The sequence below is a fragment of the Coregonus lavaretus genome, assembly GCF_964263955.1.
Source record: "Coregonus lavaretus genome assembly, chromosome: 12".
Taxonomy (NCBI): Eukaryota; Metazoa; Chordata; class Actinopteri; order Salmoniformes; family Salmonidae; genus Coregonus; species Coregonus lavaretus.
Window position 1 is genome coordinate 30,722,792 of NC_139999.1, and position 72,089 is coordinate 30,794,880.

Sequence of the window (72,089 nt, forward strand, 5' to 3'; positions counted from 1 at the left end):
CTGGGAGGAGGACACAACGGAGTTGTCAACCGTGATGGCGAGATCATGGAACGGGCAGTCCTTCCCCGGGAGGAAGAGCAGCTCCGACTTGCCAGGGTTCAGCTTGAGGTGGTGATCCGTCATCCATACTGATATGTCTGCCAGACATGCAGAGATGCGATTCGCCACCTGGTTATCAGAAGGGGGAAAGGAGAAGATTAGTTGTGTATCGTCAGCGTAGCAATGATAGGAGAGGCCATGTGAGGATATGACAGAGCCAAGTGACTTGGTGTATAGGGAGAAAAGGAGAGGGCCTAGAACTGAGCCCTGGGGGACACCAGTGGTGAGAGCACGTGGTGCGGAGACAGCTTCTCGCCACGCCACTTGGTAGGAGCGACCGGTCAGGTAGGACGCAATCCAGGAGTGAGCCGCGCCGGAGATGCCCAGCTCGGAGAGGGTGGAGAGGAGGATCTGATGGTTCACAGTATCAAAGGCAGCAGACAGGTCTAGAAGGACAAGAGCAGAGGAGAGAGAGTTAGCTTTAGCAGTGCGGAGAGCCTCCGTGACACAGAGAAGAGCAGTCTCAGTTGAATGACCAGTCCTGAAACCTGACTGGTTTGGATCAAGAAGGTCATTCTGAGAGAGATAGCAAGAGAGTTGGCTAAAGACGGCACGCTCAATAGTTTTGGAAAGAAAAGAAAGAAGGGATACTGGTCTGTAGTTGTTGACATCAGTGGGATCGAGTGTTGGTTTTTTGAGAAGGGGTGCAACTCTCGCTCTCTTGAAGACGGAAGGGACATAGCCAGCGGTCAAGGATGAGTTGATCAGCGAGGTGAGGTAGGGGAGAAGGTCACCGGAGATGGTCTGGAGAAGAGAGGAGGGGATGGGGTCAAGCAGGCAGGTTGTTGGGCGGCCTGCAGTCACTAGTCGCAAGATTTTATCTGGAGAGAGAGGGGAGAAAGAAGTCAAAGCATAGGGTAGGGCAGTGTGAGCAGGACCAGCAGTGTCATTTGACTTAACAAACGAGGATCGGATGTCGTCAACCTTCTTTTCAAAGTGGTTGACGAAGTCATCCACAGAGAGGGAGGAGGGGGGGGTGGGGGGGGGTGGGGGGGAGGATTCAGCAGTGAGGAGAATGTGGCAAAGAGCTTCCTAGGGTTAGAGGCAGATGCTTGGAATTTAGAGTGGTAGAAAGTGGCCTTAGCAGCAGAAACAGATGAAGAAAATTTAGAGAGGAGGGAGTGAAAAGATGCCAGGTCGGCAGGGAGTTTAGTTTTCTTCCATTTCCGCTCAGCTGCCCAGAGCTCTGTTCTGTGAGCTCGCAATGAGTCATCAAGCCACGGAGCTGGAGGGGAGGACCGAGCCGGCCGGGAGGATAGGGGACACAGGGAGTCAAAGGATGCAGAAAGGGAGGAGAGGAGGGTTGAGGAGGCAGAATCAGGAGATTGGAGGGAGAAGGATTGAGCAGAGGGAAGAGATGATAGGATGGAAGAGGAGAGAGTAGTGGGAGAGAGAGAGCGAAGGTTGCGGCGGCACGTTACCATCTGTGTAGGGGCAGAGTGAGTAGTGTTGGAGGAGAGCGAGAGAGAAAAGGATACAAAGTAGTGGTCGGAGACATGGAGGGGAGTTGCAGTAAGATTAGTAGAAGAGCAACATCTAGTAAAGATGAAGTCAAGCGTATTGCCTGCCTTGTGAGTAGGGGGGGACGGTGAGAGGGTGAGGTCAAAAGAGGAGAGGAGTGGAAAGAAGGAGGCAGAGAGAAATTAGTCAAATGTAGACGTAGGGAGGTTGAAATCCCCCAAAACTGTGAAGGGTGAGCCATCCTCAGGAAAGGAACTTATCAAGGCGTCAAGCTCATTGATGAACTCTCCAAGGGAACCTGGAGGGCGATAGATGACAAGGATATTAAGCTTAAATGGGCTAGTGACTGTGACAGCGTGGAATTCAAATGAGGAGATAGACAGATGGGTTAGGGGAAAAATTGAGAATGACCACTTGGGAGAGATGAGGATTCCTGTGCCACCACCCCTCTGACCAGATGCTCTCGGGGTATGCGAGAACACATGGTCAGACGAGGAGAGAGCAGTAGGAGTAGCAGTGTTTTCAGTGGTAATCCATGTTTCCGTCAGCGCCAGGAAGTCGAGGGACTGGAGGGTAGCATAGGCTGGGATGAAGTCAGCCTTGTTGGCAGCAGAACGGCAGTTCCAGAGGCTGCCTGAGACCTGGAACTCCAGGTGTGTGGTGCGTGCAGGGACCACCAGGTTAGAGAGGCAGCAGCCACGCGGTGTGAGGCGTTTGTGTAGCCTGTGCGGAGAGGAGAGAACAGGGATAGGCAGAGGCATAGTTGACAGGCTGTAGCAGATGGCTACAATAATGCAGAGGAGATCGGAATGAAATGAACTAAACATCTGGGAAAGGAGAGAGCAGGGCCTCCCTCACCAAAAAAAATATAACTCTCCCAACTTCCACCTCAGAAACTATAATTGTTTCACTGAGCCACCCGAATAAAACTCTCCCAACTTCCACTTTAGAAATTAGAATTGTTGTAAACTACAGCGGTTTAATGTTTCAAGGAATAGACTCAACTTACTTTATTCAGCTAGCTAACTATGACGCCATAGCTAACTAGCATGCTAGCATCCAATAACACACAGTTTAGCACCAATACTTGGTTACAACAAACTACCAATAGTGTGTTAACACACTAAACAGATAATTCGTGTCCGTGTCTAGTTCTTTCATAACGCAGCAATAATTAAACGTTGGCTAGCTAGCACAAAGATATTGTATTTAGCTACTACAGTACAGCTAGCTGGTAGTGTTGGCTAGCTAGCAATGGCTGCTGTGTTGACTTTGTTTGAAAAACGGCGTCGCTGCGAACGAATGTAGCTGGCTAAAAGGATATTGTATTTAGTTGCTACCGTTGCTAATAGCTACTCGCCAGCTAGTTCAGGAGGTGAGTTAGCTAGCTAGCTTCGTGCTACACCCGGCACCGCCGAATACAAAAGTAACCTACAATAACTACATACAACAACTACCCACAACAGCTCACGATGCCTACCTATAATACCTAGTAATATACAGCCCACGATGCCTACCTATAATACCTAACTACAATCTAAATACATAGTTTAAGCCTTACTCGACAAAGCCCAAGCTATGTATAAAGCCAAACTTACCCGACGCCAGCTGTCTGGGTGGCAGACTGCAATCAGTAGCTGTAATTAAGTACAGCAGCTACCAACCACCTAACGTTAATGCCTCGGATAATGAGGTTAGAAAAACAGCTGAATGGTAGGCAGCTAGCTGGCTCAATTACAGGTACTCTTAAGCGTGAAATAACATTGGAAACAACTAACCACAGTTGCTAAAAGTTACCAGTAGCTACCCGCTAGCTAGCTAGCTTTGTTGGTCCAAGTAGTGGGTTAGCTAGCTAGCCTCGTGCTTCGCCGGGGTCCGCCGAATACAATACTTACCTACAATAATTACCTACAATAACCTACAATAACCTACAATAACTACCTAAGTAAACTACCTATAATACCTAACTACAATACCTACCTACAATCTAAATACATGGTTTAAGCTTTACTCAACACCATATAAGAAGCCAAGCTTACCTCCTGCTAGAGAAAACACAACCTCTCCCGACGCCATTTAGTTGCCCTGGCTGTGTGTTTCGGGTCGTTGTCATGCTGGAAGACCCAGCCACGACCCATCTTTAATGCTCTTACTGAGGGAAGGAGGTTGTTGGCCAAGATCTCGCGATACATGGCCCCATCCATCCTCCCCTCAATACAGTGCAGTCGTCCTGTCCCCTTTGCAGAAAAGCATCCCCAAAGAATGATGTTTCCACCTCCATGCTTCACGGTTGGGATGGTGTTCTTGGGGTTGTACTCATCCTTCTTCTTCCTCCAAACACGGCGAGTGGAGTCTATTTTTGTCTCATCAGACCACATGACCTTCTCCCATTCCTCCTCTGGATCATCCAGATGGTCATTGGCAAACTTCAGACGGGCCTGGACATGCACTGGCTTGAGCAGGGGGACCTTGCGTGTGCTGCAGGATTTTAATCCATGACGGCGTAGTGTGTTACTAATGGTTTTCTTTGAGACTGTGGTCCCAGCTCTCTTCAGGTCATTGACCAGGTCCTGCCGTGTAGTTCTGGGCTGATCCCTCACCTTCCTCATGATCATTGATGCCCCACGAGGTAAGATCTTGCATGGAGCCCCAGACCGAGGGTGATTGACCGTCATCTTGAACTTCTTCCATTTTCTAATAATTGCGCCAACAGTTGTTGCCTTCTCACCAAGCTGCTTGCCTATTGTCCTGTAGCCCATCCCAGCCTTGTGCAGGTCTACAATTTTATCCCTGATGTCCTTACACAGCTCTCTGGTCTTGGCCATTGTGGAGAGGTTGGAGTCTGTTTGATTGAGTGTGTGGACAGGTGTCTTTTATACAGGTAATGAGTTCAAACAGGTGCAGTTAATACAGGTAATGAGTGGAGAACAGGAGGGCTTCTTAAAGAAAAACTAACAGGTCTGTGAGAGCACGAATTCTTACTGGTTGGTAGGTGATCAAATACTTATGTCATGCAATAAAATGCAAATTAATTACTTAAAAATCATACAATGTGATTTTCTGGATTTTTGTTTTAGATTCCGTCTCTCACAGTTGAAGTGTACCTATGATAAAAATTACAGACCTCTACATGCTTTGTAAGTAGGAAAACCTGCAAAATCGGCAGTGTATCAAATACTTGTTCTCCCCACTGTATATATGTGAGAGAAAAAAAATACATATGGGGGATTGGTAGTGATGCAGACAATTACATTGATGGAAGTTACAATCTATCTGCAATATTAAAGCTGTTCTACCCCCTAAAAAAAAAAAAAGAAGATGCTGGGGTTGTCCGCACACAACAATGCCGTTGGTCAGCGGAACCTCTACCTTCTCATACTTTCATGAGGGTTGGAACACAAACTATATTAGTTGAAAGGCACACTGTCAGGTCTGGAGCAAATTAAATGTTCTTCCAAAAAATAACTTTTGTAGCTTTCAAATATCACAACAGGAAAATGAAACTGAATCTAATTCCAGTCCATATCATAGATCAGCCCCCTGGTACTAGATCTGGTACTGTCCCCACTATTGACAATGGACAATATTTATTGGTATGTAACAAAAAGCTTGACTTGCAACAAACAAATGTCACATACAAGAACTCAGTGGGGGAAGATAGGACTACAATATGAATAGAATTCCATTTTAATTCATGCCGTAGAGTAGCCCTTATGTTGTAATATCACTGTAGCCTTCAGTACAGGACTGGCGTAGAGGTGGTTGAGAGAGCACACGAGGGCTACGTCCCAATTCTCCACCCTTCTCCTTAAGTGCGCGCACACACACACACACACACACACACAATGTGAGAGCTGGGCCCCCAAAAAGGAAACAAATGTAAAACAAAATGTTAAATTGAAACATGAACACGCTTTATCTGCCTTTCCAAAGAAAACTATTTTGAAGATTTGTTGACAATATGACCGAGCGGCCCAGATTACTGTTCGATCTCCCTCATTATTAAAGCCTCCTTCATAAATCCTGATGAGGTCGTTCATATACCTCAGTGGATGAGGGCCCAAAAACTTTTTAGCAACTTCAACTGCACACAAGTTGCTGAATTTCTTCACAATTCATGCACAGTGGTTGGAGAGCGAGGTAGCGACAGCGTTCCTTTCCTAATGTAGGCTAGTTCATATAGAAATGTATTTTCATGTCCAAAATACCCATGTTCAGCAGCAGCAGAGTTGTATATACTCTATACGGTCTTTGTAACCGAAAGATCATTTGTTTAGGTCATTCTCATAGCCACTGTGGAGTCTGACGAGAGACTAATCTTAGTTTAATAATCATTTTGACATCCGTCTGGTTCATGTTTTTCCTCCTTTATTGCCTGCTAATTACACTACAAATTACTTTATTATAATTGATATAATTAAAAATGGTACTATATGATTTCAATCACACAGTGTTCACATAGGCCTACTTAATGAATACACTGTACAGAGAATAATTTGAAATATAATTCAGCTGATAATAATTCAAAAGTAATTCATTAAGAAAAACGGAATGTAATGCAATACAAACTATATGCACAAACTAAAAAAGAATGACCCTTCACAAGACTTAATATTTCTATATCTCTATATTAAATAACTTCAGAGCATTTTAACTGTCAAATGTTTAAATAAACAGTCAAATGCAGAGGAGATGGGGGACTTCATCATGAGAAAAAGACTGAAAGTTGAGAGAGAGTGGAGTGGTCTCACTACTACTTCTGTACAAGAGTAAGCAATCACATTGAAGAGTTAGAGTACAGGAATAAACGTGCTGTAAATCATATCTAAAATACACATTGGCCTTGAAATACAGGGATATAGAATGTAATGTTCTCATGACAAAGTCTTTGTTCCTCTTAACAACAGTCTTTGTTCCTCTTGCAGTTCCCTGAAGTTATGATCGGTATATGGTCTGGCTTTCACTTATTATAGTAGATCACAGGTTTTCTGGAAGTGAAGTGTTTGTTGGCTTTAGAGTCTAATGGGTTTGGATCAGTCCTCTTGAATGTGCATGGGGTTCATAACTACGGTCGTGGCATCCTGGAACAAGGGATTTTTTGTCTGAAACACAAAAGGACCAAACAAGAGAGAGGTTTAGTACAGAGCAATAATCATGTTATCAACAATCAATTTCAACACCTAACATTACAAATCTTGCATTAAAGACTCATTAAGTTGATTATTTGCTCTAAAATCAATAACAAAAAAATGACCATAAGAAGACCAAACACATTCACACAAATAATGATGAAATCCACTATTCATATAAAAAACGATGAGACTGAGAACAATAGAAAGTTATTTGGTTATGACAAGCAACCAGTTATTGCTGGGACATTTAGTCTATTTCACGTCATGGTGATTCATTGTCATGTGTGTACTGTTCTTTCTCTCACATCTTCCCAGACTTCGTCCTCTTTTGCTTTGAGGAAGCTGGCGTACTCTCTACGGTAGTGGAGCTCTAGCATCAGCCTGCTGATGATGATCACTGCGATGCCAATGAAGATGATGCTGGACACAGAGCTGCCGATGATCACGTAAGTCTTGTCAATAGAGCCTGCCAGGAATGTGGAGAGGAAGAGTTTGTAGTAGAACATGTGTCCTGACTGGGCCCCAGTTTTCCTGCTCAGGTCACGTGGTAAGGATAACCCCTGGCCCGAATTATAATACAGCCTCAAATATTGAACAAACTTTTTGTCTAATGTAAAAAATATTTGATCAAACAACTATAGCAGAATAGGGCAGAATAAGTATGTCATAGGTGTAGTCATTTTTAGGTGTGCCTAAAAGCTAGCAATATTATGAATAGCTCCAATGAGCAGTGAGAATAGAAAAAGTGAAAACATTAGGACATAAAATGAAAATTAAGGATGATGATTAGAGATAAATGTAAGGTCTCACGAGGCAGATCTGCGTAGAAGATCCGGATGTTGCCATTAGGGAACAGCTCCACTTTGTAGGAGATGGTGTCTTCACTGCAGGGGAACTCCTGGGGTCCCTTCACCCAAGTGGGCTTGATTGAGCCACACGGTTGGCTGCAGTTACTCTTTACATTTTTATTGTTCAATTCACACATCACACAGGCCCTGGAAATGTTACATAAAGACAGGTTAACAGACATACTGAAGGTACACACACACACACACGTTTTGTTTTTCTATCCTCGTGGGGACCTAAACTTAATTTCCATTCAAAATCCTGTTTTCCCTAACACCTAACCCTAAACCTAACCCAAACCCAAACCCTAAACCTAACTCCTAACCTTAACCCCTTACCCTTACCCTTACCCTAACCCTAACCCTAATTCTAACCCTAACCCTAATTGTAACCCTAACCCTAAACCTAACCCCTAAGATTAAAATAGCCTTTGTTCTCACGGGGACGTGGGACATTTTCCTTGTTTTACTATCCTTGTGGGGACTTTTGGGGATTTTAGGTCCCCACAAGGATAGAATAACCAACCCCCCCACACACACACTGCATTATTGTAGTGTAAAGTGTTGCTATACAGTCACTATTTAAGACCTAAGCTTTGTCAACCTGGACGCTCAATCCAAACTCACTTTAAATTATTGTCTTGTACTCACAGGAATTTTGGGCATGCGTTAGCAATCTTTGAGCAGTTTATGCCAACAAACTCTTTGTTGCACTGGCACTGGTTACACTGGCATGTTCCCTGGCCATTGCACAGCTTCCCAACAGTCCTGCACTGGTCGGTGAGGGTGGAGCAGTCACACGCAGAGCCTGTGTAGTTGGCCTTACACTTACATGTTCCACATTCACACTGCCCATTACCTGCAGGAGACATTACCTGTCAATCACGGCAGACAAATGGGCTGCAATGAAGTACAGCTAAGGAACACATTCTTTAGCCAATCAAAATGCATGGTTGGAACTAACTGTTTGAGCTTACTCACCACCGCAGAGCATGTTGTTGTGGCGGGCACAGCTGTTGTCATCACATTGGCAGAAATTGCCGTGGTGGGTGCCCTGGCACACACACTTGCCACACTCACAGCTCCCATGCCCGCTGCACAGCTGCGAGTTGTCTTGGCGACATGCTGCGTCCATAGAGTCGGCAGAGGTCATGTCCTTAGGCCGCTCACACTCACACCTCTGACCCAGGTGACCCTCGTCACAGCTAAAGGGCATAGTATTTTACAAAAACGATGAAAAGCCAGGGAAAACAACAAAAAACTGGGGAAATTCTGGTACTTAAAGCCTATAATTTGGGCCAGGAGTTGTTCCTGGTCAGGTCACTTGATCAGGGAACACTCCTAGTCCTACTCATCAGTATCTAAACAACACTTGAATCACTATCTCTGTAATCACTTTCTTTGGATAACTATTGGCTTGAATCACCTGAAGTTTTGATTTTGATTGTGAGAACTTACAGTATTTCTTTGATACATTTCTTTGACTACAGAAACTAGTTTACTGCTCTGTGGTAACGGTAAGACTGCAGACTGCAGCTGTTTCCCTTACTCCGTGCAGTTTGTAACGACAGTTCTCTATCTCACCAAACAGGAGATGCTGTGAGTTCTAGTCATAATTTTAGGACTTGCCTGCAGATGCCGCAGGTGAGCGTTCCATTTTCATTGCAGTGTGTGGACTGCTCTTCTCTGTCATGGCAGTTACAGTCACACAGGGTTTCCACAGAGACCTTCAGGGTCTCGCTCATGCCCTGCAGTTTGAGGGAAAACGTCTGCTTCTCCTTCAGACATGTTGAAATGTTCAGGCTTACCGTGAAGTCGACCTGGGAGCAAGGGAGGGGATAATACACAACAAATTGGTCTGTAAGTCCAAGTTACATGACTAAAATCCATTGAAGACTTGAGCTTTGCTGTTCTTGTTCACATCATGATCTCTTCCCCGCCCCTGCTTTGTGCCAGACCTTCTGGTTGAGCTTGACGTTCATGCACTCGCCCCTCCTCTGCCACGGGGTGTTGTCCCCTTCTCCAGGGGTGCAGTGGGATCTGTAGGACACGTCCAGACCTGAGGGGGCTCCATGGTGCTCCAGTAAGATGGTGGAGGACAGGTTCTGTGAATAGATATGCATTACTAGATAGAACAGTTGATGATGTTACATTTATGTCTATGTGTCCAATAAATGGAATTTCATTGCAAAACCACGGTAATACATTTGATTGTAAGTAATACATTTGCAAAAACAGTTTATATTTCTCTACTTTTAACATATTCCTATCTAGAGAAATGTAGGGATATCATGTATGAAACCTTTAAAGTCACCACTAGGAAGATTTAGACATAATTTGCCACAGCCTATTTTTCGACCTGTGAGAGCACAGCACACACTACATACGTCAGTAGCTAACCATGGTGAAGGTTTCCAGTGAGAATACGTATGAGAGCTAGTTCTACCCTTTTAGTCTGCAGTGTGACTCATGAGCATAACCACAGACATGCTTTTATTTCCAGCTTCAGCATCTCTGTTTCAAATAAAGCTGTCCTCTTGAATACGTAGGTTTTTTTTGGTCATTGCAGCATTTCACCATTTCCCAGTAGCTTGTAGTATTCTAGGCTTGAGATACTCACATTGTAGGCCTCTGAGATGAGCTGGACCACGTTGCTGGAGTCGTTCTTTAGGACTCCCACCACTGACTGAGGGATTAGTTTACTCAATGCCTAGAGAAGTTTGTGTGTGTGTGTGTGTGTGTGTGTGTGTGTGTGTGTGTGTGTGTGTGTGTTTAGGTATGGGCACAATAGAGAGAGATGGGAGGAGGTAGAAATACTGAGGTTAAAGGTCCAAGGCAGACGTTTTTATCTCAATATCAAAGCATTTCTGAGTAACAATTAAGTACCTTACTGTGATTGTTTTCAATTAAAATGGTCAACAACAAAAAAAAGAAAACTTCTTAGCAAACAGAAGTTTCTCAAGCAAGAATTTTGCTGGGACTGTCTGGAAGTGGTCTTAGTGGGGAAGTGAAAAATGAAAACTAGCTGTTAATGGCAGAAAGATTTGGAACTCTCTTTCTTATTGGTCTATTAACTCATGTCACCAGGCAGGCAAAAACTACATGCCACCAAAACAGGCTGAAATTTCAGGCGGTCTTTTAAAACAGCTCTTACACTAAAAGGGTATTATCATCATTTTCGCAATTTCACAGCATTATTCCAACCTCATAGTGTGGAAATATATATAAAACACAGGAAAATCACGTTTTTGACTGCACTGGGCCTTTAAACATTTTGTGAAATTTTGTAATCTGCTCTTACAAGCTACCTCTCCTGTCAGTCCTGACCTTGTAGGCAGCAACACCGTCCTCGGTGACAGCAAAGATGAGCTGGATGTTATTAGCTGCCAGGACCCTGGCAAGGTGGCCAACCGACGGGTAGTCCTGAGACATATACAGGAAGTGGAATAAATAACCACAGAAAAACGTTGTAGTACCCCAGTTCTTCCGCAACAAATGTCAGCCCCTATCACTGAAACAAGCTCACATCTTCTAAGTGTTGATCATCCTTCCCCTCTGTTGATAACTCACATATTTAGTGCCATCGTAGAAGCCGCTGACATTGAGATGGCACATCCCGTCATGAGGCTCGAATATACCAGCCAGCCTGCCGTCCCCGGCAATGTGGAAGGTGTCATCTGACGTGTAGACCAGGATCCGGGTGACATTATTCCAACCAATCAAACCCTGGAAGGAAAGAGAGAGACACAGAGTGACAGAGATGGTGTGAGGCAAGTTAGAGAGGGAGAGTAAAGAGAGAGAGAATGAAGGAGATACCCATAGAAAAAGAAATATGGATGTTCTAGACATCCTTCCCTCCAATCCATAAAGTGGAGGTGGCTGTGTTTGGTTATGTATGACACTACCTGGCAGACAGCTGCCTGCATGATTGCGTCAAATCCTGCCTCGGGGGAGTCCAGGTTTCCAGAGATGATCTGGTTGCTGACCCTGGTCTTGAACTCGGCCACGTCTTTTGTGAGTCCCAGAATATTCTGGAAGCTGAAGGCAGGTTGACAGGTGTTCAGGCGGTTAGGACAGGGATTATTCTTTTTGGCCTTCACCTGGTTGACGTACGGCAGAGCCACCTTGTCTACAAATGAGCCGAAGCCTGACAGCGGCGAGAGGAGAGGGATAGAGATGGACAGGATGAGGAGAGGTGGCGTAGTCGGATGACTACACACAGTTGATTGAAATCCTGACATGAAATCCTATCTTCTGCAAAAGTCTGTCTCCTCAGCACTCACCTATGCGGACCTTCTGGGTTACTTTTTTCAGCGTAGAGAGGATGTCCTGGCCTAGGTTCTTGATGGTGTCCAGGTCATCCTTCATGGAGAAAGACAGGTCCATCAGGTAGTACAGGTCTATGGGGTAGCCCTCGGCTCTCTTGAATGACACACTGAAGGTCTGAGGGACTCCTGAAACCAAACAGGTCAGTTAGAACAGTTATCAACTGCAAATACATGTATCAATACAATACTTCACATCACAAGTCGTTATTTCTATTACTTTGCATGTCTTCAAAAATAATCTAGAAAGAACCACCATGAATTTCAGATTTCAGACCTGTCCCTGTTTGTATTCTGAGAAATACTGCCTTCTAGGAAGAGTCATATAATTCTCACCGACTCTAAGTTTGAAGAGGAGGTTTTGTGGCTTAAGCTGGACCACATTGTCTGAGTTGCTGCTGAGCTCATTGTTCTTCAGAAAGACCTGTTCTGATTGGGGGTTGATGATGTCCATCTGCTCACAACGCCTGGTCCTCAGAGACTCAGCAGTGTCACACCTCCGCTCACTGGACTCCCCAGACTTCAGGAAGTCCTGTCAGGAGGATGGGTATTATGGTCTTAGTTCAGTGTGTCAGACTAATGATAGAGAAAATAAAACACTGACTCATACACGTGGGGTGCCAGATTATCATGTGGGCCTGCCTGCTGTCAATCCAACAGATGGGGGTACATCTCTGTATCAGGCAAAAATTGAATTATTATCTTTAAAGATACATAGGATACGCATTATGATAGATAGGACCTATAGATTAGACTGTTGCTTTGGTTACAGGGAGAAATGACAGAGTTCAAGTCAAAGCCAACAAACATTTGAATGTATCACCAATATCTTGACTCATGGGGAAAAATATTATACCACAGACATTAACAGGAAATGAATGTGGAAATAGAATAGAAAGACGGACGTGAGTCTGACACAAGTAGCACGACTAGTTTAGGAAACCACAGAGCGCTGCAGCAGCAAACTACACCATTCAAATATCAACCTCAAACTGAGAGCAGGATACAGAACATACACATGTTCTGTAAGACATGGGCACCCGAGCAAGACTGCGTGTTTACTGATTCTGTTTAAGACAACCCACTGGGCACACACTGGTTGATTCAACGTTGTTTCCACGTAATTTCAATGAAATTACATTGAACCAACGTGAAATAGACGATGAACTGACATCTGTGCCCAGTGGGATTTGACAGCTGAAACATCATGTTATTAACTTGAAAAGAATAAAACCGTTTTTAATTGTAAGCAAGAGTCTCACTGATTCGCTTCAAATATCTAAGCAAGATAAGCATGAGATTAAATCTATCCTACTTTCTGATGTCTAATGAAGGATCAGTGATAGTGTAAATAAAAATAAAAAATAAAAATACATGATTGACAATTCGAGACCTTGGGACTATAAGGTTCTGACTGCCGCAAAGCATAGTTCTGAGATATTGAGCATTAAAGTTTTCACATCCCAGATCTCAGAATTTTTGTAGTGAATTCTTCTTTCATAACCCATTAAGGTCCTTACCTTAAGGTACCCAAAGTACAGAGTATCAAAATCCTAAGACATTTGTACATAAAAATTTTTAGGGGGTGCAATCGCAGATAGAACCATATGGCTCTGAAATGTAAATCTGGATTCAGACATAAGGTTCTATCTGGCACAGAATGTTCAAATTATTTCAATTTCAATAGATAAGTACAGACATTTAATGATTAAATAAAGAGAATACCCTTCCTTCTTTCTAATCACATCATCAAATATATTAATTCATGTTCATCACACATTTGTTAAAGCTATAGTTCTCTAAAATGAAAAATACACGATATCATATGGATAACTAGCAACATTGCTAAAGCTTAGCTCTGGATGAGTAAACTGATATATATTTCTGGTCTATTACACACAAAGTCAGTAAACTACGAGGTTTTCATATTGATATAAAGTGCATTCGGAAAGTATTCAGACCCCTTCCCTTTCCCACATTTTGATACGTTACAGCCTTATTCTAAAATGGATTTTTTTTTAAATTCCTCATCAATCTACACACAATACCCCATAATGACAAAGCAAAAACAGGTTTTTAGAAATGTTTGCAAATGTATTAAAAATAAAAAACAGAAATACCTAATTTACATTTTACATTTACGTCATTTAGCAGACGCTCTTATCCAGAGCGATTTACATTATTTATTTATTTTTTCATACCCCCTGTGGGAATCGAACCCACAACCCTGGCGTTGCAAACGCCATGCTCTATCAACTGAGCTACATCCCTGCCGGCCATTCCCTCCCCTACCCTGGACGACGCTGGGCCAATTGCGCGCCGCCCCATGGGTCTCCTGGTCACGGCCGGCTACGACAGAGCCTGGATTCAAACCAGGATCTCTAGTGGCACAGCTAGCACTGCGATGCAGTGCCTTAGACCACTGCGCGATGCAGTGCCTTAGACCACTGCGCCACTCAGGAGTATTCAGACCCTTTGCTATGAGACTAGAAATTTGAGCTCAGGTGCATCCTGTTTCCATTGATCATATTTGAGATGTTTCTACAACTTGATTAGAGTTCAATTGTTTGGACATGATTTGGAAAGGCACACACCTGTCCCTCATAAGGTCCCACAGTTGACAGTGCATGTCAGTTCAAAAACCAAGCCATGAGGTCAGAGGAATTGTCCGTAGAGCTCCGAGACAGGATTGTGTCGAGGCACAGATCTGGGGAAGGGTACCAAAACCTTCTGCAGCATTGAAGGTCCCCAAGAACACAGTGGCCTCCATCATTCTTAAATGGAAGAAGATTGGAACCACCAAGACTCTTCCTAGAGCTGGCCGCCCGGCCAAACTGAGCAATTGGGGGAGAAGGGCCTTGGTCAGGGAGGTGAACAAGAACCCAATGGTCACTCTGACAGAGCTCCAGAGTTCCTCTGCGGAGATGGGAGAACCTTCCAGAAGGACAACCATCTCTGCAGCACTCCACCAATCAGGCCTTTATGGTAGAGTGGCCAGACAGAAGCCACTCCTCAGTAAAAGGCACAAAACAGCCCGCTTGGAGTTTGCCAAAAGGCACCTAAAGGACTCTCAGACCATGAGAAACAAGATTCTCTGGTCTGATGAAACCAAGATTGAACTCTTTGGCCTGAATGACAAGCGTCACGTCTGGAGGAAACCTGGCACCATCCCTACGGTGAAGCATGGTGGTGGCAGTATCATGCTGTGGGGATGTTTTTCAGTGGCAGGGAGACTAGAGCAATGTACAGAGAGATCCTTGATGAAAATCTGCTCCAAAGCGCTCAGGACCTCAGACTGGGGTGAAGGTTCACCTTCCAACAGGACAACGACCGTAAGCACACAGCCAAGACAACGCAGGAGTGGCTTCGGGACAAGTCTCTGAATGTCCTTGAGTGGTCCAGCCAGAGCCCGTACATGAACCCGATCAAACATCTCTGGAGAGACCTGAAAATAGCTGTGCAGCGACGCTCCCCATCCAACCTAACAGAGCTTGAGAGGATCTGCAGAGAAGAATGGGAGAAACTCCCCCAAAAATGCAACATGCAACAATTTCAAAGATTTTACAGAGTAACAGTTCATATAAGGAAATCAGTCAATTGAAATAAATTCATTAGGCCCTAATCTTTGGATTGCACATGACTTGGAATACAGATATGCATCTGTTGGTCACAGATACCTTAAAAAAAAGTAGGGGCATGGATCAGAAAACCAGTCAGTATCTGGTGTGACCACAATTTGCCTCATGCAGCGCGACACATCTCCTTCACATAGAGTTGATCAGGCTGTTGATTGTGGCCTGTGGAATGTTGTCCCACTCGGCTTCAATGGCTGTGCGAAGTTGCTGTATATTGGCGGGAACTGGAACATGCTGTCGTACGTATCGATCCAGAGCATCCCAAACATGCTCAATATTCTACTGGCCACTTTAAGAAATGGAACACTAGTCACTTTAATAATGTTTACATATCTTGCACTACTCATCTCATATGTATATACTGTATTATATTCTATAATATTCTACTGTATCTTAGTCCATACCGCTCTGTCATTGCTTGTCCATATATGTATATATTCTTAAATTCCATTCCTTACTAGATTTGTGTGTATTGAATATATGTTGTGAAATTGTTAGATATTACTTGTTAGATATTACTGCACTGTCGAAGCTAGAAGCACAAGCATTTTGCTACACCCGCAATAACATCTGCTAAACACGTGTATGTGACAAATAAAAATTGATTTGATTTGATTTGTCTGTCCAATGCATTTGTCATGCCTGCTCCATAGCAAGCTGCTCTATCCATTGGTGAAGTAATTTAATGTTGAGCTAAATGTAAAAAAAAATATTTCTGAGGTTTAAAAAGGAACCAAAAGGAATTATATAAAGCGTTACTTGTTTTGTTTCGAACTGGTTCAGAACTTTCTTTTGCTGGTTGGAACAGTGAAAACAAAAAATTATGTTATGTGCAGAACGAAACGATTGGAAAATAACTTTTCCTCTAAATGAATGACAATGTGAAGGAGGAATTTAAATATTCACTTGACCTAACTGGCTTTCCGTCAATCTAACCTTTCACACCTCTTATCACCAGGAGGTCAGGAGTTGTTATTTTTTAAAAGTGTTTGACTCGTCACGTGACCTATTCCACCACTAAATTTAAGGTCCTGTATAATTCAACCCATAACTCTAAGTAAAATGTCTGCTAAACTGTAGAAGCTATTCAAAATGTTGATAATATAACATCCACATAATCTTACATGAGCTTGATGGGACATCATTGTCTATGATCTCACCCAAGTTGCAAAAGGCTATCACCATTCAGACTGGAGTGAAGACCCACTTCCCCTTGTTATTCTTCTTATTTTTTTCTACTATTTCTCTTTTTTCTCTCTCTGCATTGTTGGGAAGGACCCCATTTTACTGTTAGTGTACACCTGTTGTTTACAACGCATGTGACAAATAAATGTATTTGATCCTATTGTAAGTAGCTCCTACAGTGTGAAGGCCCTAATGCCGTCATCCCACATGTTGTCCACAGAGAGGGGGCCCATTAGAGAGCCCTAAGAAGTCAACTCACAAAGCAATCAAGTCCAAAGTATAGCAACACTCGAGGATAAAACATGCAACAGTTTGAAACAAAGAAATACAGGCAGCAGCAGCAAGCCAGATGATACATGATAAAGCTGACCTTGTGTTTGCACCAGGCACATCCAGGGCTCCTCAGGCAAGCGAAACATGAGGGCTGGGACACACATCCTTGGTGGACCCCTGACACACCAAACACAACAGTGACATCATTAATGATTCCTGACTCTCTCAGGCACAAACCCACAGCAGAGGTCTAGGAGGGTCTGCTACAAGGGCGAAATTGTGGTGTACATATTGGGGGGGATGAACAGTAGACGGTGGATCCAGGTGGTACCTGAAAAAACATTTAAAAACACATTTACTGCAATTCTATAATGCCTCCCTTGAGGGGTATGTTGAGGAGGATGTGGAGGGGTATTTTGAAAGTAGAAGTGGAAGTATAAGTGTAAGGCCCCCCAGAACATATTTTTTTGGGAGAAAACAGCAAACTTCCTGCATTTCAACACATTTTGCCATGGGGCAGAGAGAAAAAGGTGCAGTTTTATAATGCTATTCTATACATTTTGTCATGAGTCTGAGCGAAAATGTTGCAGTTTTAAAGCTAATTTCTTGCTACTCTACACATTTTGCCATGAGGCTGAGAGAAAATGTTGCATTTTTAAAGTAACTGTCTGGTGAAAATCTCACTTTTAAAAGTTCATATTCTGTTAACTTATACCCAAATAATGTTGTTGACCCTATACTCGTATTTGTGGCCAAAGCATACATGTAAAAAATGCAAAACTTGTATCTCAAACAGATCGTTTAAAAAATGCTTGCTATTTCCTCATAGAGGATGATGTTATCCTCCTGAGGAGGATGAGCTGGCCAATTAGGGGTCTACTTGCATAAATATTTTTTATGACCGGTATACGCCCACACCAGTCTGTTGTTGGGGTACTCCCACACCATTCCAACACAGAAAAGCTGCTTTTTAATATACTTAATAAAAACAAATTGGAAATAAAACTATTTCACTCATATTCTAATTATTGATAAGTCATATTTCATAGAAATCTGGAAACACTGGACAGTTACTTTAAAGGTCAACATTGGGCAAAAACGCAAAAACGCAAAAAATAAGTATTTAAACTGTGTAAATGACCAATGCACCATCATACCAGGTCATTTAATGCTTAAAGAAAATGGATGAATAATATATAAGATATTTGCCATTTCTTACCATAGGAGGCTGCTAAGAGGAGAACGGCTCATGATAATGGCCGGAAAGGAGCGAATGAATTGGCATCAAACACCTGGAAACCATGTATTTGATGTATTTGTTACCTTTCCACTAATTCAGCTCCAGTCATTACCACGAGCCCGTTTGCCACAATTAAGGTGCCACCAACCTCCTGTGTTTCTTAATGATCTCTACAGCTTCCGTCCAAAAACAAATCCTGTGAAATGACGTCAACACATGCTGGAGGAGTTACTGGCTAGCTACAAGTGGCTATCTTAGCCAACGAACTAGCTACGTCGGTTGTGGCGCGCATGACCAGAAAGACACATCGATGAACCACCAAAGGCACACCCCATTTCTGTTTGAAAATTGGACTGTTTTCATGCCCAAAGTCGACTGTTAAAGCAAGGGGGGACCTGTTCCCCGTGGCAATTTTGCCTATGGTTTGCTAAATTAATATAGGGGAAACACTACTCTCATAACGGACCTGCCATTAACCATGTCTGCCTTGTGCCAGGTACCAGTACCAGGGTTAGGGTCATGCTTGTCAATTCTGGAAGTGAATTCTTACTCAACAATTGCAAAATCATCATTGGAAATAAATGACACTTTTCAATTCTTGAATAATAATTTCAAGTCATTTCCTCTATTAAAATGGGATATCCCCAACCCTGAGTAGTAGTTGTAGATGTAATGTACTTACCTTGAATTTGGTTCTGTCCCACACAGTACGAGAGAAAGGTCCCTAATATAAAGATCCAAACCATTGCCTGAGGATATAGATGGAGTGAGCAATAGACAGACAGAGAGGATGAGGGACTTCTTCTAGAAAGAGAAAGTCTAGAGTGTCGTGAGAAGACATGGAGCAGGAGGCGGGCACAGAACACAGCAGACAGACCACTTCCCCTTGAGTTCTCACAAGTTGTCAACCAGACACCACACAATGTTAATTTTCTGATGTTTCTGTAGCCGATCCTCTTGAAAACGAGAAAAATAATCCACAACTAATTTTGAGCCGCTAGTTGGAAACCAGAGGCTTTCTCCCATCTCCTTAATGTAAGAAATGAAACTCGAAGCTAAACCAAACCTTATTTCTAATTCAGAAACGTTCCCCGGAGCTTCCAATATTGGTATGATCATACATGATCGCAATAAATAATTGTAGTGATTTGAATATCACTCTTATGCTTACAAACACTTGCTTTCTCATCCACAGCTACACCCAATGTTCATCCACCTAATGTACATACATTACACTTATGCATTTCAAGGCCTGCTTAGAACGTGTCTTTTGGGCATCATAGCCTCACATCTATGGGCCTCATTAAAGATATGCTCTCTCTCTCTTTCTCACACACACACGCTGCAGATGTTCTGGGAAGGAAGTTCGCTATTGTCAGAAATGGGGCAGGCATGGTTGGCACAAACCACAGACTGCATATTACATATTGCAGCTTGCCTGACTGTCTGGGTGACGGCCCAGTGCACTACTTTTGTAAATAAACATTTTTTTTCTCATGAGGACCGCCACTGGAATGGAAGACCCAGAGTTACCTCTGCTGCAGAGGATAAGGTCATTAGAGTTATCAGCCTCAGAAATTGCAGCCCAAATAAATGCTTCACACAGTTCAAGTAACAGACACATCTCAACATCAACTGTTCAGAAGAGACTGTGTGAATCAGGCCTTCATGGTCGAATTGCTGCAAAGAAACCACTACTAAAGGACACCAACAAGAAGAAGAGACTTGCTTGGGCCAAGAAACACGAGCAATGGACATTAGACCGGTGGAAATATATACAGTACCAGTCAAAAGTTTGGACACACCTACTCATTCCAGGGATTTCCTTTATTTTTACTATTTTCTACATTGTAGATTTTTGGTTCCAACCACCGTGTCTTTGTGAGACGCGGTGTGGGTGAGTGGATTATCTCAGCATGTGTATTTCCCACTGTAAAACATGGAGGAGGAGGTGTTATGGTGTGGGGGTGCTTTGCTGGTGACACTGTCTGTGATTTATTTAGAATTCATTGCACACTTAACCAGCATGTCTACCACAGCATTCTGCAGCGATATGCCATCCCATCTGGTTTGGGCTTAGTGGGACTATGATTTGTTTTTCAACAGGACAATGACCCAACACACCTCCAGGCTGTGTAAGGGTTATTTTACCAAGAAGGAGAGTGATGGGGTGCTGCATCAGATGACCTGGCCTCCACAATCCCCCGACCTCAACCCAATTGAGATGGTTTGGGATGAGTCGAAGGAAAAGCAGCCAACAAGTGCTCAGCATATGTGGGAACTCCTTCAAGACGGTTGGAAAAACATTCCAGGTGAAGCTGGTTGAGAGAATGCCAAGAGTGTGCAAAGCTGTCATCAAGGCAAAGGGTGGCTATTTGAAGAATATTTTGATTTGTTTAACACTTTTTTGGTTACTACATGATTCCATATGTGTTATTTCATAGTTTTGATGTCTTCACTATTATTCTACAATGTAAAAAAATTTAAAAATAAAGAAAAACCCTTGAATGAGTAGGTATGTCCAAACATTTGACTGGTAGTGTATATATAATCATTTATTCCGATTTTTAAGTGGGTGCGGTACCCTCAGCACCCCTACTTCCTGTGGCTATGTCTCCACCCCAAACGTGTACTTGGCTGGCACTGGCGTTTCCCAATGCTTTAAGAGCAATTGAACCTAATAAGCAACTTCTTGTTTTTGAAAACAGCCTATATGGCATCGATATGACTCACAAACATTTATTCTAGTGTCAACATTTACTACAAAGTGTAAATAGAATAATTTTGGTCATAAAGTCAGTCTCGTCCAAAACAGAGATTTGCGCGATGATTAGGAAAAATGTGTATGTCATGGAATGAAGGGTATCGTAACAGTTCTCTTTGGGTTGGGTTTTCAAGCCTGCCCACAGCTGGCAGCACCCAAGTTATCATCAATTCGGAGTACATCTGCATGCGACCAGATCATAATGCCCATGGTCAATTTGGTTTGACATTCGATGTCCCTATGGGGCTAGTTAGAAAGAAACAGAAAATTACACAATATACATGGGAGAACGATTTAAAATGTCAATAGCTCCACATTTCAATTACTTAAAAACCTCAAAACAACCATACATTTTAGAAATGCATATACAAATATTGAAAGCATTTGATTGAGACAACTAAAAGGTGTGCAACATGAAAATATTGTCTCATTTACATTGTGTAATTTATTGACTAGCCTCACAGATAGGCTATCCAAAGTCAAACCTACTTTGCCACAGTCTCACACCAGCCAGGTGAAGCTAATCGGCGAAAGAAATTGGCTAGCTTGCTAGCTAGTCTAGGCTACTTCCAGACAAGACCTGGTTAGACTGTAAATGTGTACTGTTTTGGCAGAGTGAAAGTACGCTTCCCATATTCGAACACACACAAGAGACACCCACACCAATGCACGCCTCCAAAACCCAAATCTTGTTCTCAGCCGCAGTTCCTAATGAGGAGAACTGAAACCGAGGCTAATTCAGGAAGTTCAGCCCCCCTTTAAATTCAAGGTCAAAATATGCATATGGTAGACTGGGGTAAGTTGAGCCAAAGGGGTATGTTAAGCCACCCTTGTTTCTAGGAAACAATTTGAACAAATATTTAGGAACATGTCATCTTATCTCGGAGTCTGAAGGAAGAAAGAGTGGTAAGGAAGTTAGGCCCAAGTCAAATTAATCTATTGTGTTAGAGGTTTCATGATGCTTGTATCTAAACCAAAGTAGATCATTTAAAGATTTATAGAACAATCATTTGGGGTCTCTATAAGCTTCAATGTCCTAAACCTAGCATGAAAGTGCATCCTTGTAGCTGTGTGGGCTAATATAGTCAAAATGTTTGCCTTGGGGTAAGTTGAGCCAATGGCCATGGGGTAAGTTGAGTAGATACAGCCATATGCACCATTTTGATTTTCATTTGGGCGGAGGGATAATGTCATTGGTGCTGTGTTAAAATGTGGTTAAAATAATTAAAAGAAAGCGATTGTGATTGTTTTGAATTGTGTTTGGGGAATAAAGATAGACATGGTTTTAAAAAGGTGGTGGTAATATTTCATTCAGTACAGAAATTTGTAGGCGGCTTAACTCACCCTGTCCCGAGGCTCATCTTACCCCATACCCTGGGTAAGTTGTGCCAAGAGACCACTTTTTTTGGACAAGCTATGTTTTCAAAACTGTAATGTTTACATGAATTCTAATTATTTCCAGGGATACACAACATCCTGAAATATATGTAGATATCTTTGTTAGAAAGAATACCATATTTCCATTGACAGTGATGCTGAATGTAAAAAATGGCTCAACACACCCCACTCTCCCCTAGAAAGAAAAGTGCATAAAAAGGGAATTAATTTCCATTTACGTGCACGTAACTTGGGTCTGAATTCCCCTCAAAGAGGGCATACTATTGTGTACACACACGTTTGGTATACTCAGTAACATTTGTAACTAAGGAAGAAAGAGTAAATAGGGAAATGGTCATGGTTGAGCTGTCATGACTCATACAATAGAAACCAGGGGAACTTGCAGAAGGTGCCACGGTCTACATTTTACAATTGAGTCATTTAGCAGACACTCTTATCCAGAGCGACTTACAATCTTAATTTCTTCTGTCAGTCATCATTATCTCGGTTTCCAATCAGTGTAGGACCATCTAGCCTTGAAAACATTTTTTTTACCCACACTCTTACATTTTGTATTTGTTTAATTACTAAATGCATAACAACTATATTATTGGGGTAGACTGTACTTAGTCAGCCTATTAGGCATCGTTTAATAAAAATGAGTTACATTTGCTTTGCAATACATTGTTGCCCTTTTATCACTAAACATTCAATATTTGATTTTCAATAAACATAGTAAATTCTAAATTCTTTCATCATGTCAAATAGTCCAAAAAAACTAAATAGAACGTTTTATTACATATCCTAGTTCAGTTTCAATGGAAGAAAGATGTATTAATTTCTAAACTGTTCTGCCATACAAACAGGGGAGAAGGCAATAAACCAGACACAGGAAACACTACACTGAGGGTGTTTGTGGTTTTGAGATAAGTGTTAGACTCTGACTTTCCTGAGAGATCTGCACAGTATTGTTGAAGGTTTGCCAGATGCAGAATGATGTAGAATGACTTCTGTGACGTAGGACAGTTCAAAGCTCCACACAAACTGTATATACAGTCTTTTCATCATAACCATTAGGACTGTATTGATATGCTACACCCATCAGTTGACTGAATGGTTGACTGTTACTAGCAACAGTCATCAAAATTGTTAAAAGGTTTTTAAAACAATTCTAATAAATGCAACAGTTGGACAATGGATGAAGATACTCCAAACTTTTTGAAAACAATGTATCCATTATATATTGACTGAATCATAGCACATAAAACATTTTACTGCCAAGGAAAAGTTCAGGGATTTTGGTGAGAATTCAGGCATTCAATTTATTGTCAAATTTCAATTTGTCTTAGAATAGATTACACCTATCTATACATACTTTACATCGTTTGTGAGATCAGACATAATATCACTATAATCCGAGTGTTCCTTTTCGGAAGTTGCTTTCATTTTAGCGCATCTCATTTGTAAAAATGTAAACTGTATTAAATCATTACTTTTTTCAGCTCCACAAAAAATGAACACCCATCAAAATAAAGTTAACTTTCTTCTCTTTCCTGTGATGTAAGTGTTGAGACTATGCGTTTCAATCGCAGACAAAGTGTTCTTCTAGATACAACGGAAAGACAATGTTTTCCATTGAGCCCCTTTAAGCCATTACCGGGATGTGTTTGACAGGTCATTACAAACATTTCCACGGTCGTAACGTTAACGGGTAAAAACGATAGGCACAATAAATAGTATTAAAGAGTCACAGGAGTACAATGAAGCATATCAGTCCAGCGAGATTTAAGTGAAAAGTGGAGTTTGCACCCCTCAAACACAGGAAAAATATGGCTGAAAAAGACAGATCCTCAGGTGGGTGCGTGTTGCTACTGTTACGGTCAATTTCTCTTCATTAGGTGCGGGTGGGTCTAGGTGCTAGACTAAGGGTGTGTATGTATGTGAGGTTGTGTGTGTTTATTTGGTTTGTTTACATTTTGCCCCCCTTGATTTCGCCTGTCTTCTTGATGATGTGCTCCATGGCAGCCGCCTCAGAGGTGTCGATTTCCACAGCTTCATACCTGGCCAGGATCTTCAGGATGGGCCTCAGCTTCAGCCACCACTCGGTCTTTGGGATACGGTGCCTGTGGAGGGAGGAGAGAAGGATAGAGTGAGGGAGAGGAGAGAGAAAATAGGATGGTAGAAGAGGGGAGTGTGAAGGAGGAGGGTAAGAAGAGTGGGATCAGAGAAAGAAAACAGGAAATAGAGGAAGAATAAGAAGATAAATGATAGAAGGAACCTGGGCTGGTTCAATGGTTCTAACTGGATTGACACATAATTCCAAAAAACAGCACTTACTTACCATTGCTCGTCATTAAAACACAACTGAACTCAATGTGGAACACACGATGAAGAGTCACAAACAAGAGAGAGGAGGAGAGAAAGAGAAGGAGGAGAGAACGAGAAGGAGGTGTGGAAACACAGGGAGGATTAGGACTTACTCAAAGTCAGTGTCTTCCTTGAGGGAAGCCAGGGGTTGGAAGATCAGGGATCTCTTCTTCATGCCCAGCACACAGGCAGAATCTGGTGTGTTAGCAAAGATACGACCTGGGGACACAAAGAGGGCCAGCATCAGCATAGGAGGACAGTAGCCTGGCTGGTCCTAGATCTGTCTGTATGGGCTTTATCCAGCTCATCTCTTATAGCAGGACATCAATAGTCAGAGGAGTTGGATAAAACACCTATCTAGGACCAGGCCGAAGGTAGTGGGCACAGAAGGTCATGAATCCATGTAGATGCATTATACAGAGCAAGTTATGGAGGCATTGTGCTTGTTGATGAGAGCAAGAAGAGTTATTCGCTTTAAAAAAAAATGTTATTTCTAGGAGGTAGATCAGCTTTAATATTGCAGATATATTGTGGCTTCCATCAATGTAATTGTCTGCATCATCATTCCCCATATATATTTTCATACATTTTCCTTTATTATATTCCCCTAACCCTCTACCCCCTCGGTTTGTTGTTTTGACAAATTTGTTGTTTTGAAAGTGTGTTGGAAAGTTTTAGTAGCTAGTTAACTTTTTAGTTTGGATCCCGGGACGCATTTGGCATCAGTTGCTGGGACTGCTACTCTCTGTCCAGTGATCCTGCCGACCAAGGCCGGGTCTGAGGAGCCATTTGGCGTAGCAACTAGCCTAGCTGCTAGCTAGCTGCCTATCAAGCTAGCGGGATTTCTTGCTCGCCTGAGGTAGAGTATCTCATGATAAGCTGGAGACCACACTATTTACCAAGAGAGTTTATCATCTATATTTTTCATAGCTGTCTATTTACCACCACAAACCAATGCTGGCACTAAGACCGCACTCAACGGGCTGTATAAGGCATGAGCAAACAAGAAAATGCTCATCCAGAGGTGGCGCTCCTAGTGGCCGGGGACTTTAATGCAGGGAAAATTAAATCTGTTTTACCTAATTTCTACCAGCATGTTAAATGTGCAACCAGAGGAAAAAAAAACTCTAGACCACCTTTACTCCACACACAGAGATGCGTACAAAGCTCTCCCTCGCCCTCCATTTGGCAAATCTGATCACAATTCTATCCTCCTGATTCCTGCTTACAAGCTAAAACTAAAGCAGGAATTACCAGTGACTCGCTCAATACAGAAGTGGTCAGATGACACAGATGCTAAGCTACAGGACTGTTTTGCTAGCACAGACTGGAATATGTTCCGGGATTCTTCTGATGGCATTGGGGAGTACACCACATCAGTCACTGGCTTCATCAATAAGTGCATCGATGATGTCGTCCCCACAGTGACCGTACGCACATACCCCAACCAGAAGCCATGGATTACAGGCAACATCCGCACTGAGCTAAAGGGTAGAGCTGCCGCTTTCAAGGAGCGGGACTCTAACCCGGATGCTTAGAAGACATCCCGCTATGCCCTCCGACGAACCATCAAACAGGTAAAGCGTCAATACAGGACTAAGACTGAATCGTACTACACCGGCTCCGACGCTCGGATGTGGCAGGGCTTGCAAACTATTACAGACTACAAAGGGAAGCGCAGCCGCGAGCTGCCCAGTGATAAGAGCCTACCAGACGAGCTAAATTACTTCTATGCTCGCTTCGAGGCAAGCAACATTGAAGCATGCACGAGAGCATCAGCTGTTCTGGACGACTGTGTGATCGCGCTCTCCGTAGCTGATGTGAGTAAGACCTTTAAACAGGTCAACATTCACAAAGCTTAGTTTGAATGGTAGTGGATGTGTTATGGCTTTTCAACCTCTGACATATTGTGGATTCAGAGCTATCTATATAATAGAACTGAAAGGGTTTTCTTTAACCTCAAGGATCTGACCCTTTGTTTCAATTTTCGCCTAAAATGACATACCCAAATCTAACTGTCTGTAGCTCAGGACCTGAAGCAAGGATATGCATATTCTTGATACCATTTGAAAGGAAACACTTTGAAGTTTGTGGAAATGTGAAATTAATGTAGGAGAATATAACACATTAGATCTGGTAAAAGATAATACAGAGCCAGAGACAGCAGGGGTTCAAACTGTAGAACCCAGTTCCTACATTTGAATATAAAAATTGATTTTATCAAACAAAACTATGCTACATTTTATCTCTGGGACCCTTAGGATGACAAATCAGAGCAAGATTACTGAAGGTAAGTACATTATGTACCTTCAGAGGTGAATGTATCAAACCACTTGCCGTGATACGTTTTTCTGTTGTTGTGCACTCTCCTCAAACAATAGCATGGTATCTTTTCACTGCAATAGCTACTGTAAATTGGACAGTGCAGTTAGATTAACAAGAATTTAAGTTTTCTGCCCATTTAAGACATGTTTATGTCCTGGAAAGTTTGCTGTTACTTACAACAGTCATGCTAATCACATTAGCGCACGTTAGCTCAACCGTCCCGTATACGGGACACCGATCCCGTAGAGATTAATGGAAGCTTCTCTAATGTCAAACATGTAAAGTGTGGTGTACCGCAGGGCAGCTCTCTAGGCCCTCTGTTCTCTTTTCTATTATTACCAATGACCTGCCACTGCCATTAAACAAAGAATGTGTGTCCATGTATGCTGATGATTCAACCATATACGCATCAGCAACCACAGCTAATGAAGTCACTGAAACTCTTAACAAAGAGACAAAGAGTTGCAGTCTGTTTTGGAATGGGTGGCCAGTAATAAACTGGTCCTGAACATCTCTAAAACTAAGAGCATTGTATTTGGTACAAAGCATTCCGTAAGTTCTAGACCTCAGCTGAATCTGGTTATGAATGGTGTGGCTGTTGAACAAGTTGAGGAGACTAAATTACTTGGCGTTACCTTAGATTGTAAACTGTCATGGTCAAACATATAGATTCAATGGTTGTAAAGATGGGGAGAGGTCTGTCTGTAATAAAGAGATGCTCTGCTTTTTTGACACCACATTCCAAAAAGCAAGTCCTGCAGGCTCTAGTTTTGACTTATCTTGATTATTGTCCAGTTGTGTGGTCGAGTGCTGCAAGGAAATACCTAGTAAAGCTGCAGCTGGCCCAGAACAGAGCGGCACGTCTTGCTTTTCATTGTAATCAGAGGGCTGATATAAATACTATGCATGCCAGTCTCTCTTGGCTAAGAGTTGAGGAGAGACTGACTGCATCACTTTTTATAAGAAACATTAATGTGTTGAAAATCCCAAATTGTTTGCACAGTCAACTTACGCACAGCTCTGACACACACTTACCCCATCAGACATGCGACCAGGGGTCTTTTCACAGTCCCCAAATCCAGAACAAACTCAAGAAAGAGTACAGTATTATATAGAGCCATTATTGCATAGAACTCCGTTCCATCTCATATTGCTCAAATGAACAGCAAACCTGCTTTCAAAAAAATATATAAAGTAACACCTCATGGCACAACGCCTCTCCCCTATTTGACCTAGATAGTTTGTGTGTATGTATTGGTATTGATATGTAGGCTGTGTGCCTTTCTTTCTTTTTTAATTGATGTAGTTCTGTCCTTGAGTTGTTCTTGACTATTAATGTTCTGTATTATGTAATGTTTCATGTTTTGTGTGGACCCCAGGAAGAGTAGCTGCTGCTTTTGCAACAGCTAATGGGGATCCTAATAAAATACCAAATGATCCTCACCGTGTCTGTAGCACTCCTTCAGCTTGTCAGTCAGCCACAGGACAGACTTGGATCCCATCTTGGTGCCAAAATTCCTGTCGAAGGGAGAGGGGGTTCCACCCTGGTGGTGAGACAAAGAGAAAGAGAGATGTATTTCCAGATGAATATATACATAAATTGATTCCTTATATTACAACAGATTTAGAGTTGAGCCCATTAAACAGTTAGAAGAAGCGTCCATCAGACCTGCTGCATGTGTCCCAGGATGTTCATCCTGCAGTCGAACGTGCCCTTGCCCTCCTCTGAGTACAGGTTGTAGAGGAACTGTGTGGTGTAGTTGTCGTTGGCATTAGCGTTCCTGTCGGCAGGAGGAGGATGGCGGTATTATTATAGGACAATCCATCATTCGTTAGTTGTAGTAACAAGAGAAACAAGAGAACGATAATGTCTGAGGGATATCAGATAAGGATGTGTTTTTGAGGAGAGCACACCTACCTGAGAATGAGACCTCTCTTCACTGAGGTCTTCATCTTTTCTATCAGATGCTCCACGTTCAGCTGCAACAAAACAATACAATAGATGATTCAACAACCCAATGTCCCCATGTTTTGTGTTTGAAATATAACACAGAATCCATCCATCTTTGTTATTCTGCCAGTGTGCCCCCTGACCTCAAGGTCGCGGATATGGAAAGGCTCTTCATAAATGTAGGCAGCGTCAGCCCCAGATGACAAGCCAGCCATGGTTGCCAGGTAGCCGCAGTATCCCCCCATGGTCTCAATGATGAACACTCTCCTCTTGGTGCCAGCAGCAGACTGCTTGATCCTGTCGCAAGTCTGACAGAAAGAAAGAAAGGTAAATATGAGGAGGGATGTGTGTCTGGGTATTGTCATATGTTAGGCAGGTAGCCTAGCGGTTAGCATAGCAGTTAAGAGTGTTGGGCCAGTAACAAAAAGGTTACTAGTTCGAATCCCTGTGCAACTAGGTAAATAATCTGTTGATGTGTCCTTGAGCAAGGCACTGAACCCTAATTGCTCTGGATAAGAGCGTCTGCTAAATGACTAAAAGGTCAAAGTGTGTGTGTCCCGCACACATTCACAAACATTCTCTTGTCAGAGGAGGCTGGTTTGATAATGTGTTTTCTTGTATCCCAAATATGCCAGATATTGTTGTTGTGGGGAAGGCCGGAGGGAGGTACATATTTTGGAAGTGGGTTGCTCTTTTGACTCCTATATGGAGCAGACCATTTGTTGCTAAGTTGCTGAAATACCATTTCCTCGTGTCACGCCTGAACAGCCTTAGTTATCAGTGCAAACTTGTGGCGCTGATATTTGGGAGTCTCAGCCATATACACAGGCTGACAGAATGCAGGCCCGCATAGGACAAAGGCAAAGCAGCTAACAAAGTACTGCTCTGTGTCAGGTGTCATGGAAAGCCTTGCTGAATGGAGAAGGTGCTTTCTATATCCATCCAGATGACCATGTCCTTTGAAATGTTTGAATCCTTCTCGACTGTAATGCAATTTGTGGATTCAAATAAAGTATTTAAAGTGTGTGTGTGTGTGTGTCTGGGGTACAGCGTGTGTGTGTGTGTGTCTTACCATGGTGATGGTGTTGAGGGCGGTGTCAGCGCCGATGCTGAAGTCTGATCCGGGAACATTGTTGGAGACGGTGGCGGGAATGACCACCATGGGGATACACAGCTCCTCGTACTTCTCCCTGGCTGTCACCAGCTCCAGACCACCCAGATAGGCCTGACAGGGAGACACACAATACCATGCACAGTACCAGTCAAAAGTTTGGACACACCTACTCATTCAAGGGTTTTTCTTTACTATTTAGAATAATAGTGAAGACATCAAAACTATGAAATAACACATATGGAATCACGTAGTAACCAAAAAAGTGTTAAACAAATCAAAATATATGTTATATTTGAGATTCTTCAAATAGCCACCCTTTGCCTTGGTGACAGCTTTGCACACTCTTGGCATTCTCTCAACCAGCTTCACTTGGAATGCTTTTCCAACAGTCTTGAAAGAGTTCCCACATATGCTAAGCATCTCAATTGGGTTGAGGTCAGGGGATTGTGGAGGCCAGGTCATCTGATGCAGCACTCCATCACTCTGCTTCTTGGTAAAAATAACCCTTACACAGCCTGGAGGTGTGTTGGGTCATTGTCCTGTTGAAAAACAAATCATAGTCCCACTAAGCCCAAACCAGATGTGATGGCGTATCACTGCAGAATGCTGTGGTAGACATGCTGGTTAAGTGTGCCTTGACAGTGTCACCAGCAAAGCACCCCCACACCATAACACCTCCTCCTCCATGCTTTACAGTGGGAACTACACATGCGGAGATCATCCGTTCACCCACAACGCGTCTCACAAAGACACGGCGCTTGGAACCAAAAATCTCTAATTTGGACTCCAGACCAAAGGACAAATTCCCACCAGTCTAATGTCCATTGCTCGTGTTTCTTGGCCCAAGCAGGTCTCTTCTTGTTATTGGTGTCCTTTAGTAGTGGTTTCTTTGCAGCAGTTCGCCCATGAAGGCCTGATTCACACAGTCCCCTCTGAACAGTTGATGTTGAGATGTGTCCTCCATTCCTGTGGTGGTCCTCATGAGAGCCAGTTTCATCATAGCGCTTGATGGTTTTTGCAACTGCACTTGAAGAAACGTTCAAAGTTTTTGAAATGTTCTGTATTGACTGACCTTCATGTCTTAAAGTAATGATGGACTGACGTTTCTCTTTGCTTATTTGAGCTGTTCTTGCCATAACCCTGCCATTACCCCCCCCCCCCCCCCCCCCCATACCTTGTCACAACACAACTGATTGGCGCAAACGCATTTAGAAGGAAAGAAATTCCACAAATTAACTTTTAAGGCGGCACACCTGTTAATTGAAATGCATTCCAGGTGACTACCTCATGAAGCTGGTTGAGAGAATGCCAAGAGTGTGCAAAAGCTGTCATCAAGGCAAAGGGTAGCTATTTGAAGAATCTGAAATGTAAAATATATTTTGATTTGTTTAACACTTTTTTGGTTACTACATGATTCCATATGTGTTATTTCATAGTTTTGATGTCTTCACTATTATTCTACAATGTAAAAAAAATAGAAAGAATAAAGAAAAACCCTTGAATGTGTTTCCAAACTTTTGACTGGTAGTGTATATCTGGAATAGGCATCAACAGACATGACAATATTCATGAGACTCATTGTTTTTCAACTGTAGTGCTTATGTTCAATGAATATGTTCAATCAATAATGATTTTGACAGTGGACCAGTGAACCATCCGAACACTCTAATCCTCCCCCTCGAGCCTCACCTCAAAGCCTCCGATGATGATCAGAGAATGGATGTTGAACTTGGCAATGTTCAGGCTGATTTGCTCAATGTTTTTACCTGGCAGGTGTCTACACACCAGAGAGGAGAAACAGAGAGGTAAATGTCAATAGAGGTTTATGTTCTTCTAAGTAGTGCCCTGGGTTCCTCCTAAACACACGACTTTGAACTTTCCCTGGCCCTAAGCATTGGTGTGTGTGCTCTGTGGAGATGTCTCACCTCTTGGTACCGAGATTGGACCCTCCCTTCCCAGTCCATCCACCCACTTGAGCCCAAGTGATAGGCTCAATCTGGGGAAGAGGAACAAGAGATGAGTATGGTGTGTGTGTGTGTGTGTGTGTGTTATTTGTGTTGAGCTTTGCAGGTGGAGCTCAACTTGGCAATGAACTGATGTTCCTGATGATGTCATTCATCTGATCACATGTAAAATTACACACAAGTTGTCCACTACAGGAAATCCTCAGGGACATCTTTCCTGGTGGAATGGCCCACCTGTCCGTTAGCCAGGCCGTCAAAGCCGTCATGTATAGCCAGCATCTGGTGTCCCTGGATGAGACCGACCCTGACAGCTGCACGCACTGCTGCATTCATTCCAGCACAGGGGGCGCCCACATTTACAATGGCAATATTGATGTTGCTCTGAGAGGGGGAGAACAAGACAGAGAGAGGATGTATTTTGGTGCAACCCTATAATGCCTTCAAATGTGCAACCAGGTTGCCCAAATACCAGACCAAGATAGCAAGAAAAAGAAACTGATGAAAATTATGCAGTTACTCACCTTCACTTCTGGGGGGTTCACGTGAGCCAGCATTTTGTATGTGTTCCAGTTATTCTGAAAGCTCCTACAGACATTGACAAGAAAATGACCAATGGTTTTCATCTCACTATAATAAAAGTCCAAATGAAGAAGGAATAAAAGAGGCAAAATAAAAGGCTCACTTTCCCCTGAGCTTCACAGCATCTTCAAATCTCCCCTCAGCCATGGCTACGGTCACATCTTTAGTCTGAGAGAGGGGGGATAATAGAGAGAAGAAGACATTTTAAACGACAATGTCGATAATATGCTTTCTCAGCAGTAAGAGAGGAAATAATGCAGTTTGATGTGGCATAGGTATATAGCTCACAACTTGGACACACTCCATGAGAGGCAGCCTGATGGCCATGTTCCCAGAAAGACTGACAACACAGGCTGGGGTTTCTGGGGTGGCCTCCAACAGAGCCATCACAGCCTCCACACCCATCCTGCTACCCTGGGGGACGAAGGGAGAGAAGGAATGAATGAAGGATCGATTATCATAGCAGGAACATTATAGGTGATATGTAATGACCCTGAAGGTCAAGAAAGAGTAGCCAACAGAGTGAAAACAAGACAGACAGACAGATTGACAGACACAAAGTGGTGACAGAGATGGATTACCAGGATCCTATCGAAAGCAGAGGGGGTGCCACCTCTCTGTACGTGTCCCAGGATGGTGGAACGGGTGTCGAAGCAAAGTTTCTTGGATACCAGCTGTACAGAGTGACAGAGAGATTACAGCATCAGTCCTCTGTCAGATCAAAGCTAGACGATAGATTTAAGGTCATATTACCCTAGCCCCTTATAACCTTAACCATTAGGGGGATGAAACATATCGGACTCTGTGGCTGGGGGAATAGGGTGCCATTTGGGACACCGCCTGTTTACGTGGTTAGGGACAACTTCTATTGACTGTGTGATGCCATCGCTCACATTTTTGACTTGGTCACAGGTGATGGGTTTCTGGTTACGGTCCTGGGCTCCCTCTGCCATGATGATGACGTTCAGACGAGAACCACGCTCCCTTTGCTGAGAGAGAGACGGAGAGAGAACTTTGTTTTGTGTGTTACTATATGAGGAAGAGAGAGAAAACCAGGGAGAGGGACAAAGAAATAAAGAGAGGCTCAATCAGAAGAGGTGGAGAAGGGATAGAGGGAGGAGGAGAGGAGGTGTGGTACCGCAATCAGTCTTTTGCACAGATGTTCCTCCCAGTTTTCCTCTGGGGGCATCTCTGGGATGAACACCCAGTCAGCACCGCAGGCCAGAGCAGTCACCAGGGCCAGGTAGCTGTAGGAACAGAGAGCAATGTTAACACATACACAAGCATACACAGACAAACGTGCGCAGACATGAATAAATATCTATCCGGGAAGCAGAAGGACCTAGAATACCTCTATCAAATGCCGGCAGTATTATCTCCCAAGATAATTTTATTCGGTTATAGATATCCCCCCTCAAGCCGATACCACGACGGCCCTCAAAGAACTCCACTGGACTTTATGCAAACTGGACACCACATATCCTAGGCTGCATTTATTGTAGCTTGGGATTTTAACAAAGCAAATTTGAGGAAAAGGCTACTGAAGTTCTATCAACACATTGATTGTAGTTCTTGTGCTGCTAAAACACTCGCCCACTGCTACTCCAACTTCCGGGATGCATACAAGGCCCTCCCCCGCCCTCCTTTCGGCAAATCTGACCACGACTCCATTTTGCTCCTCCCTTCCTATAGGCAGAAATTCAAACAGGAAGTACCTGTGCTAAGGACTATTCAACACTAGTCTAACCAATCGGAATCAACGCTTCAAGATGGTTTTGATCACGCGGACTGGGATACGTTCCGGGTAGCTTCAGAAAATAATATTGACGTATATTCTGATATGGTGACTGAGTTTCAGGAAGTGTATAGGAGATGTTGTACCCATTGTGATTATTAAAACCTACCCTAACCAGAAACCGTGGATAGATGGCAGCATTTGCGCAAAACTGAAAGCGCGAACCACCGCATTTAACCATGGCAAGGTGACTGGGAATATGGCAGAATACAAACAGTGTAGTTATTCCCTCCGCAAGGCAATCAAACAAGCAAAACGTCAGTATAGGGACAAAGTGGAGTCACAATTCAACGGCTCAGACACGAGACGTATGTGGCAGGGTCTACAGACAATCACGGACTATAAAAGGAAAACCAGCCACGCCGCGGACACCGACGTCTTGCTTCCGGACAAGCTAAACACCTTCTTCGCCCTCTTTGAGGATAATATAGTGCCACCAACGTGGCCCGCTACCAAGGACTGTGGGCTCTCTTTCTCTGTGGCCGACGTGAGTAAGACATTTAAGCGTGTTAACCATCGCAAGGCTGCCGGCCCAGATGGCATCCCTAGCCGCGTCCTCAGAGCATGCACAAACCAGCTGCCTGGTGTGTTTACGGACATATTCAATCTCTCCCTATCCCAGTATGCTGTCCAGTGGTGGAAAAAGTACCCAATTGTCATACTTGAGTAAAAGTAAAGATACCTTCATAGAAAATGACTCAAGTAAAAGTCACCCAGAAAAATACTACTTGAGTAAAAGTCAAAAAGTATTTGGTTTTAAATATACTTAAGTATCAAAAGTAATTTCGAATTGTTTATAATAAGCAAATCGGACTGCACAATTTTCTTGTTTTTTTTTCATTTACAGATAGCCAGGGGCACATTACAACACAGACATAATTTACAAACAAAGCATTTGTGTTTAGTGAGTCTTCCAGATCAGAGGCAGTAGGAATGTTCTCTTGATAAGTGAGTGAATTGGACCATTTTCCTGACCTTCTAAGCATGGAAAATCGTAGTCCTCTGTAGCTCAGCTGGTAGAGCACGGCGCTTGTAACGCCAAGGTAGTGGGTTCGATCCCCGGGACCACCCATACACAAAAATGTATGCACGCATGACTGTAAGTCGCTTTGAATAAAAGCGTCTGCTAAATGGCATATTATTATTATAAAATGTAACGAGTACTTTTGGGTGTCCAAAAGTAGTCCAAAATATAAATAGGCAAGTACAGATACCTAAAAAAAACTACTTAAGTAGTACTTTAAACTATTTTTACACCAATGCTGCTGTCCCCACATGCTTCAAGATGGCCACCATTGTCCCTGTACCCAAGAAAGCAAAGGTAACTGAACTAAATGACTATCGCCCCATAGCACTCACTTCTGTCATCATGAAGTGCTTTGAGAGACTAGTCAAGGATCATATCACCTCTACCTTACCTGCCACGCTAGACCCACATCCATTTGCTTACCGCCCCAATAGATCCACAGACGATGCAATCAACATCACACTGCCCTATCCCATCTGGACAAGAGGAATCCCTATGTAAGAATACTGTTCATTGACTATAGCTCAGCATTCAACACCATAGTACCCTCCAAGCGCATCATTAAGCTTGAAGCCCTGGATCTGAACCCCACCCTGTGCAACTGGGTCCTGGACTTCCTGACGGGCCGCCCCCAGGTGGTGAAGGTAGGAAACAACACCTCCACTTCGCTGATCCTCAACACTGGGGCTCCACAAGGTTGCCCCCTCCTGTACTCCCTGTTCACCCATGACTGCGTGGCCAAGCACGCTTCCAACTCAAGCGTCAAGTTTGCAGACGACACAACAGTAGTAGGCTTGATTACCAACAATGACGAGACAGCCTACAGGGAGGAGGTGAGGGCTCTGGGAGTGTGGTGCCAGGAAAATAACCTCTCACTCAACGTCAACAAAACAAATGATCGTGGACTTCAGGAAACAGCAGAGGGAGGACCCCCCTATCCACATTGACGGGACCGCAGTGGAGAAGGTGGAAAGCTTAAAGTTCCTCGGCGTACACGTCACTGACAAACTGAAATGGTCCACCCACACAGACAGTGTGGTGAAGAAGGCGCAACAGTGCCTCTTCAATCTCAGGAGGCTGAAGAAATTTGGCTTGGCACCTAAAACCCTCACAAACTTTTACAGATGCACAATTGAGAGCATCCTGTCGGGCTGTATCACCGCCTGGTACGGCAACTGCACTGCCCGCAACCGCAGGGCTCTCCAGAGGATGGTGCGGTCTGCCCAACGCATCACCGGGGACAAACTACCAGCCCTCCAGGACACCTACAGCACCCGATGTCACAGGAATGCCAAAAAGATCATCAAGGACAACAACCACCCGAGCCACTGCCTGTTCACCCTGCTATCATCCAGAAGGCGAGGTCAGTACAGGTGCATCAAAGCTGGGACCGAGAGACTGAAAAACAGCTTCTATCTCAAGGCCATCAGACTGTTAAATAGCCTTCACTAGCACATTAGAGGCTGCTGCCTATATACATAGATTAGAAATCACTGGCCACTTTAAGAAATGGAACACTAGTCACTTTAATAATGTTTACATATATTGCATTACTCATCTCATATGCATATACTGTATTCTATAATATTATACTGTATCTTAGTCTATGCCGCTCTGACATTGCTCGTCCATATATTTATTTATACATTCTTAATTCCATTGCTTTACTTAGAATTGTGTGTATTGGGTATATGTTGTGAAATTGTTAGATATTACTCGTTAGATATACTGCACTGTCGGAGCTAGAAACACAAGCATTTTTGCTACACCCGCAATAACATTGCTAAACATGTGTATGTGACCAAGAAATTTCATTTGATTTGACACACACAGTCAGGCACTCACCCGCAGTGTCTGCCCATCACCTCCAGGATAAAGGTCCTCTGGTGACTGTCAACAGAAATATGTGAAAAACTCAGAATCACAAAATCCTTATGATTTACTGATGCTTACAAATGACTTAATATCGGTGTGTGTGTACCTCTGTGCAGTAGTTGTTATGGCATCCACCACCTCTATGATGCGGTGCAGGGCGGAGTCAGTGCCGATGGTCATGTCAGTGCCACAGAAGTCGTTGTCTATAGAGCCCACCATGCCCACGATATTGAGGTGAGAAGAACGCCTAGCCTCCTCCGCTGTGATCTTACCTGGTGGTGGACACACAAACTAGCAGTCAACTCACACATTTAATACATTACTCGTAGTCCTATGTGGCTCAGTTGATAGAGCATGGCCCTTGCAACGCTGGGGTCTTGGGCTCAATTCCCGCTGGTGCCACACATATCAAACTGTATGCAAGCACTATTCTAAGTCGCTTTGGATAAATGACTTTGCATATATGACTTGGGTCCACAAGGAGACATTAAAGTACAGTATAAGGAGCCACATATTTCAAAGACCATACAGATGCTTGGGCCCGTATTCACAAATTGTCTTGGAGTAGTGGTGCTGATCTAGGATCAGTTTTTGTTTTAAGATCATAATGAATGATGACCTAATCCCCCCTCTTAGGATAATCTAAAAAGTGACTGGGTGGAATACAAAAAGTGTAGTGGGTCACATTATGTTTTATGGTAGTGGGGTGGTTTGGAGTGAAGGGTGCTGGGTAATGTAGTCTTGTTGGTGGCCCAGGTATCTCACCCTGTTTGGTCAGGTCAGCCAGCAGCTCTCTCCACTCTGTACGGAACTGGTTGGCACCAGTCAAGCTACCGTCACCACCAATCACACACAGGTTGGTGATGCCCAGTTTGACCAAGTTGCAGGCAGCCTTCAGACGCCCCCACTTCTCTTTGAAGTCCATACAGCGGGCACTGCCAATCACAGTGCCACCCTGAGACGAGACAAGAGGGAGAGGTGGGATCAGTTGGATGACACAAACAGAACCCACACATTCTGCCAAAAGAACACATTCAGTTGGGCTAAAAAAGAGGGAGAGATGGAGGAAGAAGTAGAGAAGGACAGGTTGTGGGTTATAGGCAGAGGGGGATGAGAGAGAATGTGATTCAGGAATAGTGTGTGTGTGTGTGAGTGAGGAGAGAGACCAAGGGGGAGGGAAGAAGGAAGGGAAGAGGAGGGAGGTGAAACCCCAGCCTATCATTCTGAAGCCCATTAAATCCAGTGAACCCTGGCATTTAACTAGCTCCTACTGACCAGAGAGTCACTGATCTAGGACCAGTTCATGTTACAGAGGATGGATCCCACCCCTTTCACTGAAAGGTTACATTTGGTCAGAAACTACAGGAGAGCTCAAGACAGTGTGAGGGGGGAGGTAATTGGATAAAGTGTGTGTGTGTGTGTATACTGTATGTGTGCTCACCAGCTGCAGCATCATAGACACGCTCTCCCATGTGGCAGGTTTGATATTGTCACCTCCATCCACCAGACCCTGGTAACCCTGAAGACGAACAGACAAACCTGTCACTCACAGTTACGGGAGGATCTAAGGTGAAACCCAAGGTAACTGAGGTGGCTTAGCTGAATGATAAGGTAACAGGCAAGGAAAAGGGAATGTAAGAGGCTCATTCCAGATCAGCTTTCTCAATCCAGGCATTGCTGTCCGTAGCACTGTTGGTTTACATCCTATCCCCTCTAATCAGGGATTTCGTATTATTCTATACGTAAATCCGAGATACTCCATTTGGTATGATATGTTAGGTTTCGTATTGTATGTATTCATTTGTGGTGTCCATCACCCATTTATGTTATGAATTACAATTCAAATTATATGTCATGAATTTGCAAAACGTACAATATGTTACAAATTTGCTAAACGTATGAGATGTTACAAATTCTAGCTAGGTGGCTAATGTTAGCTAGCTGGCTAACATTAGCTAGGCTAGGGTTAGGTTTATGAGTTAGGTTAAAGGGTTAAGGATGGGGTTAGGGGAAGGCTTAGCTAAGTAGTTGCAAAGTAGCTCAAAAGTAGTTGAAAAGTTGCTAATTAGCCAAAATGCTAAAGTTGTCTGATGAGAGTCAAACTCGCAACCTTTGGGTTGCTAGACGTTCGCATTATACGCCTACCCATCCACCCTACTTTCGTTTTTGACTTCAGTAACCATACCAAACATAACATATCATACTGATTTGAATATCCCAGAATTACATTTACTGTGTTACATCTAGTCTATGAGACCAGGCTGGAGAGAGGGGACACAGTTTTCAACTTGATGGAAAAACTGGAGTCTCACCTCATCTGCCTCATGCACAAATTCATGTTGTTCCTATGACCAGAGAAAGTAAAATATTTCTCGATATTAAAATAGACACGATGAGCTGCTAATAATCATACAAATGCAGGGCTATCGATACACTTGGCTACTCATTCATTGCAGCGCCAGTGGAAGTAGGGAGAAGCTCATTTTATGTTTTTAATAGTGTTGAATAAAAACAGTGTTGACAGTGCTGAGTAAAAACTTTGACATTCATTCACTCATAAAAACAGCAGCTCTTTGCTGTATTCTTTTACAGTTTCTCTTTGGTCATGGTTTTAAAAGTTATTAAATGTAATGTAGGCTAGTATCAAACTTTGCTGTGGACTGGGTTGTGGAAGCTGTAGGCACTGTAATTTGAGCTATCCGATTGGACAGCACAGTAAGCACACTAATTTAGCCACAGATCTCTCGGTCTGCCGGGTAGGCGGAGTTTAAATGAAATAGTTCAAAATGGGAACACTTTGCCTATCCGGTGTGCAGGGCTTCTGAATCAAGTGCACCTACCGCCAACAGCGCAACACAAATAAATAAAAAAAGCAGCACAAGCCTTTATATTCTTGGCTTTTCTACAGAAATGTTTGGTGATCGACTAGGAATTCCTTGAAGATCGACCAATCGATTGCGATCGACCGGTTGGTGACAACTGCTGTAGACTATAATAATCAGAAAAAGGGAATAGTAACAGTTATAGACTAATAGAGGATGGGTAACATAAAATGTTAGATGAGATGGGGGATACAAGTCAGGTACTAACCTCATGAACGAAGTAGACCTTGGCCCCAGTGTAGATGCCCACTCTGACTGCGGCCCTCACAGCAGCATTCATACCTGCAGTGGTTGTTAGAACATCACTGACACAGTCCCACCTGCACGGGTAGTTTTGAACTACGACCCACAACACAGTGTAGCTGCTATGATTAAGTTGGCATGCTGTGTGCTACAAACTTGACATATGCAAAATTCTTGCTTGAGAAATTGCCCTTTGCTAGGAAGCAAATTGTGTAAAAAAAATAGAAAACAATCACAGTAAGGTACTTAATTGTTACCCAGAAATTCTTTGATATTGAGATAATGAATCTGTTAAAAGTCTAATGCAGCTGTTTTTGTCTCATTTTAGTGATTTTGCTGAACGGAAAAATGATAATGTGTACATATACCAGATCATAATAATCATTACCATTATGTACCATTATGTACCATGTGAGTTCACATGGTTAGGATGTATGGCTGATGGGGAACCATAGCAAAGCATAGTGGAATACTGAAGAGCTCTCCTCTCACATCCACACAGTTGGGATGACAATGCACTTTCAAGCTCTCCTGGGCATGTAGTTGCAACAGCCTGTGTGTCTGTGTCAGTGAACTGGCAGGGAACTGGCAGGGCAGACAGGGCCGACAGGGAAGGTAGGGCAGACAGGGACGACAGAGGTATGGCAGTCAGGACTGGAAATGTAACCAGCTCACTGTCTCAACACACCAGCTCCACTCTATAGAGCAACACATGTGGATAGTGTGTCTGTTGAGGTGCCAAGAGTGTCTCCCCTTTCAACATGATGGAGGGAGAAAAAGGTTTAGGTGGAAGAGGGAGAGAGGAGGGATAAGAGGGAGGGATAGGGCGGCCCACATCTCTCCTCCTCCTCCTCTCCATGTCATATGACAAAGGTCACGTCTCTAAAATTAGCACCCCTTCAAAAAATACAGAGATAGAGAAGGAATGAGAGGGAAAGAGAGACAGCAGGAGGGAAAGAGAGGTAAATAGAGGGAAAGGTAAAGATATGGGTGAATATAGTAGCTAGGGTGTATGTAGAGAATAAGACAAAGAAAAAACATGAAATAAAAGCGAGAACAGAGAGAGAACCCTGACAAACAGCTAGCCGACTAGAGCCACTCAGTTGGCATAATGATGTAAAGTTCAGACAGGCAGACAGCTCCCTGACACAGGCTCCAATCAGAAGGTCATGTGGGGTCAGTGGCAGACATCCCAAAAGGTCAAAGGGGAGGTATTCATCATCCAGCTAAAGGTCAGGGGGAAGACTGCTGGGTGCGTCCCAATAATCTTTCCTTTCTCCAGAAGTGTGCGCTTGTTCACTTCATCGATTTGAAACGAAATGACTGGTATACAGAAACTCCCTCTATCCATGCGTACACCAATCCAATTATTTCAAATTTTGGGGGAGTAGTGAAAGAGTGCACACTTCAGAAGGAAGGAGAGATTATTGGGACGCACCCACTGCGAATGCTCCACTGACCCTGGCAACCTCCTTGGATGGAAGACATCACGTTGCCCTTTCCATGTGATAAGATATCTCAGTGACAACCGAGAGGAGGTCTCTATGTGAAGCTAACGTGCCATATAAGACGTGATAACATATCATATAACATTATGATATTAACTTTTAATGTCAGAACTCCACAATCATTACAGTTTATTTGGCCGTGGTAGTGGGTGTGGCAAACTGTATAACTGGAACTGTGACTGAAAACAAAACGTCAACACAGTTGAATTTCAAACCACACAAATAAGAGGCATGTTTTCTATTAGTTGAGCTATGGTACAGTATATGTGCTGTGACTCATCTGACTTTCAACATAAATCTATGCATTTCTGTAGTACAGTCAGTCTATGCATCACCCTTGAAGTCCAGCTATGACTTCAGACAACACAAATTATGTTTACAAATCACTTTTTACTTTACCTCCCTATACTCCACTGTTTCCCTATTCCAAATTCATTGACAGCCTCAGAGCTCTGAGCATGAATGGGAATTATGGGAATTGTTGACTTAAAGTAATATCTCATTGTTTGCTGCCCCCACATGGGAACTGTTCACATGGACCGATTTAACTCTGGCCCCTGCTCAGCCACCTGCTGATTACCAACAAGCCTCTGGGCTGTCTATCCTCCCTCGGACTGTCTGCCCCTGAAACTGGTGCTTCCCCCGAACAGTCCTCTGGCACCCCCCTGCCCTGGTCCACCCAGCCCCACTCACCCTGGGCATCGCCTCCGGAGGTCAGCACGGCGATGGAGCGGCCAATGCCCATCTTGCTGGGGTCTTTATGGTGTGCCATGGTCCTAGAACTGCCTGTGACCAGAGAAGGGAAGGAAGGAAAAGAAAGCAGAGCACAATTAGCCTTGATCCTGGTAGCCCTGCTGTTATAGTGTGTGGTATAGTGCAGTAGAATGTCTCTCTCTCTCCTCTCACCTCTTTCTCTCCTCTCACTCTCTCTGCTTGCCTGACTGGGAAAGTGACTGGATGGGACAGGAGGGACGCAGTTTATCCACCCCTCTGCTTGGCAGGAATCTGATGCATGCGCATGATGAGAGCACACACACCCTATCACGCGCACATACACTTGTGTGCGCACACACACACACACCTCTCTTCACTCTAAACTAATTATAAAACTAACCACCGTCACAGCCTGTGCCTTCATACAAATAAATACGCTTGGTCGGCAGCAATCACAGAAGAGGCTTTCCAAGGCTACGCCGAGCCTATCAACAACATAGCATGGATAAGAGTGGTTTGGGGGACAACAGAAGTTAGAGTGAGTTTGTTAGAATGGAGATCTTCGTTGAGAATTAACTTGAGAGGGTACTGTACTGAGAGTGTATGGGTACCCTCATATCAAACTCCTATCAATTGAAGCATAAATGTACTGTATATCTTTTGATAACATGTGGTAAAAACATTAAAGCAGCTAGAAATAAAACAATTAATTTATTCTAAATGCATGCAAAAATACAATTATATTTTTCCTAATTGCTAACTAACTAGCTAATGCCATGACTAATGCATTGAATCAGATGTTGCTATGCACCGGAAGAATCAACTAAGTATCTCACCCTGTCACGTTCGTTGATTGAAGGCTCGGACCAAGGTGCAGCGTGGTAGCCGAACATCTTAATTTATTAAATGAAACACAGACAAAACTACAAAATACACACAAACATAAAGTTCTGCAGGCTACAAAGCAACCATACAAAACAAGATCCCACAAACTAAGGTGGGAAAAAGGCTGCCTAAGTATGATCCCCAATCAGAGACAACGATAGACAGCTGCCTCTGATTGGGAACCATACCCGGCCACCCGCGCTACATCTCTCCCTCCGCATCGACCCTACGACTGCGCTATCAACCTTCTCCCAGGACTTACACCGCCTCGGTGGAGGCTTTATTCCCTGTCGGGTCCGGAGACCAAGACTATGGAAAGGTACATTGAGGACTCTCTTGCTGCAGGGAGTATTCGCCAAATCTGCCTCTCCCGCCGGCGCAGGGTTCTTCTTTGTGAAGAAGGACAAAACCCTGCACCTGTGTATCGACTACCGGGGCCTTAATGATATCACGGTTAAAAACCGTTACCCTCTACCACTCATCTCCGTGGCTTTCAAGCCTCTCCAGGGGGCGACGATCTTCTCGAAGTTGGACCTTCGGAATGCCTACCATCTCGTTTGGATACGGGAAGGAGACGAATGGAAGACAGCCTTTAACATGGCTAGCGGGCACTACGAGTAACTTGTGATGCCATTCGGACTGACCAACACTCCCACAGTGTTCCAGGCCCTGGTCAACGATGTGCTCCGTGACATGTTGAACCAGTTTGTGTTTGTCTACCTCAACGACATCCTTGTTTTTTCCCGTTCAGCTCAAGAGCATGTCCTCCACGTCCAATAGGTCCTTCAGCGTCTCCTGGAGAACCAGCTTTGTGTTAAAGCAGAGAATTGTGAGTTCCATCGCTTCACCATCTCCTTCCTAGGATACGTCATCGCTGCAGGAAATATTCCGATGGATTCTGACAAGGTGAGAGCGGTGGTGGATTGGCCTCAAACCACATCCAGAGTGCAGCTGCAACATTTCCTGGGGTTGGCTAATTTCTAACGCCGCTTCATCCGGGGTTACAGCACCCTGGCTTCCCCCCTTTCAGCACTCACTTCTCCCAAGGTTCCGTTCACGTGGTCTCCAGCAGCTGACTGGGCGTTCTCGGACCTCAAGCATCGATTCACTACAGTTCCCATCTTAATCCATCCGGTCTCGTCAGTTCATGGTGGAGGTCGACGCCTCGGATGTCGGAGTGGGGGCCGTCCTGTCCCAGCGTTATGCCCAGGACCAAAAGCTGCATCCCTGCGCTTTCCTTTCCCATCATCTTAACCCTGCTAAGAGGAACTATGACGTGGGAAATTGAGAACTACTCGTGGTCAAGAGGCTATTGGAGGAGTGGAGGCACTGGTTAGAGGGGGCGGAACATCCAGTCTTAGTGTGTACTGACCATAAGAACCTGGAATATCGCCGCACTGCTAAGCGCCTCAACTCAAGGCAGGCTTGATGGGCCCTGTTATTCACTCGTTTCAATTTTACTAACTCCTACCGCCCTGGGTCCAATAATGCTACACCGTCTGACCTCGAAACCATCCTCCCTACCTCCTGTCTAGCGGCTGCACTCATCTGGGGTATAGAGAGCCTGGTCTGTACGGGGCCCGGCTAACCGGATGTTTGTCCCGAACTCTGCCCATTCCCCGGTCCTGGAATGGGCACATTCCTCTACACTGACCTGCCATCCTGGCTCCCGTCGGACTCTGGCTTTTATCCGACAACGTTTTTGGTGGCCCACCATGGTTCCTGTCATCTCCACCAACCCCACCACCTGGAGCCAGCAACTCGTGTGGGTGGAATACGCCCGCAACACCCTTCCCTGCTCAGCCACTGGTCTCTCGCCCTTCGAGTGTTCCTTGGGATATCAGCCCCCGCTCTTCCCTGAACAAGAGGAAGACGTCAGCATACCTTCTGCCCAGATGTTCGTCCGCCCCTGTCGCCGTACCTGGAAGAGAGGCCGGCCACCGGACCCCTGCTACCCGCTATTGTCTCGGGCAGAGGGTATGGCTTTCCACTCAGGATCTGCCCCTCCGCGTGGAGTCCCGTAAACTTTCCCCCCGTTTTATCGGCCCTTTCACCATCTCTAAAATCCTTAGCCCCTCTGTTGTTCATCTTCTGTTGCCCCGCACCCTCCGTATACATCCCACTTTTCATGTGTCTAGGATTAAACTTCTGTCTCACAGCCCTTTGTCTCCTGTTGGCAGTTCGTCTTGTCTTGTCAGGTCCTACCAGCGTGTTTTTTCCTGTTTCTCAAGTTTTTGTTTTTAGTCTTCCCGGTTCTGACCCTCCTGCCTGTCCTGACCCTGAGCCTGCCTGTCGTCATGTACCTGTCGCGCCCTGGCTCTGGGGACTTTTATATGTTGAGCCAGGGTGTTAGTTTCTATGTGTTAGTTTCTAGGTGTTAGGTTCTATGTTTCGTTTTCTATGTTCTTGTTCTAGTTTATGTGTTTCTATGTTGGCCGGGGTGGTTCCCAATTAGAGACAGCTGTGGCTCGTTGTCTCTAATTGGGAACCATACTTAGGCAGCCTGTTGTGCACTTGTCTTTTGTGGGATCTTGTTCCGTGTAGGTTTGTGTTTTATGACCGAGGACTTCACGTTTCGTTTTGTTTTGTTGTTTTGTTAAGTGTTGGTAAAGTACTTATTAAAAGATGTACGCATATCACGCTGCGCCTTGGTCCGTTGCTTACGACGATCGTGACAGTACCTGCCTGACTCTCCTGTATTACGAACCTCTGCCTGCCCTTGACCTGCCCCCTGTGTTAAAATAAACATTCTGAACTATCTGCCTCCTGTGTCTGCATCTGTGTCTTATCCTGAGTCGTGATTCACCCGAGATGCCTTCTCTACCTAGCATTTCTTCTGATTGTTCCCATTTCAAAGTTAGTTTTTTAAAGACAATGCTTTGTTCTTGAAGACTGTGTATGTGTTTGTAATGTCGTCACACACCCTATCTGTGAGTGTCATTATCATGTCTGTCTCAGTGGTTCACGCCCTCCACCTCATTAGCTACCATAGAAAGTCACCATAGAAAGTAGACACATTACTCCACCTTGTGTGTGTATACGTTTGTGTGTATATATTTGTGAGTGTATGTGTGCACACTCCAGAATGGTTCTTAACTGTTTGATCATTCATGCACTGTTAGGATCTCAGTGGCTCAGTCAATGTGTCATGTTGTATAATGATTTGAAGACAGGCGCTGGAATACGTATTAGGGGTTTTATTTACTCCACCCAACACAAGGTACGTAATGAAAAACGATGGGGAAGAAGCCCAAAACAAACACGTATGTATTTAACACTGGGATGTAACCCAAACAAAAGAGCGAGGTGTAAACCTCCAAACAAATACACGGAACGAGACCCGTAATCACAAGAGCACAATACACGGTACTCACGAGACCAACGGACATTGGACAATGGGGAACAGAGGGCACATATATACACATACTAATCAGAGGGAATGGGAACCAGGTGTGCGTAATGACAGTCCAGGGTTGGTGGTAATGATCCATATCAGTGACGCCTAGAAAGCCGGTGACATAGACCTCTGGAACTGGTGGACGGAATGAGCAGCAGTACCGGGGGAATCCGTGACACAATGTCAATGTGAAGCAGATCTAATCTGAGTTGTATGTCAATTGTGTTTACTAGCAATGAGGGAGGAGTAACTAAGCATGAAGAGAGAATTAACTCAGGCGGACCACCCCTGTCTGTGGACTGCAGTGTGTGCAGGAGTCCATTAACTGGACTTACTCATGTATTACAAGACAGTCTTTGTATTCAGCTAAGAATTAAATAGCAATCAAAGTACAAATAGAGACATGTAACAAAAATACAACTAAAAATATAAAGGTAGTAATTTGTGACAATCGCAAGTACTTGCAGATCGTTTACTTGAATATATTTTAATATGCTGATACAAGCATATTGTATAATATACTTTAATGTACAATCAGCATGTCCATATCACTAGTCTGTCCTAGACTATTTAATAGTCATCTTTAAATAGACACAGGATGTCTGAGCTTGACTGGGAAACAAGCTTGCTATATATGAAGTGCAGTTCCCTCCCCTTACCCCATCACCACTTGCTGCCATTACTGTAAAACTGCCTAGTCATCCCAAGGCCTGCCAACAGGAGAACACAGACACCCAACACAAATGGTAGAGTACAGAGATACATACTGTATATGTACATATACTGTACAACCACCACACATACACATCACAGGAGGTTGGTGGCACCTTCATTGGGGAGGACGGGCTCGTGGTAATGGCTGGAGTGGAATCAGTGGAATGATATCAAACACATGGTTTCAATGTGTTTGAAGCCATTCCATTTGCTCCTTTACAGCCATTATTATGGGCCGTCCTCCCCTCAGCAGCCTCCTGTGGTACACACTAACCACACACATGCACAGACATACGTAGCCATAGACCTACCCATTCAAAAATACACATACTTTACATTCTACTACACACATAGACATTGTTCAAAAACCCGGCAGTCAGGCAGACAGACATATTCTAACCTTCACCACCACATACTAACATCATGATACCTACCTTTAACTGAGGTGGTCTTTGGACGTAGACGGACCCTCTTCAGAACACAGAGCCCCACGGAGGCCAACAGTCCGAAGGAGAGAAACCAGCGGACCACCAGTGCACACAGGTCCCACATCCTCCTCCCACAGCCTCTTTGCACCTCAGGACATTATGTTTTTAATCTGTATTAATAGTATTGATGTCACTGTGATGAGCACCGGGCACAGATGGCACTGGGAGGATTAAAAACAACGATGGGAGTCAGTTGACTTCATCACAGAGGCATTATCCTGGGGCATTCAGATTCCTCAGAAGATGCCTGGCCTGCCAAAGGGGTTTGCTTGAACTGGGGATGGGCTAACCACGATGACAGCAGTTGCACCATGATACAGCAGTGTTTAAGTGTCTATTTGGGTTGTTGTTTATCTGTGGAATAGACTGAGAGAGTATTGACATTGTTTTGTCCACTCAAGTATTTGGTCAATAACAAAAGTTTCTCAATACTTTGTTATATACCCTTTGTTGGCAATGACACTGGTCAAATGTTTTCTGTAAGTCTTCACAAGGTTTTCACACACTGTTGCTGGTATTTTGGCCCATTCCTCCATGCAGATCTCCTCTAGAGCAGTGATGTTTTGGGGCTGTCGCTGGGCAACACGGACTTTCAACTCCCTCCAAAGATTTTCTATGGGGTTGAGATCTGGAGACTGGCTAGGCCACTCCAGGACCTTGAAATGCTTCTTATGAAGCCACTCCTTCGTTGCCCGGGCGGTGTGTTTGGGATCATTGTCATGCTGAAAGACCCAGCCACGTTTCATCTTCAATGCCCTTGCTGATGGAAGGAGGTGTTCACTCAAAATCTCACGATACATGGCCCCATTCATTCTTTCTTTTACACGGATCAGTCGTCCTGGTCCCTTTGCAGAAAAACAGCCCCAAAGCATGATGTTTCCACCCCCATGCTTCACAGTAGGTATGGTGTTATTTGGATGCAACTCAGCATTCTTTGTCCTCCAAACACGACGAGTTGAGTTTTTACCAAAAAGTTATATTTTGGTTTCATCTGACCATATGACATTCTCCCAATCCTCTTCTGGATCATCCAAATGCACTCTAGCAAACTTCAGACGGGCCTGGACATGTACTGGCTTAAGCAGGGGGACACGTCTGGCACTGCAGGATTTGAGTCCCTGGCGGCGTAGTGTGTTACTGATGGTAGGCTTTGTTACTTTGGTCCCAGATCTCTGCAGGTCATTCACTAGGTCCCCCCATGTGGTTCTGGGATTTTTGCTCACCGTTCTTGTGATCATTTTGACCCCACGGGGTGAGATCTTGCGTGGAGCCCCAGATCGAGGGAGATTATCAGTGGTCTTGTATGTCTTCCATTTCCTAATAATTGCTCCCACAGTTGATTTCTTCAAACCAAGCTGCTTACCTATTGCAGATTCAGTCTTCCCAGCCTGGTGCAGGTCTACAATTTTGTTTCTGGTGTCCATTGACAGCTCTTTGGTCTTGGCCATAGTGGAGTTTGGAGTGTGACTGTTTGAGGTTGTGGACAGGTGTCTTTTATACTGATAACAAGTTCAAACAGGTGCCATTAATACAGGAAACGAGTGGAGGACAGAGGAGCCTCTTAAAGAAGAAGTTACAGGTCTGTGAGAGCCAGAAATCTTGCTTGTTTGTAGGTGACCAAATACTTATTTTCCACCATAATTTGCAAATAAATTCATTAAAAATCCTACAATGTGATTTTCTGGATTTTTTTTCTCAATTTGTCTGTCATAGTTGACGTGTACCTATGATGAAAAATACAGGCCTCTCTCATCTTTTTAAATGGGAGAACTTGCACAATTGGTGGCTGACTAAATACTTTTTTCCCCACTGTATACTGAAGAAGACTCACATTTCTTTGAATCTTTTACCCAGATTTTTTACAGAGATGCAGAAAAGCATATTTCGTTTATTTAAAAAATGAACCACCAGTCAGGAGGATACAGACAGCTCAATAGCTATGCTTAGATATGCAGAAAAAGTTTGGGGTCACTTAGAAATGTCCTTGTTTTCGAAAGAAAAGCAATTTTTTTGTCCATTAAAATAACATCAAAATAATCAGAAATACAGTGTAGACATTGTTCATGTTGTAAATGGCTATTGTAGCTGGAAACGGCTGATTTTTAATGGAATATCTACATAGGCGTACAGAGGCCCATTATCAGCAACCATCAGTCCTGTGTTCCAATGGCACGTTGTGTTTGCTAATCCAAGTTTATTATTTAAAAGGCTAATTGATCATTAGAAAACCCTTTTGCAATTATGTTAGCACCACTGAAAACTGTTGTGCTGATTAAAGAAGCAATAAAACTGGTCTTCTTGAGACTAGTTGAGTATCTGGAGCATCAGCAATTGTGGGTTCGATTACAGGCTCAAAATGGCCAGAAACAAATAACTTTCTTCTGAAACTCGTCAGTCTATTATTGCTCTGAGAAATTAAGGCTATTCCATGCGAGAAATTGCCAAGAAACTGAAGATCTCGTACAACGCTGTGTACTACTCCCTTCACAGAACAGCGCAAACTGGCTCTAACCAGAATAGAAAGAGTGGGAGGCCCCGGTGCACAACTGAGCAAGAGGACAAATACATTAGAGTGTCTAGTTTGAGAAACAGGCGCCTCACAGGTCCTAAACTGGCAGCTTCATTAATTAATTAATTAGTACCCGCAAAACACCTGTCTCAACGTCAACAGTGAAGAGGCGACTCCGGGATGCTGACCTTCTAGGCAGAGTTGCAAAGAAAAAGCCATATCTCAGACTAGCCAATAAAAAGAAAAGATTAAGATGGGCAGTCTGAGATATGGCTTTTTCTTTGCAACTCTTTCTAACCTTCACCACCACATACTAACATCATGATACCTACCTTTAACTGAGGTGGTCTTTGGACGTAGACGGACCCTCTTCAGAACCCAGTGCCCCACGGAGGCCAACAGTCTCACATCCTCCTGCCACAGCCCCTTTGCACCTCCGGATATGACAATCTGTATTTATAGTCTTAATGTCACTGTGATGGGCACCGGGCACTGACTGGGCACTGGGAGGATAAAAGAACCGATGGGAGTCAGTTGACTTCATCACAGAGGCATTATCCTGGGGCATTCAGATGCTTCAGAAGATGCCTGGCCTGCCAAAGGGGTTTGCTTGAGCTGGGGATGGGCTAACCACAATGACAGCAGTTGCACCATGATACAGCAGTGTTTAAGTGTCTATTTGGGTTGTTGTTTATCTGTGGAAGAGGCTGAGACAGTATTGACATTGTTGATTCCACTCACCCCAGCAGAGGGCAAACTGGCTCTGACAGTGGAGTGCTTGAGCAGCCTGACATAGCAGAGGCCTGGAGCCCAGTGAGGTATGGGGATGACTGCAGCATAACAGTCAGTCAGCCAGCCAGCCAGCCAGGCTGTCAGTCTGCCAGGGTTTCCACCATCCACACATGAACCCACAGGAACAGGGTTGTATTCATTAGGGCACACAACGGAAAATATTTTTTTAAAATGTGCAATGGAAAATTAATACGAGTGCCAAGGTCATAGGACAGGTTAATACATAGAGAAATGTATTAACCTGTCCTCTATGTATTAACCTGGCCTTTCTCCACACCAGAGAAAGGACAGGTTAATACATAGAGTCTAAGCCCCTAGATGGCAATATCTAGTAAGCTAAGTTTTAAGATGGTCATACCATGGACCATTTAGCTATTTGAGTTACAATTTTAGGACCCCTCTAGGTATAAAAATATATATATATATATATATATATATATTTTTTTTTTTTTTGATGAAACATTGAATTTGGCCTTATTGTTATTAGCCCATAGAAACACATTGAATAACACATTCATTCATGGAAAATCAGATACAAAAAATACTAAATTTTTAGTAAAATACATCAAAAGGAAGTATGCTTTGAAGTATGTTTCTTATATCTGAGAGATAATGCAGGAATTGTTTTATTACATTTTTTGTAGTGGAATGACCCGTCCACCTATGATGTGGAAAGACCCTATTCACTTCCAGTCATTTTTACTGCACAATCACCAGATGACCTTCGGACCAGTACTGTGAAGCTTGTGGGCCTCAGAGCAAAACAGATGACACGTTCGTGTTCATGAGTGTCTTAACTGTTCAGAACTGTAGCTTCTAGCTCAAACCGTTCTGACTTTACAGACGTTTCCGTTAGAAGACCTGTTTCCGGGATGTCTCCTGGTCTCACAAACACCATGGTAAGTCTGCTGTTTTCCACCACAGAGCCGAATGGCCGACACCGGCAGATGTAGTGGAATGAGACGCAGCCCATGCAAAAACCCAAAAGTCTCTAGTTTAAAGTCACGTACTTTGATTAATAAAATGGTGATTAAATGATTATACTAATTTGATTCCAGGGGGTTCCATAATATGGTACATACTATTTTACTTATAGGTACAGTCTGGTCTGTATATTTACTGTGCAGAATTTGCAGCAGTTGGACAATGTATAGAACAGACTTTGCGAGATCATGTTGCACATATGTGACATTCTGTCTTGATATGTTATACAGTATGCTCTTTTGTTTTAGTTTTTTTGTATGCTGTCAAGCATTACTTCACCATGTGCAATATAAAGGCAGTAACTTACAAAATGAATGACATGTTAAGACAGGCCATGATGGAACTGGCAATTTCATTTGACTTACGGTAATTGGCACCGAGGCACTTGTTATGACAACTAATGAGCCAATAGATCACATCATGTTGTCTGGATAGTGAATAGGTCAATGATGCAGACAAAACACATGAGTGTGCATCCCAAATGGCACCCCATTCCCTATGGACCCTGATCAAAAGTAGTACACTATTTAGGGAATATGGTACCATATGCTATATGGGATGCAAGCTGAGACACCACAAAACCATTTTCCAAACAAAACAACAACACATAACATAGACTAAATACTAGATGTCCCTTTGGACCCCAAAAAACCCAACACATGACAGATGTGTCGTATGTCCCATGCTCAGAGCTGTTCGCTGTTTGTAGATCTTCCCGATCCCACATATCCCTGGAGGATGTTCCGTCGTAGAAGCCTTTCCGGTGGCAGCAAGCCGGGATCGATACCACCATTTCCAGGTAATCCTCCCCTCCCATCTTCCTGGACAGTGTTAACACTCCCAGTGTAGGGTAATAAAGCATATGGATCAATAGACCCCCAGCTCTGTACACAACACTTCCACTCCTAACCACAGTGAACTAATGCTGGGAAATATGGACTTATAGGGTCGTCATCAGACCTTCCTCCACAATCAACTAGGTGAAATATGTACAGTAATAACTTACTACATAACAATTCACTTGGTTGCTTTTTAATATGATTGTGTGCTTAAACTTTATCATCATTTCACTTTTCTGTTTCCCTACCCCCTCTCTCTGTATCTCTCTCTCTCTCTCTCTCTCTCTCTCTCTCACACACCTTTCTCTCTCACCTCTCTCTCTCTCTCTCTCTCTCTCTCTCTCTCTCTCTCTCTCTCTCTCTCTCTCTCTCTCTCTCTCTATCTCTCTGTCCTATTAGCTTTGGGGTCAGGTCAGGTCCTCTCCACAGGACATAACCTCATGACCTGGGTGCACACACACACACGTGCACACACACCCACACCTACACACACACACACACACACGCACACGCACACGCACACGCACACGCACACGCACACACACATACACACACACACACACACACACACACACACAGAAAGAGAGCCCATTATTGTTTGAGGACAATTACTATGACATATACAGCACCTCACAATTTAACCTGCTTCCTTCAATAATATGTAAATGAATCCATATCTGAATATACACAGTGCATTCAGAAAGTATTCAGACCCCTTGACTTTTTCCACATTTTGATATGTTACAGCCTTGTTCTAAAATGGATTCAATACTTTTTCCACCTCATCAATCTACACACAATACCCCATAATGATAAAAATAAAAAACAGAAATACCTTATTTACATAAGTATTCAGACCCTTTGCTATGAGAATCTAAATTGATCTCAGGCCTCCTGAGTGGTACAGCGGTCACTACAGATCAGGGTTCGATCCCAGGCTGTGTCTCAGATGGCCGCGACCGGGAGACCCATGAGGCGGCGCACAATTGGCCCAGAGTCGTCTGGGTTAGGGGAGGGTTTGGCCGGCCGGGATGTCCTTGTCCCATCGCACTCTATCGACTCCTTGTGGCGGGCCGGGCACATGCACGCTGACTTCGGTCGCCAGCTGTATGGTGTTTCCTCTGACACATTGGTGCGGCTGGCTTCCGGGTTAAGCGAGCAGTGTGTCAAGAAGCAGTGCGGCTTGGCAGGGTCGTGTTTCGGAGGACGCATGGCTCTCGACCTTCGCCTCTCCCGAGTCCATACGGGAGTTGCAGCGATGGGACAAGACTGTAACTACCAATTGGATATCACGGAATTAGGGAGAAATAAATAAATAAATAAATAGAGCTCAGGTGCCTCCTGTTTCCATTGATCATCCTTGAGATGTTTCTAGAACTTCATTGGAGTCCACCTGTGGTAAATTCAATTGACTGGACATGATTTGGAAAGGCACACACCTGTCTACATAAGGTCCCACAGTTGACAGTGCATGTCAGAGCAAAAACCAACCCATGAGGTCGAAGGAATTGTCCGTAGAGCTCCAAGACAGGAGGATTGTGTGGAGGCACAGATCTGGGGAAGGGTACCAAAACATTTCTGCAGCATTGAAGGTCCCCAAGAACACAGTTGGCCTCTATCATTCTTAAATGGAAGAAGTTTGGAACCACCAAGACTCTTCCTAGAGCTGGCCACCCGGCCAAACTGAGCAATCGGGGGAGAAGGGCTTTGGTGAGGGAGGTTTACCAAGAACCCGATGGTCACTCTGACACACCTCCAGAATTCCTCTGTGGAAATGGGAGAACCTTCCAGAAGGACAACTATCTCTGCAGCACTCCACCAATCAGGGCCTTTATGGTAGAGTGGTCAGACGGAAGCCACTACTCAGTAAAAGGCACATGACAGCCCGCTTGGAGTTTGCCAAAAGGCACGTAACGGACTCTCAGACCATGAGAAACAAGATTCTCTGGTCTGATGAAACCAAGATTGAACTCTTTGGCCTGAATGCCAAGCGTCACATCTGGAGGAAACCTGGCACTGCTCATCACCTGGCCAATACCATCCCTACGGTGAAGCATGGTGGTGGCAGCATCATGCTGTGGAGATGTTTTTCAGTGGCAGGGACTGGGAGACTAGTCAGGATGAACGGAGCAAAGTACAGAGAGATCCTTGATGACAACCAAGACAACGCAGGAGTGGCTTTGGGCCAAGTCTCTGAATGTCCTTCAATGGCCCAGCCAGAGCCCGGACTTGAACCCGATTGTACATCTCAGGAGAGACCTGAAAATAGCTGTGCAGCAACGCTCCCCATCCAACCTGACAGATCTTGAGAGGATCTGCAGAGAAGAATGGGAGAAACTCCCCAAATATAGTTGTGCCAAGCTTGTAGCGTCATACCCAAGAAGACTCAAGGCTGTAATCACTGCCAAAGGTGCTTCAACAAAGTACTGAGTAAAGGGTCTGAATGCTTATGATATTTCCGTATTTTTCTTTTTTATAAATTTTTGAACATTTCTAAAACCTTTTGTTGCTTTGTCATTATGGGTATTGTGTGTAGATTGATGAGGGATTAATTGATTAGAATTAAACTGTAACGTAACAAAGTCAAGGGGTCTGAATACTTTCAGAATGTGCTGTATATATGGTATGTGGTTGCATTAGTGGGATGAATTGAATGGACTTGGTGAGTATTTAGGCTTACACTGGCCATGAATGTGACAAGCTCTGTAGCATGGTCTACCATAGTACGTGATTACATTTCTAGTTGTTGGTAGAGAGGTTGCACTCAAAAACAGTTATTTTGCTATTATATTCATTGAGGCAAAAAATGCAAAAGACAAAAGGTTCAGCTGTTAGGGCGTAGGCTAAATGACTATATTCCTAGTCATGAAATTGGCTATGCTATGATAAATATGCTTGTGAGGTTTTCTTCAACACCGAGCCTATACAAGTAAGTTGCTAGTATTTTCATAATCACAGAAGCTAAAATCAGGCGTAATTGTGTCAGACGCTCAATTAAATTCTGGATGAAGACGTGTTAGAAAATATACTAGAACGACGAGCAGAAGCAGGGCGGTAGCTACACCCCCTCTCGTTGCAAGTTCTGGGAAAGTCCATGGGGCAAATGTCCACTCACTTTCCCTTTCCCCTTCCGATGCGAACAGCTTCGAAATCGTGATTTGTTCCAATAATCAGGTGACGAAAAATCTGCGCACCAGAAGAAAAAGTTTATTGTTAGTAGTCACATCCTACATGATACCAGTTATGTTACATGCGTTTGTCCAACGAGAGATTAGTATTTTCATAATCTATACACTGAGTGTACAAAACATTAGGAACACCTTCCGAATATTGAGTTGCACACCCTTTTGCCCTCAGAACCGTCTCAATTCGTCGGGACATGGACTACAAGGTGTCAAAAGCGTTCAGCAGGGATGCTGGCCATGTTTAATCCAATGCGTCCCACAGTTGTGTCAAATTGGCTGGATGCCCTTTGGATGGTGGACCATTCTTGATTCAAACAGGAACCTGTTGAGCATGAAAAACCCAGCAGCATTGCAGTTCTTGACACACTCAAACCGGTGCGCCTGGCACCTATTATCGTACCCCGTTCAAAGGCACTTACATCTTTTGTTTTACACATACACAATCTATGTTTCAATTGTCTCAAGGCTTATAAATCCTTCTTTAACCTGTCTTCTCTCCTTCATCTACACTGATTGAAGTGGATTTAACAGGTGACATCAATAAGGGATCATAGCTTTCACCTGGATTCACCTGGTCAGTCTATGTCATGGAAAGAGTTTTGTACACTCAGTGTAATCTGTCTGTTGCTTACCATACACAGGTTATTGGGTTCCACTGCACGCAGCTGCATCACTCTAAAGCCACCAATAGGTGGCAGCAAGATCTGCTGTTTCCCCACTACTGGTCTATGACAGCGGCGAGACGGGGTGGGATATGTGAGGATGCAAAGCGCTGCACTAATAAATAATGTGCTGAAACTGTCGGTACAAATTATGTTAGATTTTATTGCAGTTTAATCAACTCAATGAATGTTTTAATAGGCCGATATTTCAGAGTGGGAATGGCAATGCGGTGATAAATAGTGTTGGAGATGCATGGCCCCACTCCTCTCTATTTCTCTCACAGCAGATTTCAGAGTTAATGTGTGTACCTGGTCTGGGGTTTAATTTCATTGTGTATTTAATGTTAACAGGCAAATATATGTTTTTGCATAATAGCAGTCAGTCATCCCTCTCTCACACTCCTCCACCCCTTCATTTTATTGTTCTCTCTTTAATTCTCAGTCATACCATACATGTGTCCCTTTTCCTTTCTATCTTTCTTGTCACTGTTTTTGCCCCCCTCTTCTCTCGTATTCTCCTTTTCGCCTACTCTCCTCTCCTTCTGCACTCCTCTCCCTCCGGTCTGTCTTCTCCTCTTCTCTCTTATTAATTCATCATGTTAAAACCCTGGGCCCCACCCCACCTCTGGGTCTCCCACACCATTTAATGTCTCCTTAATCGCACCCTTATTCCTCTTTTCCTCCCTGGCTGTCACCCTCTTTTTCCCCTAATTTTCTATTTGACCTTCGCCCCCCCCTCCCCCCTCATCACTATCTCATCTCTCTGTACTCATCCCTCTTTCACACCTCCTCCCTCCCTCTCCCAGGCAGTGTAGGAGTAATGGAATACAAAATCAACATGCCTGTGACATTTTGGGCCCCCACCCACCTCCCTCACCCCCCATTAGACCCCACTATTGCACCCCAACTCCCCAGAACAATGATGCATGATGGTTGGTATGCCGATGTTAATAAGGACTTGGTCGGAGGGGAGGGGGGCTGTAATTAAAGAACAAGGGTCCTGGGAGGAACTGGGGAGGGAAAGTGAGACGGCGGTGGCTATCCACTGGTTATAACGATAAATCAACGATAAATCCCCCATCCCACTTTCACAATGCACTCACCAAACCCCCCCCCCCCCTTTCTAAAAAGCAATTCCGCAATGTCTTGTTAGCCCATTCGTCTTCATCAGGACCAGCAGGAGGTTCGGACCAAACCACACACACACACACACACATCAGGCCCAATTGATCAAAGCAGAACCAGTCTGTGGATCAGAGCTGGTCCTGGTGTCATTTCTGACATTACACACACACTTGCACGCACGCACAAACACACACCAGCACGGACCACAATAGCCCAATCACGGTTTCCCATAGTTAATGACTAGGTAGTTAACACACTCAACACGATAACGGCAGTCAAGTCCAATTAAGGCCTAATTAATTACATGCTTCCTACAAAGCTTATGGAGATGCTCATTAGCAGTGAACATTTGATGTTCATCGGCAGCCATGAGAAGAATGAGAGTATCACTTATATGTCACACAATCAGGCTTAGATTGATGTCATGTTCAATTGTTATGCAATATCCATGCATGTTAGCTGGTAATTCTGATTAAAATAGCAATAGCTAAAAGCAATAGTACTGAATTCAGGAGGGAAAAGTTGAATAATAATTGATTGTATAGCTATTATCTCAGTATGTTTTACTGTTTAATGTTTTACTGTTGCTCGGGAATATTGTTACCGAACAGCTGTCTACTAAATAAGTGACTAGTGTTATCCTGTAAATAATTTCCATCAGATTTAACAACATATTGGTAATCTATGCTGTAGATTGATAGAATGCCTTATTACTCTAACATGATAACGTTTTTAAATGTACCAGAACCACACAATAGAATGAGTGGTAACCTAACAATAAACAAGAGAAGAACATTGAGACAATGAGAACAAGAGTTCTGACAGAAGAACACCAGGAGGGGGGTTCAGGCTGTCCATCAACCCTTCCCTTGTCATGCTGTGGGCTTGACTTTGATTGACAGCTGTCAGTCACTCTGAGGAGCCCTGATTGAGGGGGTCAGATGGAGCACCAGTGGGGATGTCCGTGTTATCAAAGAGGGACAGTGGAGTAGAGGTATACTGAGTGGTGGGGGGACGAGACGGGAATAGACGCAATCTGATCTGACCTGGTCTACTCAGCTCTCATCTACCCACCCCAGGGGTGTGTGTGTGTGTGTGTGTGCGTGCGTGTGTGTGCGTTTAGGTTAGGCCTTTTGGCTGATCGAGAGACCCTCCTCTGTGGTAACTGTGACAAGAACTGGTTACAGAGCCAGGGAAGGGAGGGGAGGAGGTGGAGGGGGAGGAGAGACATTCAGAGGTAAAGCCCTCCAGGCTCCACCATGTATCCTGCTCTAACAGCAGGTCACCTTCTTTCACCAGACAGTGACAGAGCCTAACATTCAGAGACACAAACACACACACAGACGCAACAAATACTAATACAAACAGACGTAACATTTGAAACGAGGTCTAGTTGTGTTCGCAACCGGACTGTATTATGAATTACTCTTGGCAGAATGCATTGCTTGACTGCCATGAGGGTGGTAAGCACAATGTCGTTAGAACTGCAACACCCCAAATTATTCATTATAGTTTGTTGAGCAGAGGCTGTGTAGGTTTTGGTTCTACAAGCTGTGTCCATCATAACATTCAATAATCAATTAATTGCATTAATTCTTGCACCATGCAATTTATTAGTAGTTCTTAACATGTATTTTTCTTCTCTATGCTGCCTTAAGCATGATCTATTTTCCTGCATGCATAATATATGACAGACTGTTGATAGTCGCAACACGTCTCTGGAGCCCCTGAGCCAGAGGAGCGTGTCTCAATCCTGCTGCAGGACTCATTGCGGCCGGCAGGTCAAATGAACGACTAAAATGAACTCTCCCTCTCTCCTCTTCTCTGTCATGATTTGAGGTGTGTCTTTCTAACTGTCTGTCAAAGAAGCCGATCATATTATGTATGGAACAATCTACAGAGCTCCCTACAACAAGCAATGCATGACTCTCGAGTCAGTAAAAATAGACGTTCAAAAAGAACGAATCATTTGCAAACTGCACACCACTAGCAGAGGTCTTCACGGGTCCAACAGACCCGAAATTCCGAGATCCTACCCGGGACCTGAGCGGGTCCGGGTCCTAAATTCTGACTTTTGTCTCGGATCTGGGTCGGGTCTGATATAATTGCCACAAGTCTCGGGTATGTGCAATTAAAATCAATTTACTGACTGGACCTGATTGGACCCGTCCTCTGTTAATTTAATGTGTGTGAGTCGATGAGAACTGTGTGAGCTTGTTATCTGTGTCAGCCAATTGCAACTCAATAAAACATATACCTTATGTCCAGCTGACACTGGTTCCGGCTGCTCACGTCACGTGCGCCTGCTGCTGAGGAGAGAGAGAGCGAGTAAAAGAAGCCTTGGCCTAGGCTGCTGTTTGTGAAGATGGAGGCCTTTTTCATTTAAGTAAAATTAACATTAGAGGAGAAAGAATATAGTGAAAAGAAGCCTACAAGGGAATGTCCTCGGGGACACGTTTTAGTGGCCAAAGATGAGAAGAACGTTGGCATGGCCAAATAGACTGTGTGTTCAACTCTCTATTCACGTTTGATGCAATTTTCTAACTTGTATTTATTTATTTTCGTATTTCTTATCATTTGTTCTATCATTATTATTTAAGAATCGAAACCGGTTCTTTATATATGCAAAAAGTGTTTTGTTTCATTTTGTTGATACATTTTCGATGGTTAAATTAAGTTCGAACTGTCTTTTTTTGTTTTGTTGTTGCTATATTTAATTGAAGATAGGTTAAAAATAGGCCTTTTGTAAAATAAATAGCATTAACCTATTGCTGTCATTTGTTGGGTATGCCTACGGTAGGTACGCACCATTGTTGGTCATTTTTGAATGTTTAAACCAGTTCTTTAAATAGGCTATGCAACAAGTGTTTTGTTTCATTCTGTTGAGCCATTTTCTTTGGTCAAATTAAGTTCATTTAGTGTATTCCACTATATAATAGAATTACAGGTAGGACTATAGGGCTACTACTCACACTCAAACCATGAAAAGGAAAAACCAAAGACACAATTTACAAATACAACAAAATACTAAAGCACTAAATTACAGAACACACTGAAGAGAAACTATCACATTCCTGCAAAGAGGTCCCCAATCAACCATTTGAACTGCCCAATAGGCACCAGTACATCTAGTTGTAGAGAGCTCTGTAGATTGATTCATAAATAATATGATATGTTTCATTGACAGACAGTTAGAAAAGACACACCTCAAATCATGACAGAGATGAGGAGAGGGGGAGAGGAAGGGAGAGAGAGAAAGATGGAGGAGGGGAGTAAGACCTTTGCGCAATGCAAATAAATAAGCAACTAAGCAGGCCAGGGGCAAAATGCATCTCACGTCCTCTCTCTGTTCGGATGGACAGGAAAAAAGGGAGGAAAAGGAGAGAAATGAAAGGAGACATGAAAAGAGAGAGGCTATATGGCTGGAGGGAGGAATACAAGTTTGTTTTTCCAAATAAGACCGCTTCCAGTCTCTCCAGAAGGCAGGCAGAAAGACTGGATGAGAGAGAGAGGAAGATAGAGTAAAGAGAGAGAAATAATAAAGAGAGAGAGAGAAAATAAAGAGCGAGAGAAACACAGACACAGAGAGAGAAATAGACGGAAGCAGTGGGGATGGGAGTGTCAAAAAAGACAGCTACATAAACAACAGGCCAATTCCTGAAAGCATTCACCTTTAATTACAGTATGATAAACTGACAGAGATAGAGGATTGTTCCATATGACAGGACCTAGTAACGGAGGGAGAGATGAAGGTCCCAATGAAGAAGTTGGCAGAGGATGAGTTGAAGAGAGAAGGAGAAGAGAAAGAGTAGGATGGGCTGGAGAGTGTGAAAACAGTTGAAGGTAAAACTGTGGAGAAGTAGCCATATTATCACTGTTACTCTGGTTGGCTCCCCCGTCCTCCATCAACTAGAAACAACCACACACACGCACACATGCACACATACACATACACATACACCGACACACCGACACCGACACACACCGACACACACACACCGACACACACACACACACAAACACACACATACACACCCCCTCAGTGATCCATGGTTTTAGCAGACTGTCTGATCCCCCTCTCTCCTCGGATGGGTGTAAATCTGGAGGAATCTGAGGAGCTTCGTTTGGACACCACTGTGAGGGGAGTAATAATTCTCTCTCCCCCCTCTCCCCCCCCCCCCCCCCCTCTCCCCCCTCTCTCTCTCCCGCTCTCTTAATCTCTCTCTCTCTCACACACACACACACACACGGTTCGAGTCCATGTTAAGTATTATCAAGCTGTAAATTGATCTTCCATGCTGTATAAGTTGAAATACGGAAAATACAGAAAGGTGTATACTGCACGGTACATACCACCAGGTATCCATGTATTTACTATAACGTGGAAGAATGAACGGTGGCCGTGAGGCATTACACAGAGTAACAGGTGGCACACGTGCGAGCATACACACACACCCCTATATCATTACATACTATAGGACATGGAATGGGAGAGAGAGTGTGAATGGATGGCCTTATCATGGTGGTCAGCTGTCTCATCAGATCCAGAGAAGCAGATCCATCTTAAATCCCCCCTCTCTCCTCTCAGCCCCACAGCATGAGACCGATCGAATGAGGGAAGGAATGACAGGGGGATGAGATGGGAGGAGTGTGAGATAAAGGGATAGAGGGAGAAAGGAGTAGGAGAGTGAAAACAATGGATGGGGAATGGACACCTACAGGTAAGACACATTTTATAACAGGTTAACTAAAGTCTGAGTACAATATGCTCTGGAAAAAGCTGTGTGTGTGTGTGTGTGTGTGTGTTTCTGTGTGTGTGTGTGTGCATGTGCCCATGCATGCGTGTGTGCGTATGTGCATGCGCGTGAGCGAGTGCATTTATGTGTGAGCGTTTGTGCTTGCATGTACAGGTAATTGCCAACATAATGGAAACACAAGTAAATGAGGGATAAAAAGTATGTTGAAAGCAGGTGCTTCCACACAGGTGTGGTTTCTGTGTTAATTAAGAAATAAACATCCCATCATGCTTAGGGTCATGTATAAAAATGCTAGGCAGGCCATTATTTTTGCTACCATGGCTATGCCCCCATAGGATGACAATGCCCCCATCCACAGGGCACGAGTGATCACTGAATGGTTTGATGAGCATGAAAACGATGTAAGCCATATTCCATGGCCGTCTCAGTCTCCACATCTCAACCCAATTGAACACTGTGGTGGCCCAATGCCCTGAAGTGGTTCTTTTATTTTTGGTGTTTCCTTTATTTTGGCAGTTACCTGTATGTTTGTATGTATGTATGTGTGTGTGTATGTTCAGAACCATATCAAACGTCAACACCGTGGTACCATATTCAGCCTGAATGTCCTCCCCTCCTCTCCTGTTCTCGTCACCTTCTCCCCAATTTATTATTAACGAGCTCGGTGGGCCTCGTTAGTGGCCAGACACACAATGCTGCTTCCACAAACAAAACACAAAACAAAACGCTCCAAACCAGCCCGGGTAATTGGCTTTTTTCCTCCATGTCGCTCTCGCTCTATCGCTCTCTCTCCCTTCTCTCTCTCCCTCCTCTCTCTCTCTCTCTCTCTCTCTCTCTCCCTCCTCTCGCTTCCTCTTCCTTCTTCTGCTGACATCTGCCGCAGGAGAACTTGTAAACAAATGGACACACTCACCAGGACTGTTTCTTTCTTGCTCTCCGCATTTCTCTCTCTCGCTCACCTATCTTCTCTATCCATCTCTCTGGTCTTTTAGGCCCCAGTTTTGCTTCAATCTTATCCCATCCCTCTATCGCCCACATTTTTATTTCCATCTAACTTGTAACCATTCACCGCTCCTTTCCCTCCCCCTTTATCTCCCCTTTCTCATCTCTCGTCCTCCTCTTTCTCTAGCCCTCCCTTCTCCCTCTCTCCCGCTCATTGGAATTCTCCACATCCTTCTCTCTGCCTTATTAGGACCATCTCTTTGAGCCAATTAAACCAGCCCTCACTCCATCTCTCCACCTCTCCCTCTCTCGTCCTCTCCCTCTCTCCTTCTCCCACCTCTTACATCCAAACTGAACACCTCCATACCCTCTCTCTTCCTCTCCCCCTCAACGTTTGGGGACGGAAGCATGTGGAACTTTTAAACGCCCAAATAATGCAAACAAGGACTCACAGAGACAGAAAACCGGGTCAGAGAGAGAATAAAAAGAGTGAGAAAAGAGAACAGAGAGAGAAAGACCAGGATGTGGAAAGGGAAAAAGGAGAGAGCGGTTCAAAAAGGAAGAGAGAGACAGATGGGATGCTCTACTGCCTGGCTGGCTGACACACACATGGTCTCTGCAGACAGAGAGAGAATGGTGAGGAGAGATAGAAGAGAAGGAAAGAAAGAAAGAAAGAAAGAAAGAAAGAAAGAAAGAAAGAAAGAAAGAAAGAAAGAAAGAAAGAAAGAAAGAAAGAAAGAAAGAAAGAGAGTTTATGTTAGAAACGTATCCCACCATTTCCCTCCCCCCTCCCAGAATGAATCTGTATGCTTGGCTTCTCCTAAGTCCTTAGCATTCCTCTCCATTCCCTTCCCCTGACTCTGAGAGGAGATGCAGACAGCATGGCCTGTCACAGTCACAGCCCCAGGTCCAACGTATGTGTGTGCTTGTGTGTGGGTGAGTGTGTGTGTGAGTGTGTGTGTGTGTGTGGTATAATATGATAATAATACATGACATTGTTATCCAAATAAACTTACAGTCATGCGTGCTTAACTTTTTTACATATGGGTGGCCCTGGGAATCGAACCCACTATCCTGGTGTTGCAAGTGCCATGACCTACTAACTGAGTTACAGAGGACCACTGTATCTGTATGCATGACTGTGTGTGTGTGTTTGTGTGTGTTTGCCTTGTCAATGAGAATGGACAGGAGATATTAGGCTGAGTATTGACAGAGAGACCCCTGTGACTTCTGTAAGCTTAAAAACTCACACCAGGGACTTGAGATGGACACACGCTCTCCTCTCAGTCCAGCTTTCCTCCAATAACTATGAATTATTCACACAACCTTGAATGACAGTCCTAATGGGGAAATAGTTGCTAAAAGTAATTATGCATGTGTGTGTATGGTGTGTGTGTGTGTGTGGTGTGTATGGTGTGTGTGTGTGGTGTGTGAGTAAATGTATGCATGTGTGTGGGTTTGTGTATGACTGAGTGTGTGAGAGGTGAGAGTATAACATGCGTATGTATGAGTGAGTGTGTGTGTGTGTGTGTGTGTGTGTGTGTGTGTGTGTGTGTGTGTGTGTGTGTGTGTGTGTGTGTGTGTGTGTGTGTGTGTGTGTGTGTGTGTGTGTGTGTGTGTGTGTGTGTGTGTGTGCGTGCATGTGAGCATGTATATAGTTATATGTGTGTATGTAACGACTAACCGGTGCCCCCGCACATTGACTCGGTACCGGTACCCCCTGTATATAGCCTCACTATTGTTATTTTTACTGCTGCTCTTTAATTATGTGTTACTTTTATTTCGTATTATTCTATATTGTATTTTTGTGTGATTTTTTTTGTATTCTTTCTTAAAACTGCATTGTTGGTTAAAGGCTTGTAAGTCAGCATTTCACTGTAAGGTCTACACCTGTTGTATTCGGCGCATGTGACAAATACAATTTGATTTGATTTGATTTGAGCGCGTGTGTGATATGTCAGACACACTCATGTTTTCTCCTACAGAGACCATCATTACAAGCAGCGCCGCTGGACAAGAGGACTCATTAAGACTCTCTGTCTAATTAATTAAGCCATGTGGACATTAGAGACACACACACATACTGATACTACAGCAATATACTACACTGATTGACTGATTACACACACACACAATAAACACGCAATAAACATACACAAATATGTCAGCTCTGTAGATAAATGCTCTTACCGACAGCAAACAGTCTATTTCTCCTCCTCTCCACATTGTATTTGCTGGCTAGTTAACACACTAGGGAAACAGACAGACAGGTGACACAAGCACGTGGAGGTTCACCCACACAGAACCCCCCCTCTCTTTTTCTCTCCATCTCTCTCTCCCACCCTCTTTCCTTCTCTCTCTCTGTTACCTTGGAGTCTGGCCGTCATGCTCCTGTGGCTCCAGTCTAAAGGTTACGCTGTGTACCCACCGTCACTGCCTGTCACCCCCACCCCCCATCCCTGGCCCCTGTCAGCCCATCTTATACCCCTGGCCTTAGAATCAAATCACCACTGTGTGTGCCCCTATAGTGCCCTGCCTAGCTTCTTATCCTCCTCTCGCCTACTTCACTTCCTCTTCTTCCTTTTTCTCCACTGACCTTTGAAGGTTGGAAGAGAAGAGTGACTGGAGAGGATGATGGGAGAGAAAAGAGAGAAATAGAGTGAGAGAGAAGAATGGGTTTGAGGTGGAGTGTCAGAGGAATACAGGTCAAGTCAGGGCCTAGGTCTGTGTTACAGTAAGTAGAGTGTCAGAGGAATACAGGTCAAGTCAGGGCCTAGGTCTGTGTTACAGTAAGTAGAGTGTCAGAGGAATACAGGTCAAGTCAGGGCCTAGGTCTGTGTTACAGTAAGTAGAGTGTCAGAGGAATACAGGTCAAGTCAGGGCCTAGGTCTGTGTTACAGTAGGTAGAGTGTCAGAGGAATACAGGTCAAGTCAGGGCCTAGGTCTGTGTTACAGTAGGTAGAGTGTCAGAGGAATACAGGTCAAGTCAGGGCCTAGGTCTGTGTTACAGTAAGTAGAGTGTCAGAGGAATACAGGTCAAGTCAGGGCCTAGGTCTGTGTTACAGTAGGTAGAGTGTCAGAGGAATACAGGTCAAGTCAGGGCCTAGGTCTGTGTTACAGTAAGTAGAGTGTCAGAGGAATACAGGTCAAGTCAGGGCCTAGGTCTGTGTTACAGTAAGTAGAGTGTCAGAGGAATACAGGTCAAGTCAAGGCCTAGGTCTGTGTTACAGTAGGTAGAGTGTCAGAGGAATACAGGTCAAGTCAGGGCCTAGGTCTGTGTTACAGTAAGTAGAGTGTCAGAGGAATACAGGTCAAGTCAGGGCCTAGGTCTGTGTTACAGTAGGTAGAGTGTCAGAGGAATACAGGTCAAGTCAGGGCCTAGGTCTGTGTTACAGTAGGTAGAGTGTCAGAGGAATACAGGTCAAGTCAGGGCCTAGGTCTGTGTTACAGTAAGTAGAGTGTCAGAGGAATACAGGTCAAGTCAGGGCCTAGGTCTGTGTTACAGTAGGTAGAGTGTCAGAGGAATACAGGTCAAGTCAGGGCCTAGGTCTGTGTTACAGTAGGTAGAGTGTCAGAGGAATACAGGTCAAGTCAGGGCCTAGGTCTGTGTTACAGTAAGTAGAGTGTCAGAGGAATACAGGTCAAGTCAGGGCCTAGGTCTGTGTTACAGTAAGTAGAGTGTCAGAGGAATACAGGTCAAGTCAGGGCCTAGGTCTGTGTTACAGTAAGTAGAGTGTCAGAGGAATACAGGTCAAGTCAGGGCCTAGGTCTGTGTTACAGTAAGTAGAGTGTCAGAGGAATACAGGTCAAGTCAGGGCCTAGGTCTGTGTTACAGTAAGTAGAGTGTCAGAGGAATACAGGTCAAGTCAAGGCCTAGGTCTGTGTTACAGTAGGTAGAGTGTCAGAGGAATACAGGTCAAGTCAAGGCCTAGGTCTGTGTTACAGTAGGTAGAGTGTCAGAGGAATACAGGTCAAATCAGGGCCTATGTCTGTGGATCAGGTTGTCATGCTAGAATGTGGGTGTGCGTACGTTTGTGTGTGAGTGTGTCCATCACTGCAGAGGATTGGTGACTTGCGCTTACTGGCATGCACACATGTAATAAAAAGCACTTCCCCTCTCTCTCCTCCTCCTTTCCACTTCTCTCACCTCTTCCATCTTTCTCTTCATCTTCCCCTCCCTACTCTTTTTGCATCAATAGTTCCTCAAAATTTGCTTTGCTCCATATCCATTTATTTCCACTGTATCTTCAGCCAAACAAAATGTTTATTTACAGTTTTTTACGATTGCTTACACACTAAAATTAAACTTTTCCCACAATTAGCAAAACCTTACACTCAAGGAGCAAAACACAAGGCTAGATTTGCACAACTGTAAGCACATTGTCAGCTTCACACTATTTGCAAAACATTACACACAGTGATTTGCAAAACACTAAACACACTTGTATACATCAGACACAGAAGTATATCATGATGTCACGCCCTTGCAATTCCAAAGCACTGACTGTCAAATTACCACACCTATGAGCCAATCTGTTAAACACAGCCATCAGGTGCACAACCACATGATTGCTAAATTGTAGACACACCAATCAGGTTTAAGCACTATAAAAATGCAGCAGGTAGGTTCACCTGCCTTAACCAAAATGGAAGGAGTCAGAAGAAGAGTGAGGGTGAGAGGAAGAGTACACAGACGAGGAGAAGGAGGTAGAGGAAGAGGCAGAGGCCGAGCCAGAGGTCGAGGAAGACCTGAAGCAGGAGGAGAACGTGCACAAAGAAGAAGAGGACCAAACTTATCAAATGACATTCGTGCAACACTAGTGGACCATGTTGTGAACCACGGATTGACGCTGAGGGAGGCTGGACTGAGAGTTCAGCCAAATCTTAGCAGATATACATTTTACATTTACATTTTAGTCATTTAGCAGACGCTCTTATCCAGAGCGACTTACAGGAGCAATTAGGGTTAAGTGCCTTGCTTAAGGGCACATCGACAGATTTTTCACCTAGTCGGCTCGGGGATTAGAACCAGCGACCTTTCGGTTACTGGCACAACGCTCTTACCCACTAAGCTACCTGCCGTCCTTATGACAGTGTCATCTGTCATAAGGACTTTTCGACAGGAAAACAGGTAAAAGAAGATCTGTCTACAGTTACAGTAATCAGCCGCTTATTGTATGCACCATATCAGCACTTGTGATACCCCTTCCTGTGACATTGTACAGTAAGTTACATGTATTATTCTCTACATAGGATTGAGGGTCGGGAACGACAAGGAGGAAGGGGGCCCATATTCACGCAAGAACAAGAGAGAGAGATAATAAACATAGTTTTGGCCAATAATGCTATCAGGCTCAGAGAACTACAAGCCAACATTATCGGTGACCATGCTATTTTCAATAATGTCCATCAGGTCTCTCAGTCAACACTGGCACGCATCCTGAAAAGACATCAGGTTCAAATGAAACAACTTTATCGAGTGCCTTTTGAGCGGAATTCAGAGAGGGTCAAACGGCTGCGGCATGAGTATGTGGAGGTTTGTATTGTTCACTTTAGCACTGTGATGTTGCATACTGCACACATTACTTTTTTACATTGACTGTATACTAGACCTATCCTGAACTACACAATCTTGTCTTTCACTGTATTTCAGAGAGTTTTGCAGATGGATGCTGAGGAAATCCTGCATGAATTCATATACAGTGGGGAAAAAAAGTATTTAGTCAGCCACCAATTGTGCAAGTTCTCCCACTTAAAAAGATGAGAGAGGCCTGTAATTTTCATCATAGGTACATGTCAACTATGACAGACAAAATGAGAGAAAAAAATCCAGAAAATCACATTGTAGGATTTTTTATGAATTTATTTGCAAATTATGGTGGAAAATAAGTATTTGGTCAATAACAAAAGTTTCTCAATACTTTGTTATATACCCCTTGTTGGCAATGACACAGGTCAAACATTTTCTGTAAGTCTTCACAAGGTTTTCACACACTGTTGCTGGTATTTTGGCCCATTCCTCCATGCAGATCTCCTCTAGAGCAGTGATGTTTTGGGGCTGTCGCTGGGCAACACAGACTTTCAACTCCCTCCAAAGATTTTCTATGGGGTTGAGATCTGGAGACTGGCTAGGCCACTCCAGGACCTTGAAATGCTTCTTACGAAGCCACTCCTTCGTTGCCCGGGAGGTGTGTTTGGGATCATTGTCATGCTAAAAGACCCAGCCACGTTTCATCTTCAATGCCCTTGCTGATGGAAGGAGTTTTTCACTCAAAATCTCACGATACATGGCCCCATTCATTCTTTCCTTTACACGGATCAGTCGTCCTGGTCCCTTTGCAGAAAAAAAGCCCCAAAGCATGAAGTTTCCACCCCCATGCTTCACAGTAGGTATGGTGTTCTTTGGATGCAACTCAGCATTCTTTGTCCTCCAAACATGATGAGTTGAGTTTTTACCAAAAAGTTATATTTTGGTTTCATCTGACCATATGACATTCTCCCAATCCTCTTCTGGATCATCCAAATGCACGCTAGCAAACTTCAGACGGGCCTGGACATTTACTGGCTTAAGCAGGGGGACACGTCTGGCACTGCAGGATTTGAGTCCCTGGCGGAGTAGTGTGTAACTGATGGTAGGCTTTGTTACTTTGGTCCCAGCTCTCTGCAGGTCATTCACTAGGTCCCCCCGTGTGGTTCTGGGATTTTTGCTCACCGTTCTTGTGATCATTTTGACCCCACGGGGTGAGATCTTGCGTGGAGCCCCAGATCGAGGGAGATTATCAGTGGTCTTGTATGTCTTCCATTTCCTAATATTTGCTCCCACAGTTGATTTCTTCAAACCAAGCTGCTTACCTATTGCAGATTCAGTCTTCCCAGCCTGGTGCAGGTCTACAATTTTGTTTCTGGTGTCCTTTGACAGCTCTTTGGTCTTGACCATAGTGGAGTTTGGAGTGTGACTGTTTGAGGTTGTGGACAGGTGTCTTTTATACTGATAACAAGTTCAAACAGGTGCCATAAATACAGGTAACGAGTGGAGGACAGAGGAGCCTCTTAAAGAAGAAGTTACAGGTCTGTGAGAGCCAGAAATCTTGCTTGTTTGTAGGTGACCAAATACTTATTTTCCACCATAATTTGCAAATAAATTCATAAAAAATCCTACAATGTGATTTTCTGGATTCTTTTTTCTCAATTTGTCTGTCATAGTTGACGTGTACCTATGATGAAAATGACAGGCCTCTCTCATCTTTTTAAGTGGGAGAACTTGCACAATTGGTGGCTGACTAAATACTTTTTTTCCCCACTGTATATTGATGAGGCAGGGTTCAACCTCACAAAAGCAAGAAGGAGAGGCAGAAATATCATTGGCCACAGGGCTATAATCAATGTCCCAGGGCAACGTGGGGGTAACATCACCCTTTGCGCTGCCATATCACAGCATGGAGTTCTCCTCCGTCATGCCAAAATGGGCCCTTACAACACACCTCACATTCTCGCATTTTTGGACCGATTGCACCACATCGTCACAGCAGGTAATGAAATGCACCAGATGCAATACACTGTCATCTGGGACAATGTGTCATTCCACCGCTCTGCTTTGGTCCAGAACTGGTTTCAAACCATCCACAGTTGACAGTACTATACCTTCCACCATACTCTCCGTTTCTAAACCCTATCGAATAGTTTTTCTCTGCATGGCGGTGGAAGGTTTACGATCTCCAGCCCCAGGCTCAGGTACCCCTCATTCAGGCCATGGAGGACGCCTGTGACCAAGTCGACGCCGCAGCTGTGCAAGGATGGATTCGACATTCAAGACGGTTCTTCCCGCGTTGTCTTGCTAATGAGGATATTGCTTGTGATGTTGATGAAATTCTCTGGCCAGATCCAGCTAGGCGAAGAGATAATGTATAGTATGTTTACTGTAGTATTTTCTGTACAATATTGTCAGTTTTTTTCAGATTATTTTTTTATGTTTGTTGTTGTTATTTACTGTAATTGTAACCTGTACTGTATACAGTATTTTACGTGTGTCTATTGTTTGCTGAGCTAACAGTGTTATGCACACTACTGTAGTAGCATGAAAACTGGGACATGTTTTGTTGTGATTCTCCATGTTGACATGTTGACTGATTT

The 72,089-nt window shown here is 43.9% G+C and overlaps 2 protein-coding genes across 2 annotated transcripts; both read right to left on the reverse strand.

Moving 5' to 3' along the window:
• Positions 1–5,906: 5,906 nt before the first annotated feature.
• Positions 5,907–18,997, reverse strand: itgb7 (integrin, beta 7). Its single transcript, XM_084173126.1, has 15 exons — positions 18,878–18,997; positions 17,053–17,132; positions 12,199–12,394; positions 11,821–11,991; positions 11,443–11,684; positions 11,108–11,263; positions 10,865–10,960; positions 10,158–10,247; positions 9,496–9,642; positions 9,167–9,357; positions 8,519–8,742; positions 8,189–8,396; positions 7,503–7,687; positions 6,998–7,158; positions 5,907–6,662 (listed from the first exon to the last, which is right to left on the reverse strand). Exons 1-15 carry the CDS (start codon positions 18,939–18,941, stop codon positions 6,594–6,596), a joined length of 2,280 nt encoding a protein of 759 aa, XP_084029252.1. The 5' UTR covers positions 18,942–18,997; the 3' UTR covers positions 5,907–6,593.
• A 4,655-nt stretch (positions 18,998–23,652) lies between these two features.
• On the reverse strand, positions 23,653–42,738 carry LOC311137822 (ATP-dependent 6-phosphofructokinase, muscle type-like; the record flags this gene model as incomplete). The annotated part of the gene is made up of 22 exons (XM_084172420.1): positions 23,653–24,459; positions 24,817–24,922; positions 28,473–28,572; positions 28,698–28,809; positions 28,947–29,008; positions 29,123–29,287; positions 30,052–30,204; positions 31,783–31,870; positions 32,019–32,089; positions 32,292–32,438; positions 32,579–32,642; positions 32,740–32,804; positions 32,925–33,050; positions 33,218–33,310; positions 33,530–33,625; positions 33,775–33,883; positions 37,304–37,348; positions 37,440–37,605; positions 38,099–38,288; positions 38,775–38,852; positions 40,424–40,497; positions 42,660–42,738. The coding sequence occupies 22 exons, from the start codon at positions 42,736–42,738 to the stop codon at positions 24,306–24,308; spliced, it is 2,343 nt and encodes a 780-aa protein (XP_084028546.1). The 3' UTR covers positions 23,653–24,305.
• Between the last annotated feature and the right edge of the window lie 29,351 nt (positions 42,739–72,089).

Excerpts from the sequence above, each read along its gene's own strand:
- itgb7 (XM_084173126.1), bottom strand. The coding sequence starts at position 18,941 with ATGGTTTGGATCTTTATATTAGGGACCTTTCTCTCGTACTGTGTGGGA. Across the intron at positions 9,643-10,157 it reads TCATCTCAGAGGCCTACAAT|AACCTGTCCTCCACCATCTT; the intron begins GTGAGTATCTCA and ends ATCTATTCACAG. Across the intron at positions 9,358-9,495 it reads ACGTCAAGCTCAACCAGAAG|GTCGACTTCACGGTAAGCCT; the intron begins GTCTGGCACAAA and ends CCTTGCTCCCAG.